This window comes from Artibeus jamaicensis, unplaced genomic scaffold (genome assembly GCF_021234435.1).
Source record: "Artibeus jamaicensis isolate MK-2021 breed Jamaican fruit bat unplaced genomic scaffold, CSHL_Jam_final contig_384, whole genome shotgun sequence".
Lineage (NCBI taxonomy): Eukaryota > Metazoa > Chordata > Mammalia > Chiroptera > Phyllostomidae > Artibeus > Artibeus jamaicensis.
The window spans coordinates 11,509,889-11,580,265 of record NW_026521810.1 but is presented as its reverse complement, the minus strand read 5'-3'; the positions used below and the strand labels follow the sequence as shown (position 1 = coordinate 11,580,265).

At 48.1% G+C, this 70,377-nt stretch overlaps 1 protein-coding gene and 1 non-coding gene across 8 annotated transcripts; one reads left to right on the top strand and one right to left on the bottom strand.

Moving 5' to 3' along the window:
* Positions 1-14,017: 14,017 nt before the first annotated feature.
* Positions 14,018-14,124, bottom strand: LOC119062745 (U6 spliceosomal RNA). The gene has a single exon (XR_005085040.2). It is a non-coding gene; the product is annotated as a U6 spliceosomal RNA (small nuclear RNA).
* Positions 14,125-26,764: 12,640 nt separating this feature from the next.
* Positions 26,765-70,126, top strand: BCL2L11 (BCL2 like 11). 7 transcript variants are annotated; one of them, XM_053664552.1, is made up of 5 exons: positions 28,232-28,520; positions 29,350-29,486; positions 29,655-29,744; positions 56,317-56,426; positions 68,367-70,126. In XM_053664552.1, the coding sequence occupies exons 1-5, from the start codon at positions 28,249-28,251 to the stop codon at positions 68,463-68,465; spliced, it is 708 nt and encodes a 235-aa protein (XP_053520527.1). In that variant the 5' UTR covers positions 28,232-28,248; the 3' UTR covers positions 68,466-70,126. The 7 variants fall into 7 exon arrangements, with proteins under 7 accessions (XP_037019702.1, XP_053520529.1, XP_037019704.1 ...); XM_037163807.2 differs by lacking the exon at positions 28,232-28,520 and adding an exon at positions 26,765-26,967 and having other exon boundaries at positions 29,350-29,744; XM_053664554.1 differs by lacking the exon at positions 28,232-28,520 and adding an exon at positions 27,454-27,730 and having other exon boundaries at positions 29,350-29,744.
* Positions 70,127-70,377: the final 251 nt, after the last annotated feature.

Sequence of the window (70,377 nt, the reverse complement as noted above, 5' to 3'; positions counted from 1 at the left end):
GGCTAATGATATAAAAAATCTTTTCATGTGCTTTTTTGCCATCTGTCTATCTTCTTTAGTGTAGTCTGTTAAAATCTTTTGCCCATTTTAAATCCGTGTGAGCCTGGGTGAAGCCAGCAGTTGCGAATGAAGCCCGGGAGTGGCGTCTGTCTTGTTAGGAGCCCTGTGGGGCCCAGTGGGCTGTGGTCTGAGTCAGATGGACTGGACTGGAGTCTGGATGACCACCCGTCACAGGTGTTAGAGATGGGATTTGTGCTGGCTATCCTCTCCTTACCTCTTCAGCTCTACTCTCTACCCTTTCCACCCTGCACTGGGTCCAGGAAGTTGACCCATGTAACTTGGATCAGCAGAATCCTTGCCCTCTGGATCTAGTTTGGTTCTGAACAGAAGCTAACTGAATCTCCAGCTAGAGATTGGAGAGAGGGAGGAGAAGGAGGTACCAATATCCCTGCCCTGCCTGCCTTCCTGTGGGATCACCTTGGGATGTCTGTGTTTCTAGGCTGAAGGTCACGGCTCCCTTACAGGTGTCCCTGTCTACATAGCTCCCTCTTCCAGGGTCCAGAAGCCACTCCCTGCCCTCCTCATTCCAAACCCACAGCTGCACAGCTACAAGCTCTGGGCCACTGCACTATCACTATGGCTCTCCTACATCTTTATAAATTAAGTATTAAACTCTCCTTAAATCATCCTAATGTGAATGTGTCATCTGTTTCTTAGTTGAACATTGGCTGACACAGGGTTCTAGATTGAATGAGAAGATGAACTAGATTATTTCTTTTAAAAAAGGCTTACTTATACTCCTGTGGCTTTGGGTTTCTTATCACTGACCTTTATCTTTGTATACCCAAGAGGAATGAGGATTAACCCTCCACACCTAGGAGTCCACAATAAATATTTGTGGGGTGATATGAAGTTCACTTAGAGACATGTGATTCAGTTTGGCCTCATAATCTATACAATTTTTTATTTTTATAAGAATTCATGTTTTCAGAAAGTACTGCCATAATTTTCAGTTGCTCTCACGGTGTCTGTAGGGTCAACTAACATCTTTATTGCTGCTACATAAAAGAGCCAAAGGAAGCCTACACCCACCAAGCAGCTAGTGCCCAGAACCTGGGCAAGGTCCTGAAACAGCAATAATTTGTCTTAAATATGTTTTGTAGATAAGCTGCTAAGCCATACCTTTTCTGGGATGACCAAAGAGTTGAAATAGCATCTTCATGATGATGCTCAGGAAAAGAAGAACCTGTATTGTCTACATGACTGCAAACTATGTGATTTCTGAGTCTGATGACCCGTAGAAGACGTAGGGTCTTCCGGTGTGACAGTCGTTTCCATGTGACTCTGAATAGGAAGGTGCTGTTGCTTCTGCTTGGGTTGACTTAGAGAGTATCTTACTCCTAAAGACTCATTATCTTTTAGAGATACACAGGGAAAGGCTCATAGATGAAATGATGTGACCGAGCTTTGCCTCACAATAATACAGAAAGGAGGGGACAGCTGGGAGTGAAGATAAAGCCAGTCTGGCCCTGAGCTGGTAGCTGTTGAGGATGGGAAGCGGAGGCCCGGAGGCACATTGCGCTGCTCTTTCTGCTTCTGTATAACTTTGGAATTATGGAATATTAACAGCTAAATGAATAGTTCATTTCAAAGTTACTTGTTAAAAAATGTATAGCATTACTCAAATACCAGTAGTTGGCTTTTGTTTTAAATGTTTAAACAAACGAAAAAAAAAGATAAATAAGCAGAGAAATTACTGCTTTCAATTCGAGCACTACTTTATAAGTTTAATTAATGTACGCCCAAATAAACACTTCTCTCCAGAAATTTCAAAATCAGTGCATACATGTTGAGTGAAATGGGAGAAAGAAGAAAAACACTTCTGAAAATCACAATGATGATGCTTATTTAATGAAATTAATTTAAAAATTTTTTTAAAAAAACATAAGAATTATATCCAAATGTTAGCTCAGCCATCTTCTTTGGTATTGAAATCAGCATTCAGAATATAAAATATTTTACTTTGAAGTTTAGTCCTTGGGTCTACAACAGTTTTCCATATAAAGACAATAAAAAAATCAAATTAGCTCTAATTATCTTATTTGTTGAATAACCAATGGATGCATAAAAGCCATCAGTAATGTGTACAGAGACCAATGTCGTCAAGCAAATAGTCATTCACAGAGACACACACGTGTTCTACTGGAAATACAGCTGAAGCTCTAGATGACTGTCTGCCGTCGTTGTGCTGTGTTACTGAACAGCTCTCCAATGTGCTGGTGCTGTTACTCACTCACCGAAGTGCTGCTGTCCCAGGAAGTGGACCCCACTGTGCCAAGGCTCGGAAGCTTTTATTTTTCAACAGGATTTACACCCCTTTTAAAAATTCTGCATGTCTCAGAATTGTGTGCTTCAGTCTTTTGATAAAATAGTATCTGAGGATTGCTAATAGCATTACATTAATATTTAAAATTTTTTTTAAAAACCGAAGTTACTTGTTGATACAGAAAAACTCATGTATTATTGTTTGAGGCCACTGATGTCATGGAGGAGTTCCGAGTGTACGTTTTAGAAATGCAATAGGAAAACCACACTGAGACCAAATGTGAAATGAGTGAGGCTATTTTTATGAAAGTCTATGAAAGTTTAATCAAAACGTTCTCAAATGTTTGCTTTCCTTCTCAACTCATGAAACTACAAATGAACATTCTGAATAATTTCATATTTAACTGAGAAGGAAAGCAGACAGAAATATTAATTTGTTTTAACTTATCTTATGAGTGGACATTGCTTCTAAGAAAAAACCTGGGATGGGGGAGAACCAGGTGAGTTTATAAATGAAACAAGACTGGCCACGTGTTAATATTTGTTGAGTTGGGGGGATAGTGATGTGAGAATTGGTTATGGTATTCTTTCCACTTTAATTTTTTTATAGAAGGGTTTAAAAAAATAAAACTTATTCTGCATGTTCAAGATGTGACCATTTTAATTAAGAAGGTATCGACTTTTGTGATGGTATGAAATGTAACAATATACCATTTCTCTTTCCCTCCTTAGTTTCTGTGTTTTCTAACATGCTGCTATTTGTTCAACTTTCTCCTCGTCTCCCGCCCCTAGTATGGCCTGCTGTGTGGAACCAAGCTGGTGTTTCAGGAGTGAGCCTGGCACCTGGAACGTAAACACTTGACTTCCACAGTGAGCACAAGGTTTAGGAGTCAGGTGAGCACCCCCAAGGTGCAGAAGAAACCCTTTGTGGGTCAGCTGTCAGCTTCCTGCTTTCTTAGAAAACAGCCCTGCCAATCTTTTATCAGTTTCTACTCGTGGGTTTTTGTGCCTCTGGGACTTCATATATGTGTTTTCATTGCCTACCATGATCATGTTACACTTCAGAGTTTAAGAGACAAGGAAATGATTCACTGTGCATGAACTTTCTGACATGAGAAGGAGAGGAGGGAATCAAAAATGTTTTCCTTGTCTTGGCTGAAAAAAAAAATGTATTAAGTGAGTTTCATTTTCCGACTTCTTACCAAAACCCATTAACTCATTCTTCATCATCAGAAAAAAATACCTATGGTATTTTTATGTCAGTGGTAGTAACAGGAGCTCAGTGTGACAAAGAGCTTCTGACAATGATGGTGGATCCGGTGAGTCACCACACAAAACGCCGCTCTAAAAGAAAAGGGCTATGAAACCGCACAGCCATCTGGGAAGTGCTTCCTGAGGACCTCCTCTCTCTCGGGCTCTGTTAGGGGCTGACGCAGGAACAGGTGTAGGTTTGGCCACTGCGTTCGAGGGTGTTCATTATATCTGGGGACACAAAGCTGACTTTAAAAAACACAAATAGCCTTGCCCGGTGTGGCTCAGCGGATTGAGTGTGGGCTGCAAACCAAAGGGTCGCCAGTTCGATTCCCAGTCAGGCCACATGCCTGGGTTGTGGGCCAGGTCCCGGGTAGGGGGCGCACAAGAGGAGACCACATATTGCTGTTTCTTGCTCTTTCTTTCTCCCTCCCTTCCCCTCAATCTAAAAATATACAAAATCTTTTTAAAACCCCCCACAAATAACAATATGTGGGAGCAGAGGCTTTCTGATGAACTGGGCTACAAGAATTAGCTCATAGAACAGACATCACTTAGGAGTGAATGTGATTCTTGTGCTAGACCTTGAAGAGAGGACAGTTCAACATGGAGGTGGTGGTTCAGTTGAGGAGGGGGTAGTGAAGCTGAGCCTTCTGGCAGGGTTGATAACATGAGCAAAATCATAGAAATGGGAGCACATAGGACAGACATATGAGAAGCTGAAGCGTCAAGTGATAGAAAAACTTGGAGAAGTCTACAGGAGCCAGATGACCATGAGCCCTGAATAACCTTGAAGAAAGAATCTTTCTCCTTTTCAGGAGAACAGAGATTATGAAGAAAAGTATATATAAAGACGTCCCAGTTATCTATGCCAGGTAGCAAATGACTCCTTAAACTTAGTAGCTGAAATAATAGCCATTATTTCTCATGATTCTGCAATCTGGACAGGGCTCAGCCAGATGGCTTTTTTGCTCCATGGGGTGCCTGCAGGGGCTACATGCTGAGGATGGCTTCTTCACTTGCCTGGCCATCACCTCAGCATCAGCAGCTGAGGCCGCTGGGCCACTGTCTCTCTGTGTGGCCCAGTGTGGGCTTCATCACAGCATGGTAGGTTCATGGTGGCCGAATGTTTTTGCTGATGGCTGGCTTCCAAAGAGAAAGTGGGACATGCCAGTCATCTCAGAGGCCAGTCCCAGAACTAATACAAATGACTTCAGCTGCATTCTGCTGGCCAGAGGAAATCACAAGGCTAGTACAGACCCCGGGCTGGGAAAAGACCTCACCTCTCAATGTGGGGAGCAGCATGTGCATCCAGGGAAGAAAAGAATTACTGGCAGTGATCTTTGGAGACTATATTCCACAAAGAAAATGCCCACTTTGGAAAGAGGAAATGAGAATAATTTTTAATATTAAAAAATAAAAACTGAATGTCCAGTAAGAAAACAGTTTTCACGTAGGCATCGATGTGCTTTTGTATTCTTATAGTGCAACCTGCTTTCTGCACTTTTTATTTACTAGGTCCTCACAGCAGCCTGGGAGGTAAGCAGGGAGTGGCCAGCCACCTGGGAACAAGCTGTATCTGTGGGGCTAGACCTGAGTTGCTTGGGTCTATGAGACGCCTCAAGGCCTTCTTCTGCAGATCTCTGCTGCCAGCCGTGAGCATCCCCCTCCTCTGGGCTTTCTTGCAGTTCCTAAAGGGAGAGGATAGTAGAGCTGACATAAATGCTTCTTTCTCACTTTCAGCACACTCCTTTGAAGGACGCTCAGGTTTCAGAAATATTATTAGCAGCTCTCTTCAGTAAAATGTCTGGGACCTGCAGTCCACAGTCCGTTGGAAGTGCTAAATAGAAGTGTGCTTGTGGAGGAGCGAAAAGGGACTGGGGCGATCAGTGTTACTAAAACTGTTTGGATGCTTCCACGTGAGAAATGCTTCAGTTTCTGGTCCTTTGTTTAGGTGCCTCTAATGTCCTGGTTAATTTGTCCCATACATTTTTATTCCCAGTTGTTAGGATTTCTTCCTTTAAAAATATCTTTTATTATTTATCACACTTGTTAGTTTCCTGTTCCCCGAAGGTACAGTCACTTTTGTCTTTTATTTCTTTACCCACTGAAGCATAGTTGTTTTATAGCCTGTAGCCAATAATTCCAGTATTTTAAGTCTTTACAGGTTTATTTTTTGTCTGTTGCTTCTACTATGTGTCTAATTACCTTTTAATGTGTGCTAGTCATTGTTATTGAAAAATGATTTGTAAGATTTATATGAAGGCCAAATTGAAGGTACTTTCTCCTTTTCCTGGTGAGGCACCCGAAAGCAGTCTTGGTTTGAGATCCACTTTAACCAAACTCAGCGCCTGAGGTTTCCTGGAAGATGCAAAGTGTTCAAATAAGGGCCCTCATTTCTTTACCCTCCCTCACAGTTATAGCTCTTTGCCATTGAACTTATCGCCTGTTAAAGTTCTTGCCTAGTGCTGGCCCCGATTTTGACTGTCTTCACTCTCTCCCTCACCCCAACTACTGTGAGGCTGTCAAAGTGAAAATTCAGATTTGCTGGAAATGATAAATGCCTTCATGGCAAAAGCGATCTTGTTTGTATGTCTTGGTTCCCATTTTCCTGTAACTTGACATTGTTGTTTTGTCAGATCACTGATGTTTTGAAGACATTTTGAAAAATACAGCCCTCTAGTATCAAAAACAGAAAGCTCCTTCACTGTAACCCCCCTTTACCCCACAACAACCCATTGCGCGATTCTCACCATCCTTACACGTGGATGGAGAAAGTAAGACCCGGCGTGACAAATAATTTACCCAAAGTAACACAGCTAGCAAAAGCCCATACCTTTCTGATGCGAAACATGTTCACTTACTTTATTTGGATAAAAAATATACATCAGTCAGCAAATAACAAGCATACCCAGTGCCCAGTTCTTGGTTTCTCATACCATTTTCCAACAAAAGGAACCAGGGTCCTTGGAGAAATGGCTGGTTCAAGGGCTGGAACATTTTCTAGAGCCAGGAAGTCAGTAAGTGCTCAAAACAGCAAACAAATGCACACAGTTATGGGTCATGTCACAGGGGCCTTGGAGGGGCCTAACTGGAAGAGCTCCAGTAGCCAAAGCTGAAACAGTTTGAGCAACAAAATAAATAGCGTAGCATTGGATTATAACCCAAAGTATAAAATAATTAAACACAAGTCCATTATGATACAAATATATGATTAAACAGGCAAATAAGTGGGATAAAAGAGACGAGTCTTCCTTACAGAAGAATTCCAAATGGTATATGTAGATATTCTCTCTTTCAGGAGGTCAAGCTTAACTCTCCTTCCCTTGAGTGTGGGTTGGACTTAGTGACTTTCTTTTCTTCTAAATAATAAAGAATGGGAAGGGAAACAGTTACTTTGCAGTGAAGAAACCTGGTAGGTGCCACCGTAACCAAGTGGTTGGGGTTATTGTCACCGGCGATAAGTCATGTTGATCTGGTTCGATGTGATGAGAAGAGCACTTCACTAGCCCAGTCCCAGCATGACGAGAACTGTTGGACGAAACCGAACAGCGGGATGGGGCTCTGCACAATACTTGGCCTCAAAATGTCAGCAAGTGAAAGACAAGGAGAGACCGAGAGGCCATCGCAAAGCAGTGGAGACCAAGGAGACACGGTGACTAAAGGCAACATGGTGTCCTGGCTTGAGTCCTAGGACAGGAAAAGGACATCGGTAGATGAACTGGGGAAATCTGAGTAAAGCCTGCACTTTCTTAACACAAATGGGCCAGAATAGCCCTCTTAGTTTTTACAGTGGACCATAGTTACGGGAAATGTTAACGTTAGGAGAAAGTGGGAGAAAGGCAAAGGGGACTCTCTGTTGGAACTTTTCTGTAAATCTAAAAGTATTCCAAAATAAAAATTTTATTAAAAAAGTCAGAATCAAGGAGTAGCAATGAACCTGAAGTAATTCTAGATAATAACATGTTTCAGAATACCCAGGAGTTATGCTGAAGCTCCAGTCTGATGATAATTAGCAACGTGCATATTTATACTAAAAAAATCGCATTTTGAGGGTAAAGATCTTCAGGGTAAGTAAGACTGAGTAATCTCCACGAGTAAAACTAAACAGGGAAGTTATGTGACTGCCCCGATTCCAGCTGAACCGGAAACCCAAACTCCCTATCACAGATGAATCAAGCAGGAGGCGGGTCCATCTGCAGCCCCACTTGTCTGCACGGGGCACCAAGCACTGAAGCCCTGGGCTCCGAACCTCCAACATCGCGCGAGCCGCCTGAGGTCCCGCTGTGGGCCAGTCCTCCAGAAGCTGCACCAGTGCCCAGGGTCCGTCCAACGGTGGTGGCCCATGAGAGGAGAGTTGAGCTGGATTTTGGTTTCTTTTTAAATTCAAGCCCATCTCCTACAGCCAGCCCTTCTTGGCTGTGATACCTAACTTTTGTCTGAACTTCCGAGTTGGCAGAGCAGGTCCACAGTGATTACCCCGTGTAACCACCACACGCACACGAGAGTGTGCATCGCTGCTAACCCGCGCTGTGGAGTGGGAAGCCGCTGATTTAGTGAGTGGTGCAGGTGAGGCTCCTGCGCCCCAGTTCACCTCTGGTCTGAATTCTTCCGGACTGTTTGTTGGGCGAGCTGACTCCACCTTCGTTTTAGGGCCTTGGCTCAGAGGAGACCTAGCGGCGGTGTCCCCCCGGGCTCCGTCAAAACAAGGCTCCAAGTAAAAGGTTTCTGTTCCCTTCCCATTAAGACTTTCGCAGGCTACATGCAGAACAACTGCGTTCTTTGTTCTTGAAAAATTCCGCATCGAGGCATTATCCTGTTTCAGTCTTCATTAGCCTAGACATTTGTATTTATTTGGCTTTAGATAATTATCAGCATTAAGGAGTAACAATCAGTTCAGGCTCATTTTAAGGAGGAAAGCCTTTCAAAATAACCTAACAGTTAATAATTGTGTATCTCCACTAAAACCAATTACACTTTGCTTAAAAAAAGACAAAAGAAAACTAAACAAAATTTCAGCCTCTTAAAATGGTGTGTTTTAATGCAAGTGAGTATTTGGCTTTCAGTTCTCCGCTATGCTTTATACTAGCCCTTAAAGTAAACTTAAGTTTTAGACAGAGTGGCCTCATTTTTCTCATTGCAGCGTTTGCTCCCTGAACCCCCAGGCACGGCTGCCGGGCTCTGTCTGTGCCCACGGCCCTCGGACTGGCAGCGCTGGGCAACACAGGGACAGGAGACTAATACACGTGGACGTGTGTGGTCAGCTCACACTAAGAAATCAACACAGGAGGATGCGTTTCAGTCTACGTGTTGAGAGAACCACAGCCCAGCTGTGGGTTGCAGATCAAAAAAGACCCTATTCAGTGTGGTGAAAATAATACTTAGCAAAATGTTGAATCAAGTTCTACTTCCTGCCCAGAACCCAAATAGTGGAACCACGTGCTAGGGCAGAGTATAAAGAACCTGAAGGGAGGTGAGGGTGGACTACATAACCCAGCAGCAGCAGCTAGGGCCCTCTGCTCACCTCCCACAGGCCTAGGGAGTTGCCTCTAAGAATAACGGTGTTAAAAAGGAAAAACTCATTTAGGAAGACAAAATAAATGTAGATCATGGCCATGTCCAAGCAATCTGGACATCACCCCAATATTTGATCACATACCCATACCTGTTACCCCTTCATGCAAATGTTGCCTCAATGTTCTGTTTGGTCATTTTTTTTCCTGACTTCTTTGTTTCTGTTGGCACAGCAGCTGACTGGTGCCTCAGCCTTCTGAGTAACACCCCCTCCCCTGCCCATGCCTCCAAGACTGTTCATGTTTATGTGATGCCCAGGTTCACCAGCACAGCCCGAGTCCTGTTTGCACCTTTGCTGGCTAGAGGCCAGAGGAGAGGGCCCAGCACCGAGTGGCCAGGTCTGCCTCACTGAAAGGAACTATCCCTTTTCTCCCTGAACGGGAGCTGCTCATGGCCCAGCGGGAGCAAGGAAGCTGTGGGAGCCTGTTGATGGCAAGTGCCCCGGGCACTTAGGCTGCATCTCCTCAAATCTAAAACAGCCATGAAGGTTTGGGTTATAGTGTCAGTGCAGCCAACTGAATGGTGGCATCATCAAGGGGAAAAGCGCTCAAGTCTGTTGATGGATGGGTCATGCAAGTACTTCCGAGCAGACAGAGCCACTGACACGGCGATTTATTCTTAGGAAATGTGGCTTGCAGTGAGAATGCACAGACCCCAAGCGCCAGGATGGTACTTGGCTGCCTCACATTTAGAGGATGGATGACACTCATTTACTGTTTTGAACTAACTGTAGAATACAAATGCTGTCATTGCTTTGTGGCAAAAAGGCTTGGGGTGGAAGAAACACAGGGGAAAAGCTCAGGGGAGAGCTGCAGGCTGGGGAGACAGTGCCGGGATGTGAGCCTTTCTCCACAAATCTTAACCTCATGGGTGTACACCCTGTGCCTGTCCCCAGGAGGTTTTGAAGCAGTACACGTGTCCTTCACTGCCTGCAAAGGCAGCCGTGGCTGTTTTCCACACTGCAGGAAGCGTTCCTCTTTAATGGACACTCAGATTTCCCCACCTTCTATTTCCCTCACCCCAAACCACCTGGATGGAGGCAGCTTAACAGATGTTCAGCTGCTGGAATCAAAGGCAACATGAACTGAGGTTTTAGGCACAGGATGTTGAGAATACTCACTGGATTGGGAAGAGGAGGTCAGGTTTCTCGGTCCTTTGGCCTCACCTAGTGCCCACAGACTCGTTTTTCTTTGTAAGGAATTGGAGAAAGAGATCTGGCTCCCCACCCCCGTGCCCCCCACCCAGTAGGCCCACCTGACTTGGCGACAATTCAGTGGGGAGGTTGTGAGAACTTGGCCGTGTCCTGCAGGCTGGGTGGGGAAGCTGGTGAGGTGTAAGCGCAGGTACCCTCCCATCAGGGTGAGAACCTCCCGCCGGGTCAAGGAGGCCTGGGGTGTTACTGAAATGACATCACGGTGGAGTGATCGCACAGGGAGCACAACTGAGTCAAATTTTGAAACCTTGTTTGAAAGCACCCTCAAAACTGGCTTTAGCCCCATTTTCCTTCAGTAGGACCCCTGGTTCACCTCCAGGAGATGTCAGGGACCAACTAGAATATGAATGCATCCTGGTGCACCTTCTCTTCCCTGAGCCAGAGGCCCTCCAAGAGAGACAGGGCAATATCACTGTGGACAGACTGCTGCCCTTAGGAAAGGGGGGCTCTCTTTCCCTTTCCCTCCCCTTCTTCCCTGGCCCAAGCCAGCTCTCAGCGGCATACAATACACTGTTGAACCTAAAAATGCAGGGCATTCAAGTGAGGTTAAGAAAACACAAGTGGGACTTGGTTTCTTCAGTTTGGCCAGTAAAAGAGAACCTAAGGTCAGCACCCCTGCAGTGCTGGTTTCCGAGGGGCAGCCACCTGGCTGACCCCCAGGCTGAGCCGCACAGTGCAGCTTTGTGTGGCCGGGAGTGCATGGGGGTCATTCTTCTTCCTTCACTCAAGGGTAACTTGTTACAGCCTCAGGAGAGAGCGCCTGCTTGCCTGAGCTCTAGCCTCTGAGTGTTCTGGGCAGCTGCTCTGTTAGGGGCATCTTTTTGCACCAGAGTCGTGGGTGCAGCTCCTTTCTCTGGGCACATGGTGAGAATTTCTCACTGTGGGGATTTGTTCCTGAGAGTAGCTGTGTTGTACAAAAGAAGACCTTTCAGGTGATGGAATTCAGCTGTGTTCAAGCAGACAGGGCAGACCTCAGTCACAGTTAAGGACAAGGTGGGTTTTATCATGATTCCATAATAAAATTTAAATGAATTACTGAGTTTGAAACAAAAATGATCCCCCCTCTACCTATTTAAGTAGAAATTAATATGCTAGCTAGAAATTGATTCTTTTGTAAAATAAAATGTGTGTGGAGTTGCTTTTCTTTTCTCTGATGGTAAGCCACCCTTTTCCTTTTCAGAAAAGCAGATTCACGTCTTGGAAGAAGCACTGCCAGTTTCCCCAGTGATGTTGCACAATGTCACCCCTGGGAACTGCACAGGGACACAGTGACGATGCAGAGCTTCTGCATTACCACAGGGCTCCTCATGTGGCTGTTCCACAGCCACCCTCTTCCCCTTCCTCCACCTCCCCTTCAGTCCTTGGCAACCACTAATCTGTTTTCCATTTCTATAATTTTATCATTTCAAGAATGTTATATAAAGGGGATTGCAACCTTTAGGGACTGGCTTTTTTCACTCAGCATAATTTCTGGAGATTTATCCAGGTTTCTGCATCTGTAAACAGTGTTTCTTTTTCATTGCTGAGTAGTATTCCATCGTATAAATGTACCACAGTTTGCTTACCCATTCACTCATTGAAAGACATCTGGTTTTCTTTTAGTTTTTGATTATTAGGAATAAAGTTCTTGTAAACATTTATGTGCAGGTTTTGGTATCAATGTAGGTTTTAATTTCTCTGGAGTAAATGGCCAGTGACACCATTGCCAGGTTGGATGGTGTGTGCGTGTTGACCTTTTCAAGGAAATTGACACACTGTTTTTCAGAATGGTGTAAAATTTCCACTCCAGCAGCTCTGTAGGAGTGATGTTCATGTCCTCAATTAGCATTTGGTGGTGTCACTATTTTTTTATTTTAGGTACTCTGTGGGTATGTAGTCATATTTCATTGTGGGTTTTGTTTGGGTTTCCCTGATGGTTCATGGTGTTGAACATTATTTTTTTATGTGTTTATGTATCTATATGTCCTACTTGGTAAAATGTCTGTTCACACCTTTTTGTCCATGTTCTAATTGGATTGATTTTTTTCCCTCCTATCTGAGGACTTTATTTTCATTACTTTGAGAGAAACAGAGAGAGAGAGAGAGAAACATTGATTGACTGCTTGTTTTCTCATACACACCCCAACCAGGGATCGAACCAGCAACCTGAGGATGTGCCCTGACCTGAAATTGAACCCATAATCTTTCGGTCTATGGGACAATGCTCTAACCAACTGAGCCACACCAGCCAGGGCAGGATTTTTTTAAATTGTTGAGTTTTTAGAGTTCTTCATATATCCTAGATTCTAGTCCTTTGTCAGATACATAATTTGAAAATATTTCCTCCCTCCCCCACCAGGTTCTAGGTTGTCCTCTTATCCTTTTAACATAGTCTTTTACAGAGTAAAAGTTCTTCGTTTTGATGAATTTTAGTGTACCAATTCAACTTCCTTGGGTATATGTGGAGGATGTTTTATATCAAATTCGGAAGTCTTTCAACCATTACATCTTCTGGAATTTCGCCTTTCATTTTTTGACTTCCAAAATTCCAACCATATGTGTGAGGTTGCTGAATAATCCCACAGGGTCTGATGCTGTCTTCCTATTTTTTTCTTTTTTCTCTCTGCCCCTCTTAGAACAATCTCGACTGATCTGTTTTCAAGCTTACTGATCTTTCTTCTATAATGTTAGTTCTGCTATAAAACCCATCACTGAATTTTTATCTCAAGTATTCCATTTTGTAGGTCTAGAATTTTCCTTGTGGCTTTTTTTTAGTGGTTACATTTATCTCAGGAAATATCCCTTGGTATTTGTGCTTTCTCTAGATCTTGGGTTACATTTTCCAGCTTCCTTGCAGATCTTGTAATTTTTATTGTATTCAACATTGCGTATAACTTTTATTGTATTCAACATTGTGTATAAAATATTTTCTGCTCATTTTAATTCTTTAACCCTCACCTGAGGATATGTTTATTGATTTTAGAGAGGGAAGGAGAGACGGATTGGGAGAAACATCAGTGTGACAGAGAAACGTCTGTCGGCTGCCTCCCAGGTGCGCCCCAACCACAGACCAAACCCACAACCTGCACGAATCCTATTTTCTTTTAATTTTTAAAAAATGTCTTAATTCTGTATTTATTTATTTATTATTTTTTAAATTTTTATTTAGTTATTTTTCAAGTACAGTTTTTTGTCTATTTCTCCCATCCCAGCCCCACCCCGCCCCGTGCTCCCCACCTCCCTCCCATTTCCACCCCCCTTAGTTCTCGTCCCTGTGTCTTTCATACTTGTTCCTCTAAATCCCTCCCCTTTTTCCCCTTAAATTCCCTTCCCTCTTCCCTCTGGTCGCTGTCCCCTTGTTCTCTATTTCAGTGCCTTTGTTTTTATTCTGCTTGCTTGTTTGTTTTGTTGTTTAGCTCCCTGTTAAAGGTGAGATCATATGGTATTTGTCTTTCAACACTGGGCCTATTTCATTCAGCATAATGCTTTCCAGTTCCATCCATGTTGTTGCAAAGGGTAGTAGCTCCTTCTTTTTCTCTGCTGCATAGAATTCCATTGTGTATATGTACCACATTTTTCTGATCCATTCATTTACTGACAGGCACCTAGGTTGCTTCCAACTCTTGGCTATTGTAAATTGTGCTGCTATGAACATTGTGGTGCATAGGTTCTTTGAAAAATATGGAACGCTTCACGAATTTGCATGTCATCCTTGTGAAGGGGCCATGCTAATCTTCTCTGTATCGTTCCAATTTTAGTATATGTGCTGCCAAAGCGAGCACAGAACCCTATTTTCTTTTATTTCCTTCTCTTTTGTCTTGTGGTTAGGGCGAGGGGCTGAGTGCTAAGATTCCCCCTCAAGTCAAGTTGAGCAGGGGCTGCTTTAGACTGACTTCACAGGCTTAGCCCAGTCCCACCCAACTTCTATTCTGCATTTTTATCCTCTCAGCGCTTGAGCTGGGAGGATGTTGGACTGGAGTCTCAGAAGTTTTTGGTTTATCTTTGGGTTCAACCTGTGGTTGTTACCATGGGAGCAAAGTTCTCCCGAATCCCTCCATATCCTAACTAGAAGTAGAAATTCTCCCCTATTTCTTTTGAAATCATTTGGGTCCTTAAAAATAAAAGTTTCAGGAACCACTGACACAGAAGTTCTCCATAGCAACTTTGGACTCCTAATGTATGTTTAGTTCTAGCAGTTGATGGAGCTTCTGCTTCCTGAAAAAAAATTGAATGAAAATGATTCCTTCTTGGGTATGTTCACATTTCTTCACATCTGTACTTACAAGGCCGAACTACCAGTTTGTGAAAATACCATATTCTTTTATATGGATGGGTGCAAAGCTAATAGTGAAGGTTTATTACAACCACCTAATTTCGTATTCTTTCTCGTTTCATGTAAATGTCTTTGTAGAAAATGCTACCAAGAGTGGCATTGTGGTTACTTTAATTCCATTGCCAATACTTTTATATGGTTTCCTGTATTCTAAAGGGAAGGCTACATGCACTCATCTTCTTTTTAAACTTTTCCTCTTATGAATCAGTAGCAGTTTGAATAAATGTCAGAAGTTCTTATTAAGTGGTTAACGTGGATGCCTCTGTGTCAGCATTCTTGTTTTAGGCAGTGATGATTAAGCAGACAGTAATGGAAAATGCAAGTCTTTTAAAGAAATTATTTTCATTACTAAACTGAAGAACGCACAATAATGCCAATATTTATAAATACTCATTCTGCCAAGCTCAAGCCTTACATTTTCAAGAAGGAAGTTATCATGGCTTAGAAGTCACAGCATCAGGGTTGGAGGGCCCATTCCTTCACTGAAATGGGCATCTGTAGTGATACTTGGCAAATAACAGAATTGTGTGCTATTTCTTTGAAAAAAAAAAACTCTGCAATAGGAAGAATATTTTGAAGGTAAATTTTTCCTCAAAATAAACTTTCTAGTTAGTCTACATGAAGGCGTTTTTGTCGTTTGGTGAGGAAGGAAATCTCTCCATTCTAACATTTCAGATTATGCTATTTCCATCAGCTGAAGAACTAATCAAGATAAAATGTAACTTACATCAATTAAGAGAAAATATGAAGGTGGGTTTCTGATTATTTAATGGAACCATGGGATTTCATTGCATGCTAATAAAACTCGGTAGAAACCACGAGAATGTCTGTGTTCTTGGGACTGGGAGGCTCAGCGAGCAGTGGTCCAGCTCTGCCTTGAGGAGCTGGCCAGTGCTCAGAAGCAGGAGCACAGCTCCGCTTCCGGTGGGGAATGGAGAGCTAGGACGACAGCTCACAGAGAGACTGTGGCTCATGGGAGTGTTTCTCGTAGGTTCTTCATGTTGCCCACTAACCAGGCATTTGCACTCAGGTGGCAAATTGACTGTGAGAGACCTGCTGCCCTGACCCCTTAGGAAACGCGTGCACAGGCAGTCCTTCACAGATGCTGGTGTGAGAGATGGCCTAGGGCTCCGTGAGTTCAGTGAGACTGGGAGTCTTCACGGGCAGTGGTAGTAGCTGCAGGTACAGCACTGGATTGTGGATCGTGTCACTGATCGCAATTTGGCAGTCAGCACATTGTCCTTTGGAAGGGATGTGAATCGTGTTTGGTGACTGAGGGTGTGGCCTGGAGGAGCAGAGAGGTCCCCCGACCAGTGCGGGAGAGTTCATCCATTTCCTGAAGGGGAATCTGCAGAGCTAGTGGCCTTTCGTCCACAGGAGGAGGCTGTCGTTTCTGGAATACCCTCCCATCGGGTCCTCCTTAGCATGCGGATTTTCTGGAGAGGTGAAGCCCGGCCCTTCTCAGGAAAAACATCAAGACCATCGGGCTGGCTTTTCTGCATCCTGGCAGCTGGCTCTGAAGCCATGTCCTTGGCACCTTCCTCCAGTGGAGAAATCCGAGTCCTTTGGGACCCCATTACTGCCCTTGCCCTCTTAGAGAAGCTGTGTGGCTGGGCAGACCCACGTTCTCCGCAGCAGGCGCACGCACAGAGCATCCATCCTGCCTGGAGAACGTCAGGGGCCTACACTTGCCACAGTGGCAGCAGCACCTCCTCAGTGCAACACCCCGTGCCCGGCAGGGCTGGACACAGTGAGTGAGGCGCCAAGGGGACAATAGAGCAGGGTAGATTGACAGGGCTATGAAAACAGAAAGCTCTTGAGTAAAACCCTCGTTGTGCCAGTTATGAAGTATATGACTTGGGGCAAAGTCGTAAATTCTTTCAGACTTGGCTTTTCCATCTGTAAAAGGGGGGTGACAGCTGACAGAGTTGTGAGGACTGAATGAGGCAGTCAACATAACGACCTCCTTTGTCACCTGGCACATAGTGGGGGTACAGCAAATGGCAGTACTAGGCAGCAGGGTGCAGAGCACAGACAGCCTGGATGACGTCTGTGAGGGGCTGTGTGTTGCTTCCTGACACTGTGATGAAGATGCTGGAGAGGCAGCTGGTGCCCCCTGACCCGTGTGCCTCGCTGCCTTCCACGCCCAGCCATGTGGGGTGGGGTGCAGAGAGCACAGCGACTCTGCACAGGAGAGCCGGGTCCTGGCAGAGGCCGGGGGGCCAACCTGTGAGGGAAACGTCCACCGGGGACTGGGGTTGGCCAGCACACGCACGGAGTAGCGTGGGGGAAAAATAAAGGCAGGCAGAGGGAGCCGCAGGCACCTGGGGGACCCATTAATATGTCGCGGCGGCAGTGAAGTCCACCCACGACAACCACAAGGTGTGTGGAAACTTTATTTCATCAATCACTTTCTGAGTCCCCCGTCATCTTTTAAATTAAAAACCATTTGTTGGTTAAGGTTCTGCTTCTTTCAAAGTTTCTGGCTCATCTCGTTAATTCAAAATCAAGTTATTTGGAAAAACTGGGCAGAAAAATCACATGACTAGTCCACCAATATCTAATCCCTTAGAAAGTGAAGGTTGGCTGCAGGGAGACTCCTGAAAAATTGGTGTAATCAAGATCTTACAGCCAGTGCACTTGCGGTTTGGTTTGGTAGCTTTCTATGTCTGTGCACTGACCGGCTATTTTGACCAGCACTGAACACGGCACACTCACTGAGCACCTTTAGGACACTGCGTCCTGTCATCTCACATGTGCGGAAACAGGCTGGAGACCGATACTGGCCACAATCCTGGTACTGGGACATGGTGGTGCCCACTCCACACCCTGGCTCCCTGGTGAGCTTTTGGGGGGATTCTCTGCAAACCCCTCTTCTCTAATTTCCTGGGCACCTGGGGGTCAGCTTCCATGCAAATTTTCCCCTCTATCCTCTCCCCCACATCACATGCTCAGCTGTTACATTGAGCTCCACTATTAGAAGGTCTGGGTCTGAGGAGCACCTGGGTGGTAAGACGGCCTGTAAGAAATTCAAGAGCAAGTGTTTTTCTTATTGTAACCAGTCCTGACCTCTTGAAAGATGTGCCCTAAGGTCTCACTCTTTAAAACCAACATTGTCCCAGTGGGCTTAGCACCCTCTTGTCAGGCAGGCTGCCCTTTCCCTGAGGACAGCTGAGACACAGGAAGCCATTGCTAGACAGTGGGTAAAGGTGATGGGTGGGGCCCCTGGGACTCCCCCACAACACGGGTCCTGGCTGTGCCCCTCCAGGTAGCCAAAGCTGCGGGGTCTCAAGTATAGCGGCAGCCACTCGGCCATTGTGGTCGAGAGTGTGTTTGTCTCCTGAGAGTGTGTTTGTCTCTGGTGGCTGGTCACCTCCTTACTGACCTGAGAGTTTGGAAGGGGTTTTAATAAGCACCCAGGAAGACATGTTCTCTTAGTGCCTGACACTATCAAGGCACTGGAGGTCAGTTAAGAAAAATTTAAACACGAACTAGAGTCTCATAACATAATACCCCAAATGTCCAGGTTTCAGTCGTTCATCATCATACCAAAAATGAGGAAGGTCTCAAACTGAATTACAAAGGACAATCAATAGATGCCAACACTGAGATGACAATAATATCAGAATTATATGACAATTTTAAAGAAGCCATTGTAAATATGCTTCAGTGAGCAAATATGAACACACTTGAAACAAAAAGTAAGATGTCTCGATAAAGAAACTGAAGCTATAAGACAGCCAAATGGAAAATTTTGAACAGAAAAAAATATGTATATGTATATATACACATACATATACTTATATATATATAAGTATGAAAGTCATGTATGGTATACAGACAAAGACTAAGTGTTCAAGAAAAAATAGAGGTGATAGGAAAGCAAATGAGATTAGTATCTAACCAGCATCTACTCTGGGACAAGGTCAGTAGTACTAAATGCTTTATTATTATAATAATCCTGTAAATATATTATTACATATTTATAATTTAACTTAATTCATATAAGTCCCTAAGACAGCAATAGCACCCTTTTCTACAGATGAAGGAATAGGGGCTTGGTGAAGTTCAATGACCTGTCCATATTGTTTCTGGGAACACGGACTAGTTTTGAATGGCTTTAGGAAGGCAGTAAATCTGTAACCAAGCTCCAGAAAAGACCTAATTCAGTTACAGTGTGTCACGTGAGAGAGGATGGCAAGTGTGGCAATTCAGTGAAACTCTGGAAGAGTGTCAAGTGAAGGAAAGATACAGTTCCTTGGCCCAAGTGGAAGGTGCAGCCTGTGCGTGAGTGGTGGGTGCTCACTCAATCAGTCAAGTGCAGGGGAAAAACAAAGTTCAAGTCCATGATTTTGCTTTAATCTGAGAAGTAAATGGAAGAGATTGTGTGCTTCGGGAAAGAATAAGCAGAGCAAAACAATACTGGAGGGAGGTGATCTGGTGAGGCAAGAATCTGAAGAATCTGGTGAAGGTCTGGAAGGAAGTGGAGACTGAATTCTGGTGTGCAAACAACAGAACACAAAATATTAAAAAAAAAACAACAACACACACAAAAAACCAGAACAGAGAAACCAAGGTTGCCTAGAGAAACGAGAAACACCAGGTCCCTGCTGTTTCTCTGTGCTGATGGTACAGGAGGACTTCGGCATGTTTAAGGCTTAATCCCTGGCTGCAAATATTTTCTGCTTTCTTTCCCATCCTTGACACTTTGTTTTTGCTCAGTGTTTTTGTTGGAGGTTAAAGCCCCTCAGAAAGATGCAAAGGACCGGTGGATTGTCGGTTTGTAAGGCAGAAGGACTGAGGGAGTAGGGAAGTGGGGCCTGCGGGGGGGACTTCCAGCCCAGTATTCAAGTTCTCTCCCAGGTACCCCACTATCTGGACACTCCTATGGCTTTGTTAACTACTCTTTTAGGACTGGAATGCTCTCTTACAGTAAGCCCATCAGTCAGCTTCAGTTCACTATCAACTGCTTTAGTTGTGTGATTATAGAATTGTCCTCAGGTAATTCAGTGGCAGAAGTGCCGCTGATGACGGCCCTGTTGAATGCCAATTTGAATGTTGACGTGGGTGTCTATTTCAGTCACTGACGCTATGTACATGCCACCCGGAAACTCAGTGGCACAAGTAACACTTGCTTACTTCCTGCGGTTCTGTGGATAGGCAACCTGGGCAGTTCTTCAGCTAGTCTTAGGTCCAGCCACTCTGTTGCTACAGAACGAGGGTCCACTGCCCACTGCACACACAGGCATAACAAACACCGACTTTTGAGAGGAGAAAGGAGTCTTCCTTGGGAGTCGTCTTGCAAGGAGAAAGGAGACAAAGCTCAGGCATCTCTTCAGCTCCAGGATTTGGGGTGGGGTTTTAAGGGTTCACAAGTGTTATGGGTAAGTGGTGATCACAAGTGTTGCTTGTAAGTGGTGTGTCCAAGGTTGAAACTTTGGTTCCAGGTTTGTCTCCAGGACAGGACCAAGTTCTGCAGTTTTACAGCATCTGTGGTCATTGTAGCTCAACAGAACTAGGCGGTCCACGGTGACGACCTCACTCACCTGTCTGACAGCAGGCCTAGCTGTTGGCCCCTCGGTCCTTTTCCATATGGCCTTTCATCCTCCCATAGGCTTCTGCCCAGCAAGTGGTTTCATGGTTTTAGAAGAGCAAGGTGACTGTCGCAAGGCTTCTGAAGGCCCAAACTCTGGAATTCACACTGTGTCACTTCCTCAGCATTGTGCTGGTCAAGGAAAGTTACAGGCAGCTGGATGCAGAGGACGGAGGGAGCCTGTATCTTTCTTGCTTGGGCAGAAAGGGGTTTGTTGAGGGGCATTTCACATTGGGGAGACTTTACACAAACAGAGGTATAGAACATGGGAAAGGGAACGCCTTGTACACAGAGCCCTGGGAACACAGCTGGGGCGTCGCTGCAAGTGCACCGGGCAGCTCTCCCCCTGAGCACTGTGCAAAGCTAGGGTTGGCTTAGGAGGCTGCAAGGTTCAGTCATCACCCACCCTGGGCCATCCTACTCTCCCAACCAGAACAAAGAAAAGGCAGGGAGATTCAAAAAGAGGAGGAAAAGAAGTAACAGTGCAACTCAGTAGGGGTGGGAAGCCAAAATGATGTTATAAATCTCCCCCTGAAAACCCGCGTACTAACATACCCACATACTGTCCTGTGTGGGCTGTTTCTGCTTTTAAAGTAGATATTATTCTCAAATTCCACTCACCGGGAAGTTCCAGTGGCTCCTAGGTTCTTACTGCTTTTAGAGAAATACAAGTAAACAAAAAGTCTCTGCTTTGGGTCTGTCCTTTTTAAAATGTTCTACAAAAATGTGTTAACTTGTTCATGTTCATTTTGAAAGGGCACCCCTTTGTTGATGCTTTTTCAAGAGCTATTCACCATAATTTTCCTTGTACAGAGATGGTGGGCCTGGAGTTCTTTGCCCACCGTCACTGGGTCACGTACTGGCAGGCAGGGTGAGGGGCCTATGATATGCACCATTTTTATACTTGGATGGCAGTGGATATTTGGTAAGAAAACTAAACTTTCATAGTACTTTGGTTAGTCCTAAAGGACTCCCTGGTCATAAAAAATGCTGTAACTGTATAGTAGTCAATGCTACATTAGCTTCCTTAAGTTTATTTTGTATTAAGATCATATTTGTAAAAAGTCCCACAGTGCACACGACGAAGCCTCCAGTGCCCTGCATGGTCCCTAATGCAGGCGAGGACCCAAGTGTGTAACACGTAAGTGAAAGGATGACCACCATCATCATCTTCACTGGCAGGAGCAACTTACATGGGATCAGTGTGAAATGAGTTATGACAGGAATGATGCCCAATCCTTCCGTCTAGGCCCTAATTGTTTCGGGGTTCCTATTGCCACCTGTGAGAAACAGAGAAAGCAAGAGAGAGAGTATTTTAGACAGCCCTAGAATTTGGGCTTAGAAAAAAATCTTTGCAGCAACATCGGGTCCTTCCCACAGTTCTTTCCCATCAACATCGGGAGGGGTTAACACCCCGACTGCGTGGAGTGAGGCAAGCCTCTTCTGCACCAGCCGTTCGATCCCTTCTTCTTCTTTTTAATCTTTGGGTATTTTATTTTATTTTATTTTTTAGAGAGAAGGGAAGGGAAGGAGAAAGAGTGGGAGAGAAACATCAATGTGTGGTTGCCTCTCATGTGTCCCCAACTGGGGATCTGGCCTGCAACCCAGGCATGTGCCCTGACTGGGAATAGAACCAGTGACCTTTTGCTTCATAGGCCCGTGCTCAATCCACTGAGCTACACCAGTCAGGGCCGATTCCTTCTCTTAAAATTTAGTCTATTTTATTCTTATTCTTAAAGCTGTGAAAATACTGAATAGAAATCTGCCTCCTGTAATTTCTACCTCTGGACATGTATTCTGTGACTGGCACCACACAGACCAAACCCATACCGCTCCATACAACACTCATCCAAATCACTGAATTTCCCCTGCTGAACACATGACAAAAATTGGTTGAGTTTCCTAACACAAACCCAAAGGAAGAATTATCTCGAATAATGATATCACAATATGTGGAAGGTATGGTTCAAAACCATCTCATGGTTTTGAACTTTGTGGTTAAAGACTTTGAGAGTTGACAGATTAGTCAGGGAGCTGTCGAGAGTATTAATTACAAACTTTGAAATCTTGGTCAGCGAAAGTTCATCACGGTGCATCTTGCAAATACGATCAAAGTTTTTTCAGTACTGATTTGATGGTGCTTAACCACAGTGCATAAAGAATGAAGGTTTTCATTAGAAATTACTGATGTAACAGAGCACATTGGAAGGGAAGAGTTATTGTTGGACTATTAAAATTCATGCTCTTTCCCTCTGCTGCCCCCACCCCCGTAGTGGCTGCCCCCTGTCCCCTTCTCTGAGCCCCTGAAACTGCACTTTGGGCCTGCTGCAAAGGGACCAGGGTCTTACTAGCATGAGTGCAGCCCGGGGACAGTCACTCCCATGAGGGCAAAGGTGCAGCTGGTTAAATGACATATTTAAAACCATGAATGTAAACCATGAAAATCTGGGGTGAACTGTAATTTGGTGAGTGACAGACATTTCAGGCTGACTGAAAACTTGAAAAAGGGAGAGTAGTGTGTGCAGCTGGTTATCGGAAAGGAGAGCAGTCCCTCTGTTGGACCTTGTTGAGTTTTAGAAAAGCAATCTATTATTTTGGGGAGTTTTTTTTTTCCGGGTAATAAAAAAAAAAACGCACTGGCATCAAAACCATGGAAAGTGAAATAAAATACACCCAGTGCAGCATCTGCAAACTCACTGGCCTGCATCTCCTCCCTTCTGCTGGAATGTCTTTATCCTGCCATCCGATGGTTGTCAGAATACCGGGCGGGGTGCGGCTGGGGGCGGGGGCGTTAGCGAGGTTCTTTGGCGTTAACTGAAGGCGGTGAATTTCCCTCAGCAGCCATGTGGAAGATGCACAGAGTTGCTAATGCCTCCCCCAACCCCCAGCAGTCACACTACTGCCAGACGTTTCAGGAACGGTGGCCTGCTGCCAGCGTGTGAGGGGTGGGGGTGGACGGAGGGATTGGAGCGGAGGCTCTGCTGGGGAGAACCCTGCAGGTGTCTGCAGTTCAACTGCGCCCCCATTCAGCAAGTTCACTTGCCTGTGTGCGCCAGAGGGTGGCACCCCAGGCACTACGGAGGGACCGGAGGGAGAGAGAGCGGGCGGGAGTGGGGTCAGGACGGGGAAAATGAATACATTCTCAGGCTCAGCTCTAAAGCTCCCAGCTGATTTGGAGTCCACCCCCAATCTTTTAAGGGATAAGTGGGCTTCTGCCAGACTAGGTGTCACTGAGTTAGGAATTTCTATAATGAAAAAGGCTTGCTCGGGTTATTCAAAATCGACGCCTTTACCCTCGGGGTCCCAGGAACTTCGACCTCTGGGTATACGGGTGCTGGGGGCGGGGGGGGGGGGGGGCGTCCAGATGCTGTGAGTACTCGAGCCAGCAGAGGACCTACTCCTTTGTGTCGAGTTTTGCAGTGCTGGATTTCTGTGACTCCGTGCAGGATGATGCCCTGAGGGTTGTCTGTCTTTAACACTCTGCATACATACCTGCAGGCGCCCATTGCTGGAATGACTAAAGCACTAGCTACCTGGGCCTTCTACCCTGAGCTATACAGCAGCCCCCAGCCCGGCAATGGGCGCACTCTCCGCTGCCCAAACCTGGAGCCAAGTTGTAGCGGGCGCGGCTGCAGGGTGGTTGCCTGCCCGCAGCTGCCACCGCGCCCTTTCTCTAACGCTCGGGCTGGATCGGAGGCAGGGCCTGCGGTCTGGAGGCCACGGAGCTCGGTCTAGCCGAGGCGCGCGCCGGGCTGTCGCCAAGGGAGTGCATGCGGCTGTGCCCGTTTCCTGTAACCACCGGCACCATCTCTCTGGCTTCTGGGGAGAAGCGTTCTCCCTGAGAACACGCCCCACGGTCCGGTGCCACCCAAGGTCTCCCACTGGCAGCAGTGACTCAGATTCCCAGTGATTTTAAACAATCGTGGTGCTGGGTTAAAAAAAAAAATCGAAGCACAGAAATCAAACACCCGCGGGCAGAGGTTCAGCTCAGCGAGCGAGAGGCTCCAGTGAGTCAGAGACTCCCCGGCTCTGCGAGGAAACGCGCGGCTGGATAGGAGCCTCACTGATGGCTGGCTCTGCACAGCACACGCTGGACTGGTCCTCCCAGGGCCGCAGCACTCCCGCTGCAGGACAGCGCGCGGAAAACGTTTTCGCTAAACGCACCTGTTTACTAAGTTCTCCAGAAGCGCAGATAGTGTTTCATAAAGAAGTGAAGCGATGCGAAGGCTCTCTCTCGGCTTGCCGAGGACGGGGAGGTCGGCCGGGCAATGCAATGCAGTAAGTACGTTTCAGAACTTGGAGACACTGCCCCAGCGACGCCCGTGTGCCTGGCGAAGGTCTCAGACTTCCCCGGTCTCAGGTCCACGTGGCCCTTCTGGTCCTAGCAATCCTCGGTCCTCCAGCTCCAGTCCTCCCGTGTTCTCAAGGGCGCCATCCGTGACTGGAGCAGAGACCTGACGCCTAACGCCCTTCTCGTGCTGCTCGTCCTCTGGGCTAAGGCCGGTTTCGGGAGGACCTCACGACGTCGTGGGACTGGGCAGGAAGGGCTTGCGGTCACCGGAGCGGAGCCCTCGGCCCAAGCTCCCCAGCACCGCATGTGTGGCGTAAACATCCACCTCCGGACCGACCTCTTGGTTGTGTGCCACACAGAGCTCTTAACAGGTTGCTTTTCTCTGCACCTCTGTTTTTTAAAGTGTTCACCGGGCCGCTAGAGCGGGCGGCGCGGGGGCGGCGGAGCTGCACCGGAGCAGACGACACCCTCAGCAGACGACACCCTCTGGGCTTCCTTCTGTGCGCTTCTTCTCCGGCCCTGCCTGCCTCACTCAAGCCCACGGAAAGTGCGAGAACACGGGCTCGCGGCAGGTTGGTGCTCCTAGCGGCATTGTCGGTTCGGTGTTCGGTGGCCGGTTGCCGGTACCAGGCCGAGAGCCTACCGTGCAGAGTTCGGCTGCGGCCGCCACCTACGATGGTGAGCTGATGCTCCAAGCCGCGGTCAGGTCAGACCTCCGGCCTCTGCGTCCACCTGGCCATGTCCACACTCGTCCTTTCCCTCCTGCAGCAAAATCTCCACACCCCCAACTTCCGGCCACTAGCTCGGGACTCGCGGAGGTATGCTCTGGGACTATAATCTGGGCCTATGCTGTCACGCTGCTCTTCTGTATCTGCTTATAAATAAAAACTGACCAAGGTGGACAAAAGGCGGGACAGCGCCGAAAACCCTCCCTTCGTTCCGGGGTGCTGGTAAGCGCGATCCCTAAATTGAGGTTTTTAAAAATCCGTCTAGCCAGGGGCTCCCCCGCAGCGAAACGTCCCTTCTTTTGACTGACCTTACCGCCGCTCTGCGTCGCGGTGTGTCCCAAAGCCCAGGGAACGCAGGGAGGGGGCGCGCCGGACAGGCACTAAGAGGACAGGTGGGGGTATGGACCCCAAGAAACACCAGTGGAGCGCGGGAAGGAGCGGGAGTGGGGCCACAGATTCCAAGGAGGAAGGGCGTAAAGGTGCACAGGACTGGGGCGGGGGGCGCGGTACTGTGCTCCACACACGCCTGGCCTGCACCGGCCTCAGCGCGCCGAGGGACGGTTCCCTGAGCCCAAAGAGACTTGAGGATCCCAACTCAGCGGAGGCACCACCCTCTCTCACCTGGAGTCCGGGCTTCTCTTTCTTTTCGTGTTTTCTTTTCTCAAAAGGACTTTTTTAAAGTTATTTTTTTTCATATCCCTATTTTACCTGCTCGGTTGCGCGCTCGCTTCCCGTCTTGCACCGGGCTTCGGAAAGAGACCCTGGAAATCGCCCTGCGCTCTGTTCTGGTCTCTGCCCACTAAGGAAAGGCTCCAGCGCTTAGCGGAGGTTCGACCGGGAGAAAAGTTAGGTGGCCCTGCGAGTGGCAAGAGGAGGATGCCCCTGGGGAAGATTAGCAGCCTGAAGATCGGGTCCCGCCGGAAGCTCGTACTCGGAGTGGAGATCGCGCCGAGGCGCCCCACTCCACCGTGGACCCGCGAGTTCTAGGGGGACCAAACCGTCCTCGCGCCTGCCACAGGACAGCTGATAAAAACTGCAGAAGCGGGTTCAAGTCTCAAGGCCGTCTCCCCAGGCTCTGCGGGAGGTAACGGCCCAGAGGGCTCTGTGCCCGGAGCGCCCCCTCTGTTTCTCGCGCACAACGCGGCCGCTACCGGGTAGGGGAGGGGTGCACATTGGGGTGGGGGATGGGTGACACGGCCGACGGCAGCCGGAGTTACTTTGTAAACACGCCCGACTGCTGCTGGGCGAGCGGCGCGCGCAGCGAGAACCCGGCTGGCCGCTAGTCCTTTACCTGCCTCAAAAGCAGGCGCAGGAGCTGCCCAGGCAAGGGGCGGGGACCGCTGCGCTTGGGAGCCGAGCTGGGGGGAGCGGGGCGGGCCCTGGTGGGGGCGGGGCCCACGGTGATTGGGCGCGGGTGCAGAGTCGCGGGCCAGAGCTGGGCTGCAGCAGCGCGCAGGTTTCACTTCGCTCTGTGCAGCCTGCGAGCTTGGAGCACGTCTGACCGCTAGCGCCAGCGTCGCCGCCACTGCCGCCGACGAGTCCTCGCAGACGCGCGGCGCTCCTTTTCTACTGGAGCCAGCATCTAGGTTCGTCTCGCTCCCGCCGCCACCGCCTCGGCGACTTCCCCTGGCCTGCGCTCCCCCAATGTCTGACTCTGACTCTCCGACAGAGAAACGCAAGGTAAATACCTACGGACCCCTGGCGCGGCGCGGGACGGGTGGGTGACTGGTGCCGGAGCCACACGCTCCACCTCCTGCCCGCTTCCCGCGCACGTGCTGGCGGAAAAACACGTCCTCCTCCAGCCTTTGACCCTGCGGGAAGCAGCGATCAGAGTTGGTCGGGTCCTTTACCCAGATAAGTCGTTTGGGGCGGGGTCGTCCTCACAGGCTGCTAGCACTTAGTGGAAGTGCGGACCCGACCACGTCGCGGTGCGCGGGGTGGAGCCCGGTCTCGGGCCCCTGGAGAGGCAGTGCGTGCTCTTCGCGCCGTCTCGGGATCTGAGGCTGCTTCTCTGTTTGAGCTGCGTGCCCGGCAGAGAAGGCTCTCCCGCCGTACGGTACGAGCCGGTCTGGGGCGCGCGGGCTCGTTGCAGAGTATTTGCGGAACTGTGCTGGGGACTGACTGACTAGATTCGGCTTTTTTCTTGTGCACATCAGGCTGAGGGGTAGGGGCAGCCGCTGCGTCCACCTCTCGGACGTGTCCGGGAGCCCTGCTCCGTGAGCGTCCTGCGAACGATGCCAGGCTCAAGAGCCACGGACAGCGAGAGACCAAGGGCCACCTCCACTGCCGGGGCGACGACACGGTGGACGAGAGCGGGCCGCAGACATGTTCCGTCCTTGGGGCCGGCAGGGCGGTCTTAGCGACTCGGGCGTGCCCAAGCTCAGTCCGACCCCTGGCTTGCTGCTCGCGGTTCCCTATCCGCGGGGTTGGCGGTTCGGATTTGGTGCGTGGCCCCGGCGTACGGTAGGAAGAGGGAGGAGGAAGTTGGATGGGTGCTGCGGCTGGGGAATGGGAGGCCTCTAGGAGAACCTGAGCGGGGGGACCTTGCCGGCCAGCGGCAAGGACCGGGGTTTGAGAACTGCCTGCGGCTCCTGCTTTGTCTCCAGGTGACCGGCTTCTCTGGGCGGTAGGAGCCGCTGAGGCACGCGTGGCATCGGGGTGGACAGAGGGGTAGACCGGTTAGCCGGGCCGCCCGGGCTTCGGGCCCGGAGTCCAGAGTTCTGGAAGCCACCGCCGTCACGGCCCGCGAGGCGCTTAGAGGCGTATTTGTCAACAATCCCTTAGGCTTTGGCGGCCTGGCCCGTGGGCACCGCCCCCGCTGGGGCCGATGATTGGCTGGGGCACGGAGCGTGTGCTCACGGGCCAATCGGGAGCGCAGACCCCGGCGCCAGTGGCGCGGGGAGGTGGTGGAGCCGGCGGCGGCAGGCGCAGTGCGCGAGGGGAGGAGCGGCGGAGGGGAGGATGTTCCCGGCGGCGGCAGCGGCGGCGGCCGGGGCAGTGCGGGACAGAGGCGCGGCGAGCGGAGCCCAAGGCGCCCGGGCGGAACGCGGCGAGACGTGCGCGGCCAGCTGCGGCCTCTGCGCCGCCCCGCGACCTTTGAGCGCGGGTCCCGGGCTTTATCTTGTGCACTGCCTCCTTGGTGACGGTCTGGGGGATCCGAGTCGGCGAAAGTTGCGGGCCGGACGCCGCGGGGCCCGGGCCCGGACGCGGCGCTCGGAAGGAAAGGGGCGGACGTGAGTTTCGGCCTACTCGTGGGGGAGTGGGAGGATCAACCGGGTGAAGGGACCGCGCACCCGGGGTATCTAGCATTTTCGGCTACTGTTCACTTGTCGGAGCACCCGGGGCCGGCTTCGGGGACCCCCCCCATTTGGAGAGGTGTTCCCCTAACAGTGCGGGTGGACTGGGGGAAAGTTTTGCTGGGTAGGTGCGTCTTGTTGCCCCCGCGCAAGGGACAGCGGACGGGCGGGCGGGAGCTGAGCGGGCTGAGCGGGCTCCGAGTTACAAACTCTATTGTGACGCACTTACTACGACGGACGGCCCTTGCCAAACCTCCCCAGACTTGCTGCCCTCAGCACTTTCGGCAGAACAATGGGGCCGGAGCGGGGAACGCGGCCAGCTGCTTGCAGTCGCTGCCTGTGCGCACACTCCTGTGCCCCAAACCCAGGGTCTAATCCCGGGAACCAGGGAATCAGAGTCCTCTGGGTGTTCTGGCTTAGTCCAGTTGGCTTTGAGCAGAGCTCTGTGAATAGACCTCAGAAACGCTCCCTCTTCCAAAACTTGTCTTGTGTTCCAGCACCAGCCCCATAAGTCATGGATGTTGTCACAGTGTTTTTATTTTTTAGTGGCTGGAAGTTAAGCCCCCCCCCCAACATAAATACTAATAGTTCTATTATTTTAGGTTTATTTTTATTCTTATTTGTAAGATTGTAAAATGTACAAAGTAATGACTTACTGTCAAATTAGTTGGTATTGATTTTTAATGAGTAGTTGAAAGTTAGCTAATTTAGTTGTTTGTGATTATTATTTTGCTTAAAATAATTTTAGTTTTTATTTTACTTGCAGAAAAGAAGACCCAATGGCAAAACAACCTTCGGATGTAAGTTCTGAGTGTGGCAGAGAAGGTGGACAATTACAGCCTGCGGAGTGGCCTCCTCAGTTCAGACCTGGGGCTCCCACCTCTGTACAGATAGAGCCACAAGGTAATCCAGAAGGCGAAGGGGACCGCTGCCCCCACGGCAGCCCTCAGGGCCCGCTGGCCCCACCGGCCAGTCCCGGGCCTTTTGCTACCAGATCCCCGCTTTTCATCTTTGTGAGAAGATCCTCCCTGCTGTCTCGATCCTCCAGTGGGTATTTCTCTTTTGACACAGACAGGAGCCCAGCACCCATGAGTTGTGATAAATCAACGCAAACCCCAAGTCCTCCTTGTCAGGCCTTCAACCATTATCTCAATGCAATGGGTAAGCAGTTCCGGGTAAGAGGCAGTGGACTTGTGGTTGTTTGACTATCTGTGAAAGGTTGTGTGTGGCATTTCTAGCTCATTTTAGAATCCTTTGACTGATTTGTTTCATATTTTCATGGGAATGGTGGATGTATCAAATAAAACATAATACCCTTTTTTTAAAAAAATACCGCCAGTTTTGTGGTGCCAATAAGTTGAGGTCCAAGCATCAGCTTACTGGACAGCAAAGCTAGAGTCCTTGCTGCTGTCCTTAAGTGTATGACGTGGCAAGTCCTCTTCACTAAGATTTACTTATTCATGACAGTCTACTTGAAAGGGACTCAGTTACAGCAGAAAGCTTAATGTAACTGAAGGTCTCAAGAAAGATGAAACAAGTTAATCATTTTCAAAACACATATAGTTAGAGACATGAACATGGTTTACATTCTCAAATTCTTTGGGCTTATTTTGTTTGCTCAGAGTTTGGACAGAATCCTAATGAGGTTAGATTGTGGGTTTTTATTTAAGGGGTGAAAGGCAGTTTCAGGGTCTGAACCAGGAGTAGCAGATACCAGTGCTCAGAAATACTTGGCATTATCATCAGGAGGGAGCTGGTGAGATTCGGGTAAGATGGAGAGCCTTTGCCCCCCCCCCCCCCCCCCCCCGTTGTGGCCCTGAAGGTGTGTGGTCTAAGTGGTAGATCTCTTTTCCTATATTGCATGGTAATTTCAGAACATTACCTTGTACATTTTGATACCAAATGTCCTGATTTTTAAACATTGGCACTTTCAAAACGTTATGCAAGTGGGATAAAACCATCTACAGGCTTGACCCTTGGCATGTGACTTTGAATGTGGGCAGTAAGGGGGTGGGTGTATGGGTTCAAATCTCTGTTACCACTGATGGGACAGGCTTGTGTCTTCATCAGGATTCAGCTGGTTTTCTTTACCATTGGTCCAGATTGGTCCTTCCTGCTTTGACAAGATACAAGCAAGTTTGCAGTATTATCGATTAAAAAATTCAGTATCGATTCTCTTAAAACCTAAGTGACACAGTCACCAGAGGAGACATTTAACTGTTGAAACACAATGACAAATCTTGCATTTGCAGATTCTGTAGGGCTCCGTCTTCATAACCTGCAGTAAGGTGAGAACTGTGCATGTCCATCCCCAGGTCACAGAGAACGATAGAACCATAGAGAGTTGGTTACTTGTCAGAGGTTCTGCACACCTGGGACATGGCAGATACAAATGACAAAAACATCAGCAGCTACATTTGACCCTCCCTATCCATGGGTTTCATATCTGAGGAATCACCAGCTGTGTGAGGGTGGATCCTCCATTGGCTAGGAGTAACCCAGAAGTTTCCGGAAAGCAAATCTTGAATTTGTCATTTGTGACAAACATTGTATGAAGTGATGTGCAGGTACACCCTGCTGTCACATCCATGCCGAGACTGGGCATGTGCAGTGTTGTGTTTACACCCTTTTATATAAGGGACTCGAGCATCTGTGGATGTTGGTACCCCCCCGGAGCCCTGAAACCCCAAGGGTACCAGGGGACGACTGTCTTTATTAGGATTCCTCCTTAGCACAAGGAGCCAAAATTATTACTGCTATTCCTTTAATTGTTGCTATTGGTGGAAACTCATTTCAGCCTTAGAAGTTCTTGGTGCTTGCAAATGTTCGTCTGTTCATGGAAATAATCCTGAGTACACGAACCCACGGCATTCTTGCTCACTTAAGTGAATTAATGTGGCTCAGTGGGGTGTGTATTTAAAAACCTATGTGTTTCAGGATCTTCCAAAAGTTGTTACAGTTTTTCACTACAGGCCAAACCATTCTGTGTGGGTGCTGGCTTAATGCACAGAAATAATTTCTTGTCCCCTGTTAACCAGGTAGAGGGTGAGTCAGCCTGCTTTTTAATGTAAGGGTGGCATGAGTGCTTTCTTGGTGACATACTCTTTAGAGAGCTAATTATTAGGTGTAAGCACCGTTACTTGAGATGACAGATGGAGAGCTTTAGAGATCACAATCTTAAATTATTAAGCAAACTTATGCTTAAGCAGTGAAGTATAGTAATGGATCCTGAGGTATAATTTTATAATATTAACTACATTTCTTTAGTTTGGTGTGATAATTGAAAGCATAGGATTAGATAGTGAGTTACAAGAAGCATGTCTGAAGTTAATGTCCAAGATAAGTTTTCAGGATTAGTTCTTGGGAGATTAGTTGGGGAGGGGCTGAGCAGGGAAAGCTTGGGGCTGGTGGGAGGAGATGGCAGTCAGATGTGAGTGTGTTCGAGGAATAGCGTTTACCGTCTTCATAGTCTGTAACATTTTCCTGCATATTCTTGCAATAGTTCAGTTCTTGAAGGCCAGTGAAATTTGCTGAGTTGGTGGATTTGGTTCTTTTCTTTCTGGCCATGTTCAGTTTTCCTTACTTAGTCACATCCATTAAGATTGTCAATGAAGCTTTTGGCAATTTATGCAACATACATCTTTCACATAGAAGCCTTTATGATCATTTTCCACCAGTGGGGCACAAATGGGAGATTACAAAGCGGTTCTTCTTAGCCAGGAACATCGGTGTCCACAGACACTTTCTGCTCCACAACTTGGGGCGGAGAGCAACATATGTTAATGTTGTCCCCGCGTCTCTCTTCTACTGAGAACAAGTGTGTTGTGTAGGGACGCACAGCAGCTGGATGGCTATCAGAAACACCTTCCTCGATGTCTCTAATTTTTCTGAAGATACCTTCAGAGAATATCTGTGAGAAATCATTTTTTCGCTTTACCAAGTTTTAGTCTCCTTTCTGGGAAGAGGAAGTGGACCGATGTTCTTAGGGAAGAACTGACGATTTTAATCAGAACCACTGACAATGTCGGTGGCCTTTTCTGTTGAGTGTGCTTTCACCAAATGTGTTTCAGTACAAGTTGTGCACTAAATGCTGGATAGAGTCGCACTTAGGAGTCATCAGTGCTGTTGGAAGTATGAATTGACTGAGAAAGGTCAGGATAGGGGTGAATGCCAATAATTAACTTCCACAGGCCATTTTGGTAAATTACTTAGAGTTTATGCTTGTCCCTGGCACATCGGAATTCCGTGTAGGAGTTGTGTTCTTTATGTCCTTTAGGGTCCTGCATGCTTCCCTTTTAGCTGGTCTTTTAGTTTGTGAGCTCAGAGGGGAGGCATGATGTCCTATAAATCCTGAGGACCTGAAGACACTCAGGAGATGTTCAGAGGTATTCAAGATTTGCCTATTACTTTTCCAAAGAGCTGACTGAGAACAATATGTCTGGTAGCAAGAAAAAGATCCTGCCCCCCCCCCCCCCCGTGCCCCAAATATTCTTAGTTACTTGGATCTAGCTACTAGATTTGTCACATAGGAGTGACAGAGATCAGGTGTAGCTCGGCTTAGGCTTCCTAGGGGAGCCACACATGGGCATTGAGCCTTCAGGTGAGGCTCGTCCAAGTCAGATGTGCTGACAGTGTCAGTTCACATGAGAATTTAAGGCTTAGTGCTTGAACACGAGGACGAAATACCCCAGTAATTTTCATACTAATTACTGGATTGGCCCAAAATGTTATTTGTTTTTTCCCCTGTAAGTTGGCCCTAGTAGTGCTTAGTGTCTTCAAGTTCGTTAGAAACAATTTTTTAGATTGTATTGTGACAGCTGTCATATCTGCATGCATTTTTTTAAAAACTTATACCAAAATTGCTGAGTTTTGGTGTAGGCATTTTAATATTGAATATGGGAGGAAATGCACATTTGTAGCATACTATGCTTTATTTCAAGAAAGGTTAAAACGCAACTGAAATGCAAAAAAAAGATTGGCGCAGTGTATGGCGAAGGTGCTATGATTGACTGAATGTGTCAAAAGTGGTTTGGGGTGTTTTGTGCTGGAGACTTCTCAGTGATGCTCCACAGTCTAGTAGACCAGTTGAAGTTGATAGCAATCAAATTGTCACATTAATTGAGAACAATCAACATTATACCTTGAGGGAGATAGCTGACATACTCAAAATATCCAAATCAATAAAGTTACTGGTGGAAATGAAAAATGTGTCTTTTATTTTATAGAAAGAAACATACAGACTTTTTGGCCAACCCAATACATGTTGAGATATTTTGAATATAGTGGATAAATTTTTTTTTTTAAATGGAGGGGGTAAAAAACTCAACATAAAATTTATGATCTTAACCATTTTTAAGTGTGTGGTTCAGTAGTATTAAAAGTATATTTGCAATATCATGCAACCAATTCCTAGAAATCTTTCATCTTATAAAACAAAATATACCCATTAAACAACTTCCCAATTCCCCTCCTCCCAGCTCTTGACAACCTGCATTTTATTGTTGTTTGTGATTTTGACTCTTCCAGGTTCCTCTTATAAGTAAAATTCTATAGTATTTGTCCTTTTGTAACTTTTATTTTACTCATCATACTGTCCTCAAGGTCTGTCCATTTTGTAGCCCATGTGAGAATTTCATTTTTAAGGCTGAATAATATTTCTTTGTGTGTGCAGAAAATGTGACCACATTTTCTTTATCTGTTCACCAGTCAATGGATATTTGGAATGCTTCCATCCCTTGATTATCATGAATAATACTGCTTTAAGCATAGGTGTGCAAATACCTCTTTGAGATCCTGCTTTTGTTTCTTTTGGTACATACCCAGTGGGATTGGTGGATCATATGGTCGTTTTGTTACTAGTTTTTTAAGGAACCTCCACACTGTTTTCCATAGTAGCTGTACCATTTGTTATTCCCACCAACAGTTCATGAGGGCTCCAGTTTCTCCACATGTTCACCAGCATTAGCTGTTTGGGGTTTTCTGATAATAGTCATGCTAATGGGTGTGGTGTGGTACCCTGTTACAGATTTGATTTGTGTTTCCCTAATGATGAGTGATGTTGAGTATCATTTCATGTGTTTGTTGGCAATGAAATAAAATACATTTTTCATATTTTACCTGTTTCTTTTTACTTTTTAAAGTGTGGCTACTAGAAAAATGTCATTGAGACCTGTAGCTGGCATTCTGTGTTAGCTGGAGGGGCTGGCCCTGCAGATGGAGCAGCTGGCATTTGCCGTGATACCCTAGCAGCCCGATCTGATTCTTCCTGCTCAAATCACGTCGTTTGCACGAAACTCTCTCCTTTGGTTGCTTTTGTCAACTTAGGAGAATGAAAGTAATTAACCTCATTTTATAAGCGTCTTAATCATTCATGAGCTTCATAGGTAGCTGTGTTCTCCCAGCAAACATGAGGACCCCTTTTGTTTAACCGTTAAACTTGTGGTACATGCGGGCTTGGAAAAAGTGGAAGGGTGGGGTCGTTTTGTTCCTCAGGCGCCCTGGAGCCTGGCCATAGAGTCTTGATGAAGACTTCGTTCCTCCCTTCACTCACTAGGACACCAACAGAAGCAAGTACACTTCGTAGGTCCTGAGTGGGGATAGAAAGTGAAAAAAGAAAAAAAAATTCTTTACTGGTTCCATATAACATTTAGTGGTTGACATTTAGTTATTGTTTTAAACTATTCTGAGATAAGTGTAGATTCACATGCAGTTGTAAAGAATAATGCAGAGATCTGTATACCTTTTACCCAGATTCCCTTAACGGCAGTGCCTGGTGTCATAGTCCAGTGTCCACAGCCAGCAGATGACATTGATATAATCCAGCTGCTTTATTCAGATCTCACCAGTTTCACATGTGCTTCCACATGTGGGTGTGCATTTTATTCGGTGCAGTTTTGTCACGTGTAGTAGGCATGTTTGTGTTGCTACCACTGTGGTCAGTATACAGAACAGCTTCATTCCGAGGCTGCTTAGGCTGTGTTTGTCCAGCTGCAGCCGTTTCCCCCTCCCCGCCGCTCCATGACAACCACTGATCTCTTACCTGACCTACACTTGTCACTCCATGTGTGTCATAGAAATAGCATCCTACTGTACCTGACCTTTGGGGGCTGGCTGTTTTCAGTCAGCATTATTCTGTGTTCTTCCCAAGATGTGTGTGTCGGTGGCTGCCTGGTGTTTATTGTTGAGTAGTATTCCACAGTGGGGATGCTCCACCGTGTCACTGTTGACTTGTTAAGAACCCGTAGCTGGTCCATCCTTTTAACTTCACAGAGCAAGGTTTCTAGTTTTGGTGCAGTCCAGTTACTCAGTTTTTCTTTCAATGGATCATGTTTCCTGTGTGCAGTCTAAGAACTGCATCCGTCCCCAGGACCCAAAGATTTTTCACCTTGTTTTTTCTTTTATCTAGAGGTTTTATGATAGTTCTGTGTATTACGTTTAGATCTGAGACTCACGTTGAGATAAAGTGTGAGGTTTAGATCAGTGTTTATTCTTTCTGGCTGTTGAAAAGGTTCTGCACTGTCTGTCTAACTGCTTCTGTACCTTTGTCGGCAATCCGGGCACTTTGTGTGGGTCGGTTTCTGGATTCTGCTTCGTCTCCCTCTGTGAACATCACATCGCCATCATCACTGTGGTTATATCATCACTGTGGTCATGTGCCAGACCCCAATGGTAGAGTGATTCCTCATGTTTTATTCAATGTTTTCCAAAACTGTTTGGCCTAGGTCCTGTGCCTTTTCCTTTAAATTTTATATTATGCTTGCTTGTGCCTTCAAAAACTGCTGTTGGAATTCTGATAGGAATTGTATTAACCCTATAGATCAGCTTAGGGGAGACTGTGCATCTTTATTATCTTGTATCTTCAGTCCCTAAACAGGTCTCTTCAAATATTTGGGTCTTTAGGTTTTGTAATTTTCAGCATGCAAATCTTGTACTTATTTTGTTAGATTTTATTTACTTTGGAGCAGTTATTAGTGGTGGCATATCTTTAATTTTCAGCACACAGAAAGGTGGCTCATTTCTGTGGGTTGGTTGCGTGCCCTGCAGCCTTGCTGAACTTGTTCATTCCAAAGTATTTTTTGTAAATTTCTTGGTCATCCTATGTGACAATCATGTAATCTGCAAATAGACGATTTTACTTCTTCCTTTCTGATCTGTGTGCATTTTATTTCTTTTTCTTGCTCTTTTGCACTGGCTGGAACTTCTGGTCCTGTGTTGAATGAGAGCAGTGAGAGCAGACATCCTTGCCTTTTCCCCAGTAACAGAAGGAAAGCTTTTAGTTTTTAGTCATTCAGTGCAATGTCAGCTGTAGGTATCTTGTAGGTACTCTTTAAAAACATGAAGTTTATCTGTATTCCTTGATTACTGAGAGTTTTTACCATAAATGGAAGGGGTGTTGGATTTATAAAATGGCTAGGTGGCACAGTTAGTTGGAGCATTGTCCTGTGCACCAAAAGACACAGGTTCAATTCCCAATCAGGGCACATAACTAGGTTATGGGTTCAATTCCCGGTTGGTTGGGACGAGTATGGGAGGTGACCCATAGTGTCTCTCTCTCGAGCTATTTCTCTCTCTCTCCTTCCCTCCCTCTCTCCCCGCCTCCCTTCTTGCCCCCCCCCCTTCTCTCTCAATAAAAATACCCATGGGTGAGGATTATAAAAATGTTCATTCTGTACGAGTTGATGTATGAGTTTGCTTATGCACACCCTCTGATAAGCTGCATTATTACATTGATTGATGTTCAGCATTAATTACCTTGCATGCCTGGGGCAAATTCTGCTTGGTCAGGGAGTTAACCTTTTTCCTATATCGTGTGTGTGTTAAGTGCTGCTGAACTGTTCCCAGCTCCTGGCGACACCATGAATGAGTTGTCGCAGCGTCTTGTCCTCAGTGGCCCACTCGGCTCCTGTAGACTCAGACCTGCAGTTTCTTCCGTGGGCCCAGTCCAGCTCCTGTTTGGTCTTCTTTTTCCTGCCGCCTTCTGTTTTTCTCAGCATTATTGTCTTTTCCAAAGAACCCTGCCTTCTCCTGACGCGCTCGAAGCAGAGCAACCTGCGTTTTGTCCTTCTTGCTTCCAGCAGAGCTTCAGGCTTAATCTGCTGCGGCGCCCACTAGTTCATACTTCTGGTGGCCGGGTGTTCGCAGAGCTCTCCTCCAACGCCACGTTTCAGATGAACTCATCGTTTCCCGGACGGCCTTCTTTACTGTTCCGCTTTCACGTCCGTCCGTAGCGATTGGCAGTGTGAGGGTGCGGGCGTCTGGGTCTCTAACCGTGCATCTTGCCAAACTCCTTCATGTCTGCCCTTGCAAGGCTCCGCCTCCTTTCAGTCTCTTGGCTGCGGTCTCCTTTAGAACTGATGGGTGAAGCAAGGTGTAGGCACAGTCTTAGCAGTTTCTGTGTCTTCGTCGTCGATGTTAAAGTTGCGTTTCTTCTGCAGTCATGACTTTCCTCTTCCTAGTCAAGTGCAGTCCCGCTTCGGCACTTTCCCCTTTCACTTTCATCAAAGTCCCTTCCAGTCATGGTTGCTTTCTGCCAGTAATACAGTGTCCTCTGCTTATCTGCAGTTATTGATGTTTCTGCCACTTTTCACTCTTCTTTCTTTGGCGTCCAGCCCAGTTCTTTCTTGCTGACTTTCTGTCTAGTAGTTTTGTCAGTTGTTGAGAGTTCAGTGTTGAAATCACTAACTGTAATATAATGGTAGATTTGTCTATTCTTCCTTTACAGTCTGTCGGTCAGGTTGTGCTACCTGTGTTTTGAGGCACTGTTGTTGGGTGCTGAGAATTCTCTGTCTTTCTGTTGGATTGATCACTGCTGTAAAGTCCACTCTGTCTGATGCTCATGCAGACTGCTTTTGTTAAAAAAAATAGTGAATAAATGTTTAGGGTATAACTTTTTTCATCTTTTCACTTCCAGCCTACATACGTTGTATTTGAAGTTTTCTGTATGCAGCAAGCGGATCTTTAAATAACATTGTTTGATGTACTCCACCAAATTTGTCTTTTAAATAGTGTATTTAGACCATTTATATGTAATTATTGATATGTTAGGGCTTAACTCTGCCATTTTGTTATCCTTCTGCTTCTTTTGTTTCTCTGTTTATTTTTCTTTTTTAAAGATTTCATTTGTTTATTTTTGGAGAGGGGAAGGAAGGGAGACAGAGAGGGAGAGAAACATCACTGGGTGGTTGCCTCTCACCCGCCCCCTCCTGGGGACCTGGCCCACAACCCAGACATGTGTCCAGACTGGGAATCAAACAGGCGACCCCTTGATTTGCAGGCCTGTGCTCAGTCCACTGAGCCACACCAGCCAGGTCTCTGTTTCTTTTTTTAAACCTTACTGTGGGTTATTTGAATATTCTTTAAGAGTCCATCTTGATTTACTTATAGTGTTCTTATTTTTATTTTTAAAGATTTTATTGACTTATTTTTTAGTAAGAAGGGAGGGGATGGAAAGAAACGTCAATGTGTGGTTGCCTCTCATGCGCCCTCTACTGGGGACCTGGCCTGCAACCCAGCAGTCTGCCCTGACTAGGACTTGAACCAGCAACTCTGGTTCGCAGGCTGGTTGCTCAGTCCCCTGACCCACACCAGCCGAGGCTGTAGTGTTTTAAAAATACATTGCTTTGTGTCGTTTTTTAGAGGTTTTTCTAGAAACTACCATATGCTGGTATCATGGTACCAACATTTTGTGACTTCAGCTGCAAAATGAAATAAGTGTAAACAACTTATTTTCCTCTAGGTTCCTTCCCTTGCTCCACTTTTCAGCTACAGTTATCTTAAGTATTTTCCCCATACACATTAAGCACCATATCAGGTTATGTTATTTAGTTATTATTTTTGCTTCAACCATCAAATATAAGTTAGGAAGCTCATGAGAAATAGGCTAGTTATTATTACTGCCGTTTCCCCCATTCCGGTCCTTTGTCCTTCCTGGAGCTCTGAGCCTCCTGTTCCCTCCTGCTCAGCGGACTTCCTTTGGTCATTCCTCAGTGACGGGCCTGCCGGCAGAAACCCTTTCAGTTCTGCTTTGTCTGAGAATGGCTTCGTTGCCCTTTTGTTTGAGAGGATATAGAATTCACTGGATATAGAATTCATCATTGACAATTTTTTTAAATGCTTCAAAAACATGCCATTTCCTCTGACCTTTATAGTTTCAGATGAGAAATGTCATGTGTCATTTCTGCCTGCTTATTTTCAAGATTTTTTATTTTCATTTTTTTATCTTTTCTTTTTAAAAGATTTTATTTATTTATTTTTGGAGAGGGCAAGGGAGGAAGAAAAAGAGGGAGAGAAACATCAGTGCGTGGTTGCATCTCACGTGCCCCTCACTGGGGACCTGGCCCAAAACCCAGGTGTGTGCCCTGACTGGGAATTGAACTAGTGACCCTGTGGTTTGCAGGTGGGCACTCAAACCACTGAGCCACACCAGCTGGGGCGAGATTTTTTTCTTTGTTAGTTTCCAGATATTTAATTATTATGTCCTACTTGGGTTTATCCTTTTGGGGATTCACTTCTTGAATCTATAGTTGAGTCAGCTTCTTGAATCTATAGTTCTGTGTCAAGTTTGGGAAGTTTCAGCCATAATGTCTTTGAACACTTTTTCAGTTCCTTCCTCTCTCTTTGGGGACTTTGTTATAGTCTCGCAGGTCTCTAGACTCTGTTTTTCCATTTTATTTTCTCTCTGTTCAGACTTGAGTACATTCTCTCAGTTTGCCCTGGTGTCCACCGATTTCTGCCCTTTGTCACTTCCACTCTGTTGTAGAACCCATCCAATGAGGTTTTTTTTTCCATTGCATTTTTCAGTTACAGATTTTTTGCCTGCTTCTGCCAGGTGAGGTGGAAGTTGAGATGTGTGCCGCCTCCCCCTGCCCCCGGCATGCTGGGCGGTTGTCCTGCCACAGGCAGTCGCTGACCTGCACTGCTGCACTGTCCGTCTGGGGTGCGCAGTCGGCTCCCCGGGCCCCTCTGACACCTGCCACGTGGGAAACAGTGGAGGACTAACTGTGGCCTTTTTTTCTGCGGGAGGGCTGGGGATGTGGGGGTATTGAAAGTCCAGCTCCCCTATGCTCCCTGTTTGTACCAGGTTGGGGGCAGTGGAATGCCAGTCCGCCCTGCCTCCCACTGCTTAGTTCCCACCATCGATGCTGGGTGGGAGTTCTCCTTCCCTCCAGTGGAGGTGGAGGCTCAGCCTGCTGCTGGGAGAGAGGCACTAATGCCACCCTGGAAAGGGAGGGAGGCACCACCGCTTCCACCGGGAGGGAGAGCAGTATTTGGAGATTAACCACCCCTCTGGCCGGGTCGTGAAATCATGTCTGATGCTTCTGCTGCTTGGGGAACCAGCAACCTGCTCAGCCCGCGGAAACCCCCCTCCCTTCCTCCGTGCCGTGCCTGCTGCAGTGGTGGGGTCAGAGCGCCAGCTCCTGGGTTGGGCACAGCTGGAAGACCAACTCCGTCACGCCGTCCTGGAACCGCAGGTGCTGTGTTTGGCTAGAGTTGGACAGATGTTGCTACAATGTTTTTCTTTGCTAGGCCGCCTTTCCCCCTGGCCCTTTGACTAGAAACACAGGCTGTCTCTGGGGCTTTTCCTCTCAGTGCTCGTTGGGGCCCCCAGGTGAGGCCTCTGGAATCCTGTACTGCCCTGTCCTGGGTGTGTAGGGGGGCAATGAGGAGACCGGGCCTCCAGCCCTGGGTCCCCAGGCGGCCCACCCTCCTCTTCCCCCTGTCAGGGCTTGCTTATTTGTTGTGTTATGTCCGTAGTTTTTAGTACTTCAGGGAGAAACCTCTGGCTTCTTATAACTGAGTATTCATAATTGGTAGTGATTGGTTGGGCTGCAAAGTACCAGTCAGAAATGTAGGAATCACTTCCTTCCCCCTTATTTTTACTCTGTGTGTGAAATAATAAACCTAACATTGGGAAGAGATGTAGCCATCATCCGGCCACTCTTTGCAAACAATAACTGCATTCCCCATCTTGGTGACCCCCCCACTATGTGTGGCCCTGGAGGTCGCCCGTGGGGTGTGTACTGTGCTGCTCGCAAATGTAGGTCCTCAGAACATCTGGATAGCTTGATGCTACATGTGCTATAGGGGAACTTCTTACTAAAGAAAACAGTTCTGCGTGATTGGACTGTATGGCAGAGAAAAAGAGATGAACCATCCTTTGATTTGTTTCGTTCTATATTTTAGAGAGCTTGGGGTGTTAGATTTGAAGATATGCACATACTTAAATTGCCAGTCCGATGCCCTGCTTCCTGGCTGCCTTGAAAACCACTGAATTGGGGCTCTCTTGGCGCCCAAGCCCTCACGGCCCTGGCGTCTGGTCACCCAGCCTGGGTTAGGGAGGGACCTCCACATGGACCACTCCCCCCAGCCCCTGAGTCCCTGCCACACCAGAACTTAGGTGTCTCCATTCCTCCTTTGTTGGGTCAGCCTCAGTTTCTTGACGTAGTCATTACATGACAGGATTTTCAGCCTCTTTCACCTTTTGGTCACTGTCCTGTGGTCGTTCTGCTTGCTCGGTGTGTTGGGACCTGTACTGGGGCACGTGACCTAAGACTGCTCTCCTCCGGGGAGGTCCTGTGGACACAAACCTACCTTCTGTTCTTTGAGCCACAGGCGGCAAACACGAGGCCCGTGGGCCAACTCCGGCCCTGCACCTTGTTTCTCCCCGGCAGCAGTGCGGAGCTCTCACCTAACAGTTAAGGAGTAGTTACATTTACCCAGCCCTAAAATTACATTCGGCCCTTTGAAGGGAACTTCGAGGCTGATGTGGCCCCAGCGAAAATGAGTTTCGCAGCCTGGCTTTAAGCCCGTGAGGACTCTGTCCTGTGCTGGGTGCTGGGCTGTAGGCGCAGCACCATCTTCCTGCCCTCAGACCCTGCCCGCAGGCACAGAGCAGAGTGCCTGACGTTCATTCGTTGCAGATAATGCTAACAGGAGCCCTGCACGAGAGGGTTCATCGTGGCATCCTTCGTACCAGCCGGGCAGTGCTGACCGCCCCTCTGGTCTGGGAACACCTCTGAATTACTTCTCCGTCTCCGACACGCTGCCGTCTCCTGAGTGGGGTCAGAGTAACGACGTGGAAATGCTCCTGGCGTAATGTTAAAAGATTACAAAATTGTTGCTATCCTGGGTCTTAGTCCACTTGTGCTGTAATGATAATACCATGGACTGGGGGCTTAAACAGCATTTATCTCACGGTTCTGAAAGCCGGGAGTCTAAGATGGGGTGCCAGTGTGGTTGGGTTCAGGCGACGGTCTCCTTCTCGTGTCCTCACGGGGCGGGAAGAGCAAGCGGGCCTTCCAACCCGTTCTTTTCAGGGCACTGATCTCAGTGTGGGAGCCCTGCCTTCAAGACCTAGTCGCTCCAAAGGCCCAGCTGCAGGTGTGATCTCACTGGGGCTTAGATTTCGACATAGGGGTTTGGGGGGGGACACAGACTTATACTCCGTAACACAATATCGTGTTCAAGAAGTTTTCAAGCATAACAAAAAGCTTAGATGTTGCATTAATAGCAAAGCATTGAATATTTATACGTTCAAGTTACAGGTTTCTTTTTCTGTGTGCCTTTTTATATTTGCAGAATCATAGCTAGTGATTTATAATGGAGCAAGTCTAATAACTTTTTAAATTTTGCTCTCCACTGATCTTGCCTTTTGGCATGTCCGGTGGCGTCATCGTGGCACTTCCGTCTCGTTCGTGTGGTCCCCTGTTTGTGTGCCACACAGCCTTTCTGTTGGTAAAGATTTCATCCAGGTGAAGCACCTCCGTGTGATGGGGTCCCGGGTGGATTCCGTGTCCGGGGCTGTGGCTGCCTGCCATCCAGGGTTTGGATGGGACCCCAGCCATCCCTCCCACCGCCAGGCCGCACGGCCGATCTGCGAGTCTCGGAGCTTTCGTGTCCTCATGTACCGAATGAGGGTGGAAGTGCCTACCTCCCAAGTCATGGGGAGCTTTCCCGCAAGCTGATGGAAATAGAGCCCGGTGGACACTCGGTCACTTGTTTGTGCTTGCCCGTGTGACCTGTCCCAGCTGCGGAGTGTCAGGATGCAGGAAGGTGATGCAATGTTACCTCTACTTCCCACAGCAAGGAGCTGTCCTAGTAGAGGAAGCTGACAGGGGAATCTCCTGGAAGTGCTACTATAATTCTAACTAACGCCCAGGTCCCAAAACAAGCAAGGAGAGAAAGGTCTTTTCTGGAAACTGGCCTGAGGGTGGGTGGGGGTCCCAGTGACCTCTGACCTGCCAGTGAAGTGGGTGTCATGTTACCCTGGGCAGGTCCCTAGCTCCAGGGAGAAATCTGGACCGTGAAGTGACACCTGAAAACCCATAACCCGCCTGGCTGTCAGTGTGGGGCCTGTGTCGGGACACTGCCAACTTTCTTTAGCAGAAACTTCGCTCTAGTCTAACGTGTGTGCGTACCTGGGAGAGGGCATCTGGAGACATGAGACAGAGGCCAGCCTACTTTCTCCTGCAATCAAAATAATGCCGCTCTTTCCACTGTTGATGCAGATTGTTGATGAATTTAAAACAGCTTCTCCTTTTTCTCTGAGGGACTAACAGTCCTTTGGCTATCATTAATTTAAATTGTGGTTTTTGCTTCTAAGTGAGTTAATTGTGAATCCTTGGGAACTTTCTGTCATGTGCTGTAGGGTGGCGGACTGATACCAGCTGTCAGTACTGATGACATTTCCCTGGTGGACAAGTTTAACTGCTTATAATATAATAATGTTAAGCTAAAAAGGTTGTAAGAGTTTTCTGAAGGTTTGTTTAGAATGAGTTGGTATCCCCGGAGTCCTGTGGGAAACCCAGATTTACTCTGCATTTCTTCTGTTCTCTACCCTGGGCCAGATGCGTGGTATGTAAGCAGAGCTGCGGTTTGACGGGGAGGGCCAGCCCTGAGCAGGCGCTGGTGTGAGCACCGGGCCAGCGCCCCTCCCTTTTCACCTCTGCGCTCACAGCGGATGCAGACCGCTGATGTGCTGGCTGTGGCTGCGGACGTCCGAGTGGGGGCTCTGCGTGGTCGTCGGAGCGAGAGAACAGAATGCGGCGTGTAAATAGGCCCACCTCTGGGGCTGCGGCGGAGCTGCACCGGGCCTGGGGTCCTCTGCTTGGTCTGTCACATGTCCCCTTGGACGTCGCAGCCCTTCCTCAGGAGTGGGGATGGTTTTGAAGTGAAAATTTTGAAAAGTGGAATCCACAGCTTCAGTGTGAGACTGCGTGTGTGTTAAAGCTGAAAAACGTACCCTACACCACTGTCGAGTGTCTTGGTTCCACTGGGGCCTCTTCACCCCCAGCAGGTCACACGTCTGGGCCGAGCGTGCTTCCCATTGCAATTCCCGAAACATTTTAATGTAAGCAGTTTATAGATTTAAGCAACTTGGAGACTTAATGAGTAATTTTAGATTTTTATGTGGGAGGGACCTATTTTTCTCTCATGAACCTGCGTCTGTCTGTGAAGGTGTTGAGGGTAGCCATGCCTGACAACGTCAGCTTACTGAGTTATTTTTCTACAGAACAGGAGTGCTGAAGATAAAACCAAAAGGTTTCTTTCTCTTTTTTAGTCCCTTGAGAAATTTCTTAATACAGAGCATGAATTCTGGATATATAGGATGTTAGTATGCTAAAATATATTTGGTTTAAGACTTCAGTTTTACTTAATCTAAGCATAAATTCTACTGAGCTAGTCAGAAACAACCAACCAACTTCAGAGAGTGGTTTGATACATACAGAGGAGGAGCACAAACACTTGTAGATTGATTAGACTTCAGGTAACATTTAATGCAATGTCCGAGTGCCCACAGTGCCCACCCTTCATGGATGTCACCGTGCATTATTTGAAGCTTAGCGTGTGTCTCCGTGTAAGAAAAGCCTGACAGGCACAGTACACGAGCTGTTTTCTCTCCAGTCCTTTTTCCTGGTAGTGTGGCCCAATTGTGGGGGTGGAAAGTTCCAGCAGGCCACCCAGTCCAGTCTTGGTCCTTCCAGGGATAGCCGGTGGGGCAAGTCCTTCCACCTGGCTGGCAACCAGTGTCCTGTCCTGATAAGGGAGGTGTGGGACGGGAGGGGGTCAGGTGGGAGGCTTGCACTGACTTAGATTAGCTCCAGAGTCATCTGTCCTGCACAGTGGGTTTCTCAGCCCACTCACTCAGTATGAGCAGGGCAGCACTCTCTCCCCTGGAGGGGCCTTGAGGATGGGCAGGGGTCGGGGGGTGTGAACCTGAAAAGATAGAAGACCCTGGAAACAGTCGACAGAGCAGTCCTCACATCTCAGGCTCATGGTGCTAATGTTGCTGTAGCCTCTGTTCTTTTCCTGTGAGGGACATGGAGCACACCACCTACTGGACATTCGGTGGTTGGCAGACTGGGCCCAGGACCCTCCCTCGGGTTGGCCATGTTGTGCAAAGGCTAGATGGTAGCCTGACTGGTTAGTGCCGGGCGGCCAGTGGGTGAAGGGGCTGGGCTCACACTGCCTTTCTGATCAGCCTTGCACTGGACCCCTGAGATGCTCTCCTGGCTGCAGCCCCCATCTCTTTGTTTGATGCTGGATGTTAATTTCTTTTTGTTGTTACTGTGTTTCTACAAAGGGCTTTGGGCTTGTGTTCTCCTGTGTCTCTTTCAGGTGGACTGCACACTGTAGCAAGTGCACCCAGTCAGGACACACAAGTTTTTCAAGTTTTCTAGGGAGGAGTCAGACAGCCCAACTGTGACAGACGTATGCTTTGCGGACAAATACTTAACCACCACATAGAGTAGTGCCTGGAGTTGAGGTGGGAAATTTGTTTTCTTTTGTATGACTTGGGCTACAAAGAGAGGCAGTCGGCTTTCCTGCTTGTCGTGGGAAGGTTTCATCCGCGCCCGTCCTGCTGACGTGTGGTCGCTGCCCAGTTGTGGGTGTCTGAGCTCCGCTCTGTGTGGGACCTGTGGGACCGCTGCACGTTTTACCTGCGGAAATGAAACTGGTAGACTTACAGGTTTCAATTTAAAAGCTCTTTAAGGTCTAGCTTTTTAGAACTTTGTTTCTAGATATTCACTATCACTGAGGTGAATTGCAATAATGTTGAACACCCTTAGCGTGAATGTAGGAGATTTTTGTTACCTTTTTCGGCTGTGGTGTTAAAAGTTCATAAAGGAAGCTACATTTGCTCTGTAATCATGAGTTTTTATATTTGTAGTTTAAATTTACATTTCCTCCCCAAGATCTAATTTATGGGTAGGAATAGCATATAGCTACCAAAAACTAGTAACATCAGCTTTCTTAACACTTTCTTTCTAAGGAATGGTCTTAAGTACATCAGCGTATGGAGTTGGATATTTACTATTAAAAGATCTCTGTTTGGTTGGGGTCAGGGTAGTGGTGGGGGGAAAATGCAGACAACTGTAATTGAACAATAAAGTAAATTTTTAAAAGATCTCTAAAACATTTGTTTTTATAGTTTGGTGGAGTAGATGGTGAAATAAATTACCCGTATAGGACACTGTACTGTTAGGAGAAGGGGTTTGGCTTCATGTCTGTGTTAAAGCTCAGAGTTAGTCTTCATTTGACTGTACTGAATGGGAGCGTTATTTTTATTTGTTTTTCAAAACAAGATGGCACAGTCAGATCCTCTGTTGTCCTCTAACAGAATCTAAGACTACAGAAATCAAGGTGCAGCCGTCCTGGTCTGTGAGGCCGAGTCAGTGGTGGGGGAGCGAGAACAAAGTCATGTCCTCTGTCCACGCTGGCCAGACCCAGTGCAAACCCCGCAGCACGCCACTCAGAGCGGCAGGTTTCTGGAGCTTGCCAAGGGGACCGAGGTGATGATGGACGCTCTTCCCACCACTTGTGGTAAAAGGTACATAGGACCAGGTTTGGGGTGTGAAGTGGCAGCTTCATTGATTAAAAAGCCAGGGTGATGATTGACAGAATTAGACTGTCTTTGTAGCCCCAGGGGACAGAACCAAGATTGTGGTCAGAGTTAGAAGGGAGCTTTTCTCTTTCCTGCAAGTAAGAACTTTGCAGCACCGATGCCCTTCAACGAGGACTGTGGAGCCTTTAGGAAAAGGTGCCTCGTCTGCGCCGTGGGCACCAGGCCGGGCCACCATGAGTCTGGGTGCAGAGGCTTCCACACAGGTCTGCCTGGTGTGAGGTGCTGGGCCTCTGCTGTGACCAGGAGTTAGCCAGGTGTGTCCTTGGACATAAAACCTCCGAGTCTGCTCCTGGCTCTGGTTTGCTCCTGGCGTATCAGTGGCTTCTAGCAAATAATCTGAACGCGTGGGGCTGCCCGTAGGTGGGGTAGATACCTGGGTCTTCTGATGCTGCTGGTGGAGGTCTAGAAAGGCTGAGCACCTGGGTCGAAAAGCCTTTAGAGTTGTCGTTTCTCGTGAGAGAGAGAGGGGTAGTGGTGGGAGGGAAAAGACACCGTGAAGGTGAAGTTACAGCTTCACGGCCTTGGTTCACTGGTAGTTTCCTCATGGTCAGCCTGGAAATTGATCACAGCAGGGCGTTCTGACTGTAATTCGTGGCCACATAACAGCAGTGGCGGTGACGACGCAAGAGAAAGTACAGGAAACACTGGCTCCGTGTTCTGACTGCAACGTTGAGGTATATTCCGTCCCAGCACCTGTTCATGGAGCACTGTCTTGAGTTCATGCCGCTGCCCACACTAGACATTGGGTACCAGGGAAGATGATTAGGACCTTCCTGAGCACTGATGCTGACTACTGTCACTTTATTTCATTTCTAATCACTTTCATTTTCATTCAGGAGCCCAGTGGAACTGATAGAGGATTTGTCAAAAAAACAAAATGATGCAACTGAGAAGTAGACCCAGTGGGGAGGGTGTGTGTGTGTAAAGTTGGATTTGGGCTCACTGGTGTCTGAGAACCAGCAGAACTGGGGGTGGTCTTGGAGCAGGCAACATGGTTAAACAAACATTCCAGGACTTTTATTTTTTCCCCGTGAAGGTGGCCCCTGCAGAGACAGGGCTTCCTCTGAACCAGGGGTCCCCAGCTCCTGGACCATGGACCCACAGTGGTCCATGGCTTGTTAGGAACCGGGCCACGCAGTTGGAGGTGAGCAGTGGGCAAGCAAACAAAGCTTCACCTCTGTTTACTGCAGCTCCCCATCTCTCACAACACCTCCTGAGCTCCGTCTCCTGCCAGGTCCAGGGCAGCATTAGAATCTCACAGGAGCACGAACCCTACTGTGAACTGCGCATGCGAGGGATCCAGGTTGCACGCTTCTTAAGAGAATCTAATGCCAGGTGATCTGAGGCTGAGCTGAGGTGGTGAAGCTACCGCTAGGGAGCGGCTGCAAATACAGATCATCATTAGCAGAAAGGTCTGACTGCACAGAGGCCATAACAAATCACTTGTTTGCAGACTCGTATCAAAACCGTATCAGTGAGCGGTGAGTGGCAAGTGGCAGTGAAGGCAACCCCTTGAACCCCCGTCTGTGGAAAAATTGTCTTTCAAGGAACAGGTCCCTGGCATCAAAAAGGTTGGGGCCCACCGCTCCAAACACTTTGGAGTAACTCTTCTGGAATCAGTTTAGTTCTGGTTTGACAGCCCACAGAGAAGTAAATGGTCCTTTGTGGCTTTTGTCTAAATCAGACTCTGCTCAGGGAATAAAGGTGGACAGCCCCAGGATGTCCCCCAGAATCCTTGCTGAGTTCTCTTGCTGCCCGGTGTGTTCTCTTGTGTGTTTAAAGTCAAAGCAGTCATTTCTGCAAAGCCTTATATTCCATGTCTCTTTGGGAACAGGCGTCCTTTCTCAGTTCTGAGGATTGATTTATCGCTTCACCCACGTTGATTACTTTTAAATCTAGTCTTGATTCTGCCCAGTATTTGTGGATTACTGGGCTTCTGAAGACAGTGTACGTGCAGGGGTGTCCAACCTTTTGGCGTCTCTGGGCCACACATCAAATACATTGTGACATGTAATCACACACAAAAATCTCAAGGTTTTAAGTAAATTTAGTTTTGTGTTGGGCTGCATACACAGCCACCCTGGTGCGCATGCCACCCGTGGGCCACAGGTTGGACACTCCTGGTAGAGCGCGTGTTTCCAGGAATCTGAGCATCGCTTTTGGTTCCACACTTGGCACTCGGTAGTGACATGCTGGGAACTCAAACAGCCACCACCCCTTGGAAGTGAGAACCACGCAGTCCTGTCCCTCAGACGAGATTGCACAGTGCCAGGTGTGACATGCCCACCTCCCCCCACGCGTCCCATGAGGTGGATTTTCACAGCACCTCCCTGAGGAGGGCACAGCAGGGTGTGGAAGGAGTGGGGTGAACTGCACAGTGCTGCCTGCAAGCCTTGGAACACCTGCTTGGTGACAGTGGGTGACGCAGTGGGCATTCGGTACAAACCAGAAGGTTCGGCTGGCTGACGATGAGCTCGCTGTGAACTGAGTCTGGTTTTTATTTCCCACCCCCTCAGGCGGTGCCGCAGAAAGCCCTTCCTGAAAGCCCCAGCCTAATTTCACTATCAGCCACTTAACCACAATATTAATGTTTTCAGTGGCTGAGCTTTTAAGATTTGAAATTACCATATGGGTTGGAAAAAATTCTGCAACTGAACCAAAACAGCCTGTTAAACAACACACATCTTTTAGTACCTTGAAGTTATTTGACATTGAAAGATGCTCTTTTTAAGAAATCTGCTCCCTCGTTGTAGAAAAATGGATTAAACTTCATGCTATTTTTTCCTGTAGGAAAGAATGTGACCAGTAAATGCTGAATTTCAAAAAATTCTGAGTTTTGGTGAGAATTCCACTCAAATTACATTTTTGACAAAATTCCCTGTGCCTAATACAGTGGCACTGAAGTTGTGACAAGTGGCTTTGGTTAGAAGACCAGCGCTCCTTGCAGGCTGTCCTGGCTCAGCAGTGCCTGCCCATGGGAGCCAGCCTGTGTGTGCTTCAGCCGACAGCCCCCGGCCAGTGTTCGCGCAGTTTCTGTTGCATTGTCTTTTTTGTTTGTTTATTTTAGTGCCATGTTTATGGAGTAAATGCTCTCTTAAATACAGAAGCTACATTTTCTATGGGTAAGAACATATACCTCATCAGACTTTCCCCTTTGAAGAGTTCTTAGATTCATGTAAAATTGTGTTAGAAGTTGGAAATTTGACTTTCTGTGTAGTAATAGCTTTTGTTTCAAACAAAGATGCATTTCGGGGATCAGGTCGGCATTAATGGTTGTTAGGCGTCTTGCAGGTGGGAAGTAAAATGCTTATGCCTGATGCTTGTCTTACAAGGTGGGAATGGTGTGTATGTGCTCATTTAGGTAGGTGGGCCGTATCTTTAGAGTGGGAGGGGTCGGGTTGGGGAGTGTCCAGATAGGATTGGGGGACCGAGGGTGGAGCAGAGTGCTTCTGAGTGTTCCCTCCCCTCGAACCCCACCAGTGCTAGGTGGACCTGCTCCCATGGTGGGGTAGATGCAGCAGACTTCAGTCCGGTGTGGATCAGTGCCCCTGTGGGGCCGCCAGGCTCACTCTTTAGGGTTGTTCTCCTGGGACGAGACCAAGTAGGAGAGTCACAGATTGAACTCGTACACTTAACTTTTTGATGAGTAAATTTAATGGTGTTTTGGGAGAGTAAGGATTTTGAGACCTGGAGTCATGTTTTGTGTTCGCCTTTTATTTTTCTGTTTATGTCACACGGACACATTTGTAAAAATACTATCCCTAGGCATTTGGTTTGCTATAAAATAGTACTTAGACTGAAATGCTGACCACGTTGTTCCTTTCTGCAGTGTCTCTTACCTAGATACAATTTCGTGCAGCAAACCAAGTGTCATCCTATTAGACTTTCTCTGATCACCCTAAAATAAACGAGCACCCCCACACAAAGGCACTGTCCACCCCCTTTAGCCTGCTTCGATCTTTCTTCATACTACTGTTTCCACCTGGCCTTTTAGATATCATTTCCGTAAAATCAAGGATTTTGATTTTGTTTTGTCCCTGCTGTATCCCCAGAGTCTAGGTGGTGCCTGGTACAAGTAAGTGCTCAATTCTATTTGTTGAATGAGTGAATAAATTAAATGAAGTTAAGCACATAAACTATCTCACAATGTCTGCACATGGTGGGAACTCAGTGATTGTTAGCAGTTACTGTATCAGGGTAGGAATTAGGAAACATACTCAATTTTATATGTTTCTTGTCTAAGAAACTTTCTAGCAGTGATTCTGTATATTTTTATATAAAAAAACAAGTCTCTTCAAGCTGTTCTTAAAAAGGTATTTACCAGTTTCACAGTTCGCTTGATTCATATACCAAAAGACATTTTGTGGATTACAGTTGTGTGGTCATGAAAACCAACCACTTGACGTACAAAGTAAACTGACTGGAGTTTCCAGAGGACGCCACCGTCACTCAGAATTTTGTTTTCTAGCAATTGCGATGATCGAGTTATAGATGCTTTGTCACCTCAGACTTCCCAGGGAAGAATGGAAAAGAATTGAGCTTCTCATTAGTAATTTTATTATAAAACATTTATTCTTAATCTATATAATCTAGTTAATGTGGGTCCTCCTTTTCTTACTATCTTTTAACCACTTTCCTTTAAATATTTGTTCAAAAGCCACCCTGTAGGTGAGGCCTATTCTGACTACTCCCCCTTAACTCCCTGAACTCTCGCTCTGCCTTACCATTTTATTTTTTTTAAGTTATTAAAAGTTATTCTGTAATTTACTTATTTAAAAGGTCTGTCCGGAAAAAGTACAGCCATTGTTAATATAACAAGAATAGTTTGCATGACATCAGTGTAACCTGGTAGCCAAGGAGAGTGGACTGGAATGTGCGTGTGTGAACAATGATGACTTCACTGTACTGGTCAGTGGGGGCAGTAGACGCCGTTGAGTGAGCATCTGTACTGTGTGGACATTGCATTCAAGATGACTGAGTGAGTAGAGCAATGACTCTGCATCAAATTTTATGTTAAGTTTCTACATTCCTCCATGGAAACTATTCAGGTGATTCAGAAGGCCGCAGCTGTGGGCAACTGGTGATTGGCAGATTCTTCACGATGACACGCCCACTCATGCATCACGTCTCGTGCAGTTTTTTGGTGAAACACCGAATCTCCAAGGTGACTCATCCCCTGCTGCAGCCCTGATTTGGTGCCAAGTGACTTCTGGCTTTTCCCAACACTAACATTACCTTTGAGAAGGAAGAGATTTCAGACCATCCATGAGATTTAGGAAAACAGGACGGGGCAGTTGATGGCGATTGGGAGAACTGTGTGAGGTCCCAAGATGCCCACTTTGAAGAGGAATCAGGTGTCATTGTCCTGTGTCCAGTGTTTCTTGTGCCTTCAATAAATGTCTCTGCCTTTCATAGCACATGGCTGGGTACTTGCTGGACAGACCTCGTGTGTATTGTCTGTATCTCTCCGATTGAAGTGTAAACTTCACAGGAGTAGGAATTTTTATCTGCTTCGTTTGTTTATATATCCCCAGGACCTAGAACATAGTCTGTGACCTCTTGGGAAATAAATTCTTAAAGAGAAAAGAAAAGAAAGACCTTTCCTACCCTCCCCACGAGAGAGGTATTTTGTCACCTCAGAAACAGTCTTTGAAATTCATGTTAGAAATGCACTGTGTTGACTGACAGTAAGACTACTGTTTCATAATATGGAAGCTGCCTTTTAAAGTTCTCAATAGAGTTTTCACCCTATAATCCTACTTTATAACCGTATATACTGTATCATACTCGCTAGGTTTCATTGCAGATGAGTGTTGTCATTCATTTTACATTTGCAGATTGAGGGAACCAGAACAGTATTTGCCTCTAAAAAAAAGTTCTTTAAAAAGCCAGATGATGATAGATTCAGTTCAAGTGGCTGAGACAGATCAATCTCCTTTGAGGAAGTTCACTTACATCGTGCATCACTGCTTTAGATCAACCTTAAAACAATAACCCAAGTGTACACTTGGCACTCGCTCACGGACCCGGCATTGTGGCCCGTGAGCACGTGCTCAGCCCGATCTGACTCGCCGTCCTTGGCTGCTGTGACTCCTGTCACGCATGCGTGTTCTCTGAGGACACGTCTGGCCCCTCTCCCTTCTGCTCAGTTCTCCTCGGGGTCTGGTCTGTGCACCAGGGACGTGCGGGGAGGGCGGTGCTCGTACAACACAGGTTGAGGGCCTCCAGACACAGCACCTCCTGTCACCCTGCCACACCCCTGGGGCGTGTGTCTGTGTTTATTTACAGTAACAGCGCATTTAACCTGCTGAACTTTCCTTTGGTGTAGAAGAAACATCTATCCTCTCCTTCACTTCCTTCCCTGAAATAGCCAGGCCTTTACCTCTAAGGGGAGCAGTTGGATTTGGCCACCATGGTTCCATGTTTCCTTTTAGCAGCGGACAAGGTTGACCAGTTCCCTAGGCCCCTAAGTGCTAGTCTGGATCAGCCGACTTCCACCTGGACTGGCTTCCTTGATGGTGCTCTGGGCGCCGGTCAGAGCATGAGCCGGGCCCTTCGAAACCGCACACACTTACCAGGCTTCTGCTACTGCTGGGGAAAGTAACGGGGAGCAGTTTTGTGTTATATCAGATTACTTATAAGTATCCTTGTTCAGAGGAAACAACATTGAGTTACAACTTACCACTTAATCCACAGAATGTTAGCTTTGTGGGGGCTGGGCATGGCCTCTCTGGCTGCCGTGCCCGGGTCGCCTGCTGGGACTCTGTCTGGCACATGGTGCTCCTACTTGCTGGTGAGTTAGTGACTATCTCGACTATCAGGTCACTTCCAGCAGTTTTTACTAGTGCACCATCTTTGTAAAACAGTCTGTCTGTCAACAGATTTTCTTGGGATAGTTGGCATTTTCTTTATTTCTGACTCTAGGGTTTGAAAGCAGGTTGCTAGTAAAGAAAGCCAAGTGTAGTGAGGAAGGAGTGGGCTCTGAGGCCCTGAGAGGCGGGCAGTGGTGGCTCTCAGTGGCTGTGGAGTATCCCATTCGCTGGCCTGGTCACCCGTACATATGGGCAGGTTCAGAGCACCCTGCAGGCTCTGGTGTGAAATAGGAGTTCTGAGAAAAGATACTTCCCTTCCCCGCAACGGTGAGATGACTTTGAAAAGCTTCAGTAGTGGAAAAGAATGCTTGGCTGCTGGTAGTATAAAATAAGTCATGATTTGGTACCTGCCGTGGGGTCGATCCTTAAAGAGTCCTAAACCCCCAGGGACAGGGAGTCAGCAATTACAGCACCCCCTGGCATCACCTGCACCCTGAAATACTGTGTTGTTCTGTCACTTCAGTCATTTAACATGTAAATTTAATAGACTTTCATAGTAACAGTAGAAATATTTGCATGACAGAGGTTCAGCCAAAGTGATTTTTATGTGGTCGGCTGTGTGTTCAGGGGACATGCCTGGCTTGTCCTGAAGTTCCTTGTCATCAGCTTTACATTCCTTTCCAGGGGGTCCTCCCCTGGCTTAACTCAGAGTGCAGGTCATTCTGGCGAAGAGCCGTGTGGGTCGTTGGCCACCCTCCCACGGCCCCCATTCCACACACGGCCCTGCCCCTTGAGGGTGCTGTGTTTGTAGCATCACTGTGGAATTCACTTTGGTGGGACTTGGGGCAGGAATATTGAGAAGACTTGGTTAAAACTCTTCAAGGAGTTCACTTTTAAGGGCTTTTACAGAAGCCGTGACGCTGTGATTCAACATCAGTTTTACTTATAACAATAAAATACAAAGCACAAAATTTTTTTACAAAATAGGAAGCCACGTTCATGTTACCGTGAGATCTGATTACCGCAGGTGGTTGAAATGGGACATGCGTGTGTAGTTGCGAGCGGTACCAAGTGCCCAGTGAGTAGTGCAGGTCACCACGGCGCCTGTGCTAGGCTGCTCCAGCCCGAGAGTCACTGCTCCTGGGCCGTGGTCCTGCACTCCCTGCTCTCCAGCTGTGAACGACGCTTTTCCTGGGGACGTGGAGGCGCTTCCGGTGTGTGGTGGGATGTTGTGATGACTAGTGTTTCTCTTCCCCTTCATTTTTCTTGGGTTTTTTGACTGTCACGTGGCTTCAGTAGCTCCATTAACAAGTGGGTGTGGACATTAGTGACAGCTTAATGAAAGGGAAGCTCCCCTCTTTTTTCTTTAAGAAAAACACCTTTGCTCTTACACCCAGAACATTTTCTGTCCCACACGGGGGTGCAGACGGGGATCCGCCGGCCACCTTGCTGCTGAGATGAAGCCTGCAGCCAGGCTTTACCCTGCACCCGCTGCCACCGAGCACAGGCCCTCAGCCTGCCCGCTGCCATTTGTCAGGCTCACGTATTTTGCTTTGAGTGGAACAACCATTTTTTCTCATATTCCTCTGAGCTGCTTGAAGTTTTTCCTAGGAATTTTACCTTGTATGAAGATGAAAGCAGTTACCTTACTGATCACCTGAATTTTTATGTTCTCATATGTTTCCAGTATATTTCTTTTGGTGTTATTTATTTTACTATTTTGTGTGTTTGCTTTCTGAAGTGACAGTGTGTGGTTGGTTGGCCAGAAATTCTTGAGTTTTGCAGTGCTGGATCCCAGGTTTGGGAAATGAAGTTGTTCCACATTTCTTCCCCTCTGTACCCAGAGCTGCGTGGGTACAAGGCCCTGACTGAGCCATGGTGATCTGGGATGTGTCTTGTAGCTCTGAAGTCAGGGAGCTCCAGAAGCGTGAATGTGTACGTGAGAGGGGCTTGCTGCGGCTCACCTGTCTGCGTGATCCATGGAAACGATGTGATTTTTCTTTCTGTTCTGGTGCAGCCTCCATGCGGCAGTCTCAGGCCCTCCCTGCAGACCTGCGCCCAGAGATGTGGATCGCACAGGAGCTGCGGCGGATCGGGGACGAGTTCAACGCCTATTATCCACGGCGGGTAATGATGCTTTCTTACTCACCCCTCTTCTTCACACACCCTCCCTCTCCCGACCGTACAAAATAATGTGTCCAGTAACCATTCTGTGTTTGTTCTGGAAGTAGCAGGTACTGCTGCCTGTGACCTACCATTGTTCCTACTCTCTTGTTTTCCATTTGCGTTATGGCTGAACGACAGTGATGGTAGTTCAGCAGAACCTGGTACAAGGTGGCACAGGGGTTTATAAGCACAAGTCTTAAACCCTCGAGCTAAACAGGGTTGTTTATATGTTTGAAATAGCCCCACATAAATGTCAACATAATTTTCAGTCCATATTAGGTATGTGTGCACTCCCTTTAGTCAGTTTGGTCAAAGCTAAAGAAATTTTTAACTTTCCATCCTCACCCAGTCAAGGAAATGATGCCCTGGGGTTTGCTGGTGACGTGGGTCAGAGCAGGAGATGACGTCCTTTTGGCCCACGGCTGTCCTTGGACTATCATTTATTGAAATGCATTAGGTTAGGAGGTTGTTGGACTGTATTAGGTTAGGATGTAATTCATTAGTAGCCGGCAGTTTACACCCCAAGTTGCCTGCCACTTAGATTTTTGAAGTGTGCTGTTGATTTCTTTTTAGTTTTTAATTAAGCCCTGTGAGTTGCTCTGTAGGTGCAGCATGGGTTTTTTGCTTTGCTTGGTGTCAGCATATGTTACCATTCGGAACCTTTTCTCCTTGAAGACATGTACACATCTGTAGGCTTTAGCTTGGCGAGTGAAATGGGCCCTCGTGCACGGGCCAGGCTGCTTCCCGAGAGGGGCTCTCGGCCGCTGAGAGCGCGCCCACTTCTGGCTGGGTCGCATCTTCTGCCGGGCAACGGTGTATGGAGGTATGTCTGTTGATTTGTCTAAAATAAAGACACTTAAGTCATATTTTGTACAAACCACTTGTTAATATTCTTTCTTACTGTGTCACTTCCCTTCTGGCTCCTTTTCTTCTGCATCCTATCGTTTCATCTAAGTACTTTTTAAGATATGTCAAGTCTGTTTTTCCTCCCGGAGGGAGGTCATGCCTAGGACACCCCACTATTTCTGTGCTGCACTAGATGTTAGTGCTGTTGCTAGGTAAATAGGTATTATCTGTTAATTGCGTTCGATCATTCTTGTTTTCCTGTCCATGTATGTACTGTGCCATTCAAGCTGTTTCGAACACATGGAGACAGATTCCCATTACAAAGGGGTCTTTCATTTCTTCGGTGTGGAATCTCCGTTAGGGGGCTAGGGACTTTCCGAAAAGTCACACTGGACCCTCTTCCCGCCTTCCTAAGGGAGAAGAGGGTGCGTATGTGGTGTTGGATGAGAATGCGCTATAGTGTGATTCTGTCATTAAATGGGAAATGCCACATAAGAGGTTCTCATAATGCTGTCTTCAGCTGGCAGAACGCTGTCCTACACCTGACGTGGCCCAGTTCACTTCTTGGCCTAGACCTTGAGTGGTCGTTGTTTTCTGCACGGTTGCTTGTTTTATGACGCATTAGTAATGTTGCTGTCTCCCGTTCCCTCTGCCGTGGCCTCTCTGAAGGGACTTTGGCGTCACTGTGTGTGGTAGCCCAGCTTCTTCCTGCTGGACTGGGACGGACGCATCAGGAGCAGGGCCCGGCATGTGCAGGGTGCTAGTCCCCATGCAGAGGTGGGGTGCACAGGTCCCTTTTCAAGAGGGTGGGCTGGGTAGGTCCAAATCCCGATTCTGGAATCGTGCCCAGAATCTGGCAGGAAACAGCACGAGCCTCACAGGATGAGTCTAGGTCAGGTGCGTCAGATTCATTCTCACCAGGGGCCACATCAGCCTCGTGGTTGCCTTCAAAGGGCTGGATGTAATTTTAGGACTGTGTAAATGTAACTGCTCCTTAACTAGGGCAAAGGATCCTGGTGCTGCCACCAGGAAGAAACAAGGTGCTGGGCTGGATTCTGCCCAAGGGCCCTGTGTTCACCACTTGTGGTTCAGGCGATGAACTGGCAAGCAGGCGGGGCCTGCCTCCTTCCCTGTCTGGAGGCAGGTTTCTGCAGATGTCCCTGGGACCAGATCTGACTTGGGTGGGGCTGCCCCGGAGATGAGACCCGTGGGCCCTGGTGCCTCAATGTCCAGAAGCTCTGAAAACCGGGGTACGTCAGCACAACTCCTTTTCTGAAGCTGGATCAGAGCCTTTGGCCACAAAGCTGGGTGTGTTTAAGGATATTTTATAAGAGTTTCTCTTTAGAGGAACAAATAGGAAGGACACAGGGACAAGAACTAAGGGGGGTGGAAATGGGAGGGAGGTGGGGAGCAAGGGGCGGGGGAGGCTGGGATGGGAGAAATAGACAAAAAAAACTGTACTTGAAAAATAACTAAATAAAATTTTAAAAAATGTTTTCGGGTATGTGATTTAACATATGTTAAAATGTTTCACATTGCATACTTTAAACATTTTATTGCATGCTCACTATATCCCAGTGAAGGTTTTAAGAAGCAGCCTGAACAAATATTTAGCAGTACAGCTAATTTACCTATTTGGACTTCTAACTTAACATACAGGGTCCAGCAGAAGTAACACCTGCTTGAGTGTGGTTGGTAGGATATGCGAGTGTCTCACATGAGATGGACAGAAATTTGAACATTTCACCTAAAATGTCATATGGTGCTTGAATGTGATATTGCTGTGTTACAGAATCACATGCATATGATTTTATAATAAAATATTTTGCAATAAAAGAAGAAAAAAAAGTTTCTCTTTAATCTTACATGGAATACCAGTGATTCCACCAAGTTTTTCCCTGAGCCTGCCTAGATGGGTCTGGTTGACACTCCTGCGTGGTGGGCTTACGTGATCAGTGGTAAGACCCACGTGGGCTAAGGGTGGGGTGGGGGTTGGAGCACAGCCCTCCCCTTGTGTCGGCTGTGGGAGGGGCGAGCAGTTCTGGTCACGAGGCCATTAGCTGGTCTTCCGCACCTTTTCCCCCCCGCTGACAGTGAGATGCCACACCCATCAGGTCACCTCTTCCCTCCCCTCCTCCCAGCAGTATATCCGTTTGTTGAAGGTGTTCGTTTCTGTCATTTCAGGTATGTGACCTGTTCTCAGTGTGTTTAGTTAAATAAATGGAAATCTTACTGCAGCATTTTGCTACATTTTGTAATTGTGAATCAATGCCTAAATGCAGTTGCTAATATAAAGGACTCATTCAAAGTCAGCATGGATACTGGGGGAGGAGTGGGGACAGACAGACTCAAGGGTATAATCTGTTTTTTCTAAAATGGAGGGAAGTATATTCTCCAGATTTTCTAAGTAGCCAGTTCAAAACACCAAACTCTGAGACTCGGGATGGTGACACAGTGGCCCCAGAGCCACAGGTGCCTGCCTTCGATATCGTCCGATTAGACAGCCTGCTGTCTGCAGTCACGCTGGTGGTCTACTGGGGGGTATTGCGGGGGCAAGTGGGAGGCCGTTCAGGAAAGCGAGCTTTGAATTTACGTGCCAGCTTCACGTGGAGGCCGTTACTTCTTGGCAGGTATGTACCTCACCACACTGCTTACGTCAGACTTTTGCATTTTAAATACCGAGTGTCTCTCTTTGCTTTAATATCACGACAGCGCCTTTTCTGAAGTTGGTCTTCGATGGCCATGAGCCTTGCGAATCTTGTCAACACGTTCTCCCGTTTTCCCAGTAAGAGCAGTAGAGGAAGTTGTCACGTAGTTGTCCTGTGTTCAGGCCGCGTCAGGGCAGTGGGGCAGCGTGTGGCCCGGAGCTGCGGCGTCTCAGTCCTGGAGGCAAGAGTGAGAGGCACAGGCGAGCCTGCTCCCTGCTCCCTGCTCCCTGCTCCCCGGGACCCCGTGCCGTTGCCCCAAACGACCTCCAGGGCAGGATGGCTCTCCCCTTTCCCCATCTGACAGGAGCTTCACCGCTGACACTGGGACTATTTTCGTAATTTTTTATTTTGAAATAATGTCAGACTCACTAAAAAGTTATAAGAATGGGACAAAAGAACCATCTTTTGTCTACTACCTCCATTTCCCCACTGTTAACTTTTTGACACATTTGCTGTAACACTCTCCCCCCTGTACCTGGGTACGTGTTATTGTCTGAAGTGTTTTAAAATAAATTGCAGACATGATGCACCTTTACTTTTGAATACTTTTGTGTGCACTTCCTCAGTAGCAATCAAAATGAAAAGTAAACCGTGCCACAGTGACGTGTAATTGGGACACTGCATTCACACGTGACCCATTGTCTCAGCGGTGTGATGTGTCGTCCTCAGCACATCACATCAGAGAGCACAGGGCGTCCGTGTGTCCCGCTCCTGGGACTCTTGTTGGAGGTGGTGGTCTCGGCCCAGGTCAGCACTTTTCCGTTTGTGGGGGGAGTGTGCCAAGGAGGGAGGGCTCTCCTCTCTCCCTTCTGGGTTTGTTTCATTCACCAACTTAAGTCTGTGGATCCCTTTGTAATTCAGTGGGTTATCATGTATCACACTTAGTACTTACATCCATATTCAGGCTGTCACAGGTTTGGCCAGCGGCAGCCGCCTGTGTGTTTTCACCCTTCACTGAGCATAAAGTGCCGCTGTCGCAGGGGCCCACGGACAGTGGCTAAGTGATCTGCACCCACACGGTGTCTTTATGGTGTCCTGGCTGTCATGGCTCCAGGACCCTCAGGGGAGGGCCCCGACCACAGGTGAGCCGGGGGCCGATAGTCGCTGTCCAGGGACAGCAGTGTCCTGAGGCCAGGCCTCTGCCTGAGGCTGTGTGAAGTGGCGGGGAGGGCTTGCGGGAGATGAGTGGTGCAGTGCTTCTGCAGCCTGTCCCTTGAATCCTCCTCTTCCTGGCAGGTGGCACCCGCTGTCTCTTTGTTTCTGAATAGTCGCTGCTAGTCTCTTCACCACTGAGAGGGGCGTGAGGGCAGTCCCAGGTCTCGGCCACGTGTGCTGGAGGGAGTGCCCGCAAGTGTGGGCCGTGGTCCTCCAAGGGCTCAGGTCGCCATGTGCTTGCCACTGGTGCTCAGGGCCGTGTCTTGTGGGGCAGGGTTCTTGGCCATGGGTAAGGCTTGCAGTTTGAGCCTGTGCTGGACGTCCAGACGTGAAAACGCGTGCACTTGGGGTAATTAGGCCCACCCTAACCAGCGTGCCCCTCAGCCCTCAGTACCGGAGCTCGTCCAGCCCGAGTCACTCCGTGCACAGGTCTCCTGCTGTGGGCGAATAGTGACTTGGGGTGTCCCGGTGGTGGGCTGCAGGGGTTGCACGTAAAGCTGTGACAGACTCTAGATGGGCCGAGAGGTGGGGCAAAACCCTCTCATTGTTTGATCACAAGGAACAGTGTGTCTTTTGTTCACAAGTCCTACTTCCTACTTGTGTCTCAGGCGTGTGTGGGCACGAAACAAAGGAGTGACCTGTAGACGGAAGCTCAGCAGCGAACCAGACAAAACAGAGAAGAAAGGGGCTCATACACTGGTTCTGGTGGAAGCAGAAGTTTAATTGACATGTCAACACATTAGCATTTTCATGTGCCGTGTTCGAACTTGAAATCTTTCTGAGTTGTCTCTCCTGACACTTGCAACCCTGTGCTGGTGCTTGTTTTTGTAAATGATGCTGTTCTGTAGATAACGGGCAGAGGAGCGGTCTGCACGGCAGCCTGCTTGGCAACAGCGTGAACTGAACACAGCCCCAGGATGCAGGTTCTCCGCAGCATTCTTTAGAGGCCTTCATTAACTGCATGTTGGAGTTTAATAAATAAACTCCTTTTTATTACTGTCTGAGGTAAGAACAATGAAAAACGTGCGTGTCAGATATTAAACACACATATAATATATGGGTGATATATTATAGAATTGTACCTCTGAAGCCTATATATAATTCTGTTAACCAATGTCCCCCCAATAAATTCTATTTAAAAAAAAGATAATTAGACCCTTCTTGTAGGATGATGAGTTAGTTTTCTCACCCTTTGTTCACATGAACTCATAGAGTGACTGACAGCTTTTGTAGCCAAAACAGCGATGAGTTGGGTAGATCGATTGGCACCTGCTGTTTATAATTTTTCAGGTTGAGCAGGTGTTGTCCTTGCCGTTGGGTGAGGCAGTTCAGTGCTTGATTCTGAGTCTTGTACCCCTGCCGTTTGCCATTTTCACGCCACAAGAACGGCAAAAGGGCGGAAACGGCAGCGCTGGCGTGGGCGGCCGAGCCTGGAGAGCGGTCACCCCTCCCGTGACTCGCGCTCTGTCCTTCCCTGAGACCTCCAGACGGCCTCTGGCGGTGGCAGAGCGGAGGTGTTCTGAGTGAGGCTTTCCCGTTGTTGAGGAGAGGGTGTGGTCTTGTTGGAGAATGGCCGAGTGTGGGGTCAGACCTCGCGCCCTGGCTCCACCCGCTCACCTCCGGAGCCCGTTGGTAGTTACTCGCTCGTGCGTGCGCCAGTTGGACAAGGGCACTTAGACACGAAGCTAGAAAACGCTGTCACCCTGTCTGGGCGTTTTATTTTCTGTCACTCTGAAGTGTAATTAGAACGTTTCTCAGTTCTCTGCAGTTAAGAAAGAGAGATACTGGTGACTCTGCCTGTCTGGTTTTCAAGCCCGCGCCTGTTAGGCACACCCTGCCCTCGGCCCCGCGGCACGTGGGCCGGGTGAGCGGTGAGATGAGGTCGAGCACCGGTGCGTGGTAAACGGCTCGGCCGTGTCCCTGACGGCGCTTCTGGGTGCTCCTTGGTCTGCCGGGGGCAGGCACCTGCACGGCCGCCTTGCCTTCTGGGGACGCGGGCTGCGAACACGGAACCAGAGGAGACACAGGTACCTGGAGGGCATTCGGGGAGGTCTCACTGGGACTCGCCGTCTCTGGAGGAGGAGACGAAGATGTCTCCGAGGTGCGAGCGGGCCCCTGGGCAGAGGCCCTGCCTCTCACATCACCCTGGACTTCTCCCCCAGGAAGCAGTGCACGGGGTTCTGGGGCGGGTGTGTTTCCGCGGCTGCGGCGTTTCAGTGCAGATCAGTGTCTCGCTCCGCATCTCCTCTTTCGTGTGAGGGCGCCCACACAGAATGTGGAGGTGCTGTCTCTGCCCTCCCTCTGGTCGTCCCTCCCACGTTGGCCACTCACAGATGATGCGGGCGCTTTATTCCCGCCGGCCTGGCCCTGGGTCGGGGGCCGGTGACTTAGTACTGCAGGTGGACATGCATGTTGTGTGAGGACAGCCCATTACGTGGCCGGCCTGACTGAGGTGAACTAGAGGAGTGATTAATTGTCCTGTTAAAGGCCATGACTCTAACATTGTCTTGGAAGTGATGCATCAGTTGTAGGACAGTGGCATTCGTGCAGGTGTTGCTTTGCCGTGACGTTTGAACATTGCATCGCTGCCCAGGCAGGTCAGCCGTAGTCTCCGGAGTTTGGCAGGTGCCTGGGCGAGCTCCCTGCTGGCTTCCAAGTGGCAGCACTGCATCTGGCGGGGGGGCTCCCTGGTGCTCTGCCCACAGCTGTGCCGACGGCAGAGCGTATCGGGCTCAAGCTATGCAAATGCTTGTGTTGCCTGGGTGACAAGTAGAAAGTGAATTTGGTCTTTGGGCAGCTTTGCAGCAGCATGTCCCTGACATCTGGAAACAGCAGTGCAAGGTGCAGCCACATAACATTCCAGCTGAGGTGCCGCGTGAGGACAGTCCTTGGTCTCAAGGTGGACAGAGACCAGATCTGCCCAGAGATCTCCACTCATCACGCTGGGTTCATCCTCCCACCTGTCTCGTTTGCCTGTCACTTAAAATACTTCTCGACTGATGGGCAAGAGATGGTGGTCTTCCCTCAGGGCCACTCTGTCCCCTCCCCACCTTGTCATCTCTGATTATGACAGCACTCAGCTGTCTGTCCCGCAGGTGCCAGGACAGCCCCTGGAGAAGCCAGCACTGTGCACCCTCACCTGCCTGAACTGGAGCCGCTCTCTGTCAGCACCCTCTTTCCTCCCAGTCCAGAATTCAGTCTTCTGTGACGTCACCACTTAACGATAACCGATTTAAAAAAAAAGTTTAGGGCATCTTGGGCATTATGTTTAAACCTGGTAAGAAAGGAGTTTTTGAGCAAGTTAAAAATTTGCTCTGAGTCTCAGAGTTCTTCTGTAGGTGTGCCTTGCTGTTGGTTTGTCTCTTAGCATTTAGTATTGAGCTCCCTTCGATATGCAGGTGGACATTGTTTCGCATGCCCTTGTCACCTTGCCTGTCAGGAAACTGCAGCTGTGTCGCAGCAAATCTCAGCCCTGGTTCCCAGGACAAGTGTCTCTTCTTGATGTCGTTTCTGCCTCTCCAGTGTTTATCACAGTGTGTTTTTATGGTGAGCCCCTTGGAGTGACGCTGAGTGCCGTGTGCGTGGTGCTCAGCCACTGGCCCTGCCTTCGGAGCACGACTTGGTGGGCTTGTTTTCCTGCTGTGCTCCAGTCAGAGCTGAGTCGTCGGGGTCACATGGTTCTCAACTCTCATGTCAGGCTCGGTCTAGGCTACCACAGTGGCTCAGGGTTGTTGTGAAGACTGAAAGGTGTGTGGCAAGTTGTTTAGTGGTGGCAGTGGGTAACTCTTCTTGTCCCCAAGCTGGGACACACAGAGTCTGGTGGCCCGATGAGTCCGGCAGCTTTTTGGAGGCCAGCTCATCTTTCCACAGCAGAGCGAGGCCGCACTGGGCACAGAACTGGTCCACTTCACCAGTCCCCAGGCACAGCCTGGAGACAGGGCCTCTGTTTCTCACACACCGCCTTCCCTGGGGAAGGGGGCATGTTTTGCTGTGATTATTTCGGCATTAAAGTGTAGTTACATTCCCTAGTACTTGATTAACTAATACAAGTGCAAGGTGCCCCGGTATAACGTGGGGCATGTAAGTTGAAGGTGGTCCTCCATTGTGGCCGATGCTGTTGGCCATCCTCAGAGCTCTGGGCTGCTGTGGGTGGGCCATTGGGGCTGTGCAACACCCCCCCCCCCCCACCGGCTCAGGCAGGGGTATCTCCCTCCCTGGCTGGCTGTGCCCAGGAGCTGCCCCCCAGACCTAGTGGGTGCAGGCACGTGCTTCAGATTTGGAGCCCAGGCCTCGCCCTTCCCATGCAGGCAGGCCTGGGGCTGCAGGAACCTTCACCCCTACAGGGAGAAGTGTGGACTTTCAGGAATGGGTTCCTGGAGGGAGACACAAGGCTAGACGTTGAAGGAGTCACCTTGCAGACATGGGTGTTGGCTGTAACGCCAGTTTTCCCAAAGAATACAGTTCCTGCTCTAGTCCATGCAGACAAATCCCCAGCAGGGGTGGGGCCCTACAGTTTCAGGTACCTGTGACTGTGAGCAGGTGTGAGCTGCAGGAGGAACTATAGTACACAAATTATTTGTACTTAATAGCTCCTCTAGTTCTTTTAGCTAGTCATTGTAGTATATCTTCCTGAAGTGGGTTTTGTGTTTTTTTGTGAAGTGGGAGAGAGGGAGGAACATCTCCAGGGATTGCCTCAACCAGGGAGCGAAACTGCAGCCTTTTGGTGCCTGGGATGGCGCTCTAACCAGCTGACCGACCCGGCCAGGGCACTAAAGTGTTCTTACGATGTAGACCAGGGGTGTCAAACTCATTTTCACCAGGGCTAACATCAGCCTTGTGGCTGCTTTCAAAGGGCCAAATACAATTTTCTACCTGCCACCGGGTAGAAACAAGGTGCTGGGCCGGATAGAACAAGGTGGAGGGCCTGACTTAGCCCGCAGGCCTTGTGTTTGCCCTCCCCGCCCCCCCCCCCGTGATTTAGACTAAAACTGTGTCACATGACTCTGACTTCAGAGGTGCTGTTTGTCACTGAGCACAAAGGACCAGGAAGTAGAGGATGTGGGAGTCAGCTTGGGCTGTTCTACCAAAGGGCCACACCTGGGCCTTAAAGAACAGAAGTGTGTTTTTTCACAGTCCTGGTGACCAGAAGTGTGCGAGTTTGTGTTGGTGAGGCCACATGGTCCGCATGGCACTGGTGGCTGGGCGTCCTCGCATGGCCCTGGCTCTTGTGCCATCTGCCCTGTGTTGGTGCTGTCAGGCCCAGGGTGTGTGTGAGCCGGTCGTACAGCGTAGCTGTTGGAGGGCGGCTAGGCTGCGGAAGCCTGGGCTGCTGGCCCCTGGAATCAGGACTAATGTCTTTCTCCATTGAGTATTATCCAAAAGCAATTGTTTGCTGGCTTAAAAACAGGTGCTGTGTTGCCACGCATGTTGTTCTGGAGGGCAGGCACATCCTTGCTGACCGTGACACCACAGCATCCTCTCCTGTGTTGGGAATTGGGTAGGTGTTCAGCTGTTCCTTCTGCCACAGATCCCTGCATTGGTCCCTTCCACATGTCTTCGAATCCCCTTCTTGTCCTTTACGTTCGAGATAAAAAGCAGAACTCTAAAACCGGGGCAGACCCCGCTTGTGATGTGACGTGTTCTCCTCCACAGTCACAGCCGCCGTCTTCCCCTGCTGTCCTCAGAGGGGGAGTGGAACGTGTCTCCTCTCAGTCACTGCCAGTTCTGGGATATAAAATCAGCTAAGAGAGCAGTTGGGGTCAGTCCCCGATGTGATCGGGCTCCTGGTTGGTGTCACTCTTACCCCATTCTCTGGTTCTGCTGAGGCCGCATTGACACCTGGTTGACATGGGATTTCCCATCTTAAAGTGATTGCCAAGCCCAGCACTACACACCCTTTCTTCATTTTAGTAAGTCGTGGTTTTATTTTGAATAAGCCTCTTCCAACCTATTAATATTAATCTAAACTAAAATTAACCTTCCCCTAAATTCTTCTCACATAGAAAGAAGCCAGGTAATTTTGAAAATTAAATCAAAACAAAGCAGTCTGGTGTGCGACCCAGATAACATCACGGACTGTGGTTGCAGAGTGTTCTGCAGGGATCGCCGGCAGAGCGCTGATTTCCTCCAGTCTGTTCTGGAAGGAGAGAGGAAGGGCCTTGGCCTTTTCACAGTCCTGTGCAATCCCACCGGGGCTCGAGAGCTTGTGGAAACAGTCTTGCGACCCTGCCCTCAGCCTGGCTCATGGCTGGTAAGCAGCCTCCACGGGCAGAGCGGAGCACTGGTCTCAGGTGCAGGTCCTGGCTGAGGGACTGAGGAGGGTGGCTCGCAGGGCTGACTGGGGACACAGTTGAATGTACCTGCAAAGTGGATTAGAACTCAAAGTGGGCCCTGAGGCCTCTGGGACCTGTCAGTAATCTGGCAACTTCCGTCTGCACAGTTTCTCAGCTTGTTGTAAACATGGGGGGGGGTCACTGGTGGGGAGGCCTTTTTTATTTTTCATTTGCTGCTTCCCACAGAGGGGTGCTGGAGTTGGGGGGACTTGCTTGTGTCTGTGATGTGGGCACAGTGCTGGGCTACAGTGTTAATCAGGTGGAACCACCTGCTTATTGAGCTTCACGGAACATGTTACCCCAAATCATTGGTTTCTCAAGTAAATTACAGCCACCAGAAATTCACCCCTGGAGGAGTCTGAAACATACTTGCGTGTTGGTAACTTTGGCTGCAAGCTACTTCACATCCATCAAGTTCATTCTCTCTTCTCTCCCCCGCACCTTCTTACCTCTTCTCGGGACCCCAGCTCCAGTGGCCCTGGTGGCCTTTCTCCAGCATGGAGGTGAGGTGCTCCCTTCCGACGACCATCGCGTTCCTGACTAAGGCAGGTCTGGCCAGTGATGGCGTCACCTGTGACGAGAGCATGTAGTTTGTAGAGGGGCTCAGAGAGATGCCAGGATTGATTCTCTACGACTTCTCCAAACATGCTTTGGGTTGCTTTATTTTTCTTGGAAGGTCATTTTGTGTGACTGTGCTCTGTGGAGTGAAGTGTTTTTCTGCAGGGGAAGCGGGAAGGCCCCCCCTTTGGCCATCCCAGGGGCACTGTGCGCATTACCGGCTGCCTTCCGTAGCTTTTGAGATGGGATTGGTGGTTCTATGAGGGCTGAGAAAATAAGAAGCTTTTATTTTGTTGTTTCAGGTCTTTTTGAATAATTACCAAGCAGCAGAAGCCCATCCCCAGATGGTTGTCCTGCGGCTGCTGCGTTACATCCTCCGTCTGGTGTGGAGGATGCAGTGACGACGGGCTCCCCGAGGGGCCGAGACGCGTGCAGACGTTTCACTTGTTCAAGCCGACAGGCCCGGCGCCGCGGCCTCCTGGTGCCATTGCTGTGCCGCCAGCTGTCGTCCCCCGGAGAGGCCGGCGCGTCCCGACACTCGGAGCTGTGTGCGGGCTTGACCTGGTCGTGAATGTAAATGAAGATGGATTCTCTTTTTTAGGAAATGTACAAATCATGGTTCTCTGGAGCAGGATTTTATGCGAGAATAATGTAAGAACAGTTTCTCAAAAAGGAAATGGAAATTTTTAACCAACTTGTGAATGATTTTTGTACTAACAATTTAAGAACCTGTTGCCTATTCTCAGAGGATTATGTAAACTCTGCAGTGGAAACTGAGCCAGCTAATTTCTAAAGCTGCCTTAGTTTATTTTTAGAGGCTACTGTACAGAATTTTTAAACGTGAGAGGTGTGTGTGATATGGCCGCTCCCTCCCTGCCATTGCCTCTCACCTTTTTTTAATCATTATTACCAAAAAAAATTCTTAGAAAATGAAAATGATTAAAGGGGCAAAGAGTCTTCTGTCAGCCTGTATTGATGTGCCACTCCCATTTTGTAAATATTTACTTACCTCCTTAAACTCAGTTCATCTGGCAAAACCTCAGCCTCTTCCTGTGTGTTTTTCCTTATCTCATTTTGTGATGCTCCTCCCGTCTGTCTTGGGCACTGATGCACAGGTCTGGTCAGGTGCGTGTTCATGGTAGAGTGTGACACTATCCTGACGGATGCTCACGCCCTGATCTCGCATCGGCCTGTGTCATCCCCGGCTCGGTCGGTCTGCTGGCAGCTTACTCACTGGGAAGTGACGTGGAGCTGGTTCCCATGTGGTTTGGTGGACTTGTGTTTTACAAGTGTTCTGAAGGGGTAGTGATGGTAATAATACAGAAACAGTATTAGGGCCCGTGGCACGGTTAGCTTTTCTGGTTGCAGGCTTTTCCCCTCGTCACAGGAGGTGCTCTCAGCATGAGGTGCCAGGTGCTGACATGCCCACCTGCGTTTGGCTGCAGGTGTCCAAAGTGGAGTCCTTGTGGGAGTTGGCACAGGCTGTGGACGGGGCTTTAAACAGCTGTTTCCTCGGCATATCAGCTTTTGATCCAACTCAGTCGATCTGACTTTTGATGCCCACCACTTGGTTCCCGCTCTTCTACATCCACTTTGAAATACAGGCTTAATTCTGCTTTGGGCAGTGCCATCAAAGATTCTCTCAGGCATAAGTCTGAAACGGCCCCATCTGGCAGCTGTCTACTTGTTCATTTCTCTTGGGACAGTTGGGTTAGTGAGGCCTCCCTCTGTGCATCCAGTTCTTCTCCACCCTGGTCTGTGAGGAGTGCAGTGAGTTGGGCCCACGAGCTGGTCAGTCATTTGACAGACAGTTAACCAACTGGGGAGAAGGCAGGGAAGGGAGGGAGGGAACAAAAGGAGTCAGGGAGGGGAGGAAGGAAGGTGCAGATCATTCTGTGAACCCTGTAACTCCTACAGTTTCTGAAACCTCAGATCAGGAAACAGCTTTTTAAAAGAGATACATGATTTTTCAAATGAGTCAGCAGTGCCAACAACCAATGTATTTGCTTCTGGCCCATCCAGGACCAGTGTTCACGTTATTGAGTTGAGTGAAGAAATCCATTCATATAGAAATCCATTCATATGTGTCTTCATAGTTTTGTATAAATATATATGTATACATATATGTATATATGTGTGTGTATATATATATTTTTTGCGTATACATTTCTTCCTTTAGGTAAAGGTATTTGATTCCAAATAGTCTTTCTTTTTTAAAAAAAAATTTTCCCCCAAATACCTTCTTGGGGTCTTGAATATTTTTAAAACTGTGTTGAGTCTCAGCTTGTGTTCTGGAACCCCCTTTCTGGGTCC

Excerpts from the sequence above, each read along its gene's own strand:
- BCL2L11 (XM_037163808.2), top strand. The coding sequence starts at position 28,249 with ATGTTCCCGGCGGCGGCAGCGGCGGCGGCCGGGGCAGTGCGGGACAGA. Across the intron at positions 28,521-29,349 it reads TCGGAAGGAAAGGGGCGGAC|AAAAGAAGACCCAATGGCAA; the intron begins GTGAGTTTCGGC and ends TTTTACTTGCAG. Across the intron at positions 56,427-68,366 it reads ACGCCTATTATCCACGGCGG|GTCTTTTTGAATAATTACCA; the intron begins GTAATGATGCTT and ends TTGTTGTTTCAG.